This window comes from Phoenix dactylifera, chromosome 8 (assembly GCF_009389715.1).
Source record: "Phoenix dactylifera cultivar Barhee BC4 chromosome 8, palm_55x_up_171113_PBpolish2nd_filt_p, whole genome shotgun sequence".
Taxonomy (NCBI): domain Eukaryota; kingdom Viridiplantae; phylum Streptophyta; class Magnoliopsida; order Arecales; family Arecaceae; genus Phoenix; species Phoenix dactylifera.
The window spans coordinates 20,549,419-20,610,366 of NC_052399.1; the positions used below are offsets into that span (position 1 = coordinate 20,549,419).

At 42.0% G+C, this 60,948-nt stretch overlaps 2 protein-coding genes across 23 annotated transcripts in view; both read left to right on the top strand.

Moving 5' to 3' along the window:
• The window catches only part of LOC103708674 (E3 ubiquitin-protein ligase CCNB1IP1 homolog), a 15,884-nt gene extending 14,508 nt beyond the window's left edge, over positions 1-1,376 (top strand). For 17 of the 22 annotated variants that reach the window (XR_005512970.1, XR_005512971.1, XR_005512964.1 and 14 more), the window contains one exon: positions 1-1,359. This exon is cut by the window's left edge. The gene's annotated coding sequence lies outside the window, so the exon portion shown is untranslated. The other 5 variants (XR_005512980.1, XR_005512982.1, XR_005512981.1 and 2 more) reach the window with 3 other exon arrangements.
• Positions 1,377-15,335: 13,959 nt separating this feature from the next.
• LOC103708660 lies at positions 15,336-60,743 on the top strand. Its single transcript, XM_008793700.4, has 3 exons — positions 15,336-15,494; positions 15,585-16,263; positions 57,266-60,743. The coding sequence occupies exons 1-3, from the start codon at positions 15,463-15,465 to the stop codon at positions 60,344-60,346; spliced, it is 3,792 nt and encodes a 1,263-aa protein (XP_008791922.2). The 5' UTR covers positions 15,336-15,462; the 3' UTR covers positions 60,347-60,743.
• The last annotated feature ends 205 nt before the right edge of the window (positions 60,744-60,948 follow it).

Genomic DNA, 60,948 nt, shown 5'->3' on the forward strand with positions numbered 1-60,948 from the left:
CGTACTAGAGTTCTGGGTGGCGCACAGTTGAATTGGCACTTCTTGTTTAACATAGAGTTCATTTGTTGACAGCAAGCTTGTGCTCAAATCACCAATTTCTGGTGTTAATGATAATATACATGTAGTTAATTGTTTTTATGCTAAATGGTTTGTTGATAATGCATTCATATTGTCTTAATTGTTGCTTTCTTGCATAGAATCTTTAGGATACAATTTGTTAACATTGCCAATATATATTTATTGTAATTGTGTTTGGATTATTATTAACCTGATCTGATCTGAAAAACCGATACACTAATAAAATAAATCATAAAACTTGATGAAATCCGATCAGAGTGGAAGTGAATTTTGACCCAATTTAAGTATGGATCATTTTGGATTGTGCCAAACCTACTTGTGTGTAGCATGTAAAGATTTTTGAGTCTGGGGTTTAAATCTTGCAAAAGCAACCTGTTTAAACATATATTCCTCTAGGGCTTTTTATACTTTAGTTACATATTGTGATGATCTGCGGTAGATGTCATGATTCCTTTATTATTTTAGGCCAGGAAGGGTGATGGCTGATAAACTTGGCACTGAAGGATCTTTGAAATGATCGTGTAAATATGAATAGCTGCTAAAAGTTCAGTGGCAATTTATGTTGAATTTTCAAAGTTTTGTATGAGTCTTTTCTTGCAAATTTTATCTGTGGAGGAAATAGAATGCAGCACAGAACTGTAATTTCCCCTCTACAACCTCATATTTGGTCGGAAAGGACTTGGATGGTAATGATCGAGGGTGTTTTTTCTCTTGTTATTTGATCTGAAATGTACATCAAGGTACTTCAATTGTGGCGTTCGCTGATTTCAATTCCTCTTCTTTTCCTCTGTACCTAGGCTTAAGTTCTTAAAAGAGTAGTGTGTGGAAAAGAAAAGAAACCTCCATAGAAATAGGAAATGTGATTCATGTGGCTGAAAATTTTGATGCAATAGTTGAGTGTAAGATCTGTGGGGGTTGAAATGCTCAATTACCCTGAGAGAAACTTCAGCAAGTTCGGGGGTTATGTTCTTCTATTGAATTAAACTACTTGCTTAAGACAATGCTGAGATATATTTATTTGCTTAACAGCATCAATGTTGACCTGCATGGCAAAGGCTGCTGAAATATAGTTCATTAACATTTGATTCTTTGTAGACTGTTTTATCCAGATGATTGGAGGGTCTCCACCATGTTCCACTACACGAGACATCGAAGTTCCCAAAGCATATTTATTTGATTAGCCTCCTTTTATTTGATTAAAGAGTTTGTCCATTTTCTTGAATAATATTTTTTTTCAGCACATGTAACATATTATAATACAATGTTGACTTCTCTTTGATATCTTGGTGGATGTTCAATATGCCATTCTGTGTTCTCTAAGTTGCTAAAATCAGGTCAAGTATTTTTTCAGTGGAAGAGATTTGAATAAAAACAAACAGAAAACAAAAGGGCCGGGATACAAGGGAGAAATAACTGAGATAGTAAAAGAGCAAAATGAAGGGAAATAGGAATTCATCTTCATAAATTAGGTGAATATCTACTTTATTTATCACACTAGAGAAATTAGTCTTAATGGCTGAATTACCAAGATATCCTTCGTTCATGCTTGCCTGGCAATTGGTAAGTAGTTGATGCCGGACAAGAAAAGAATCGGAGTTAGAGTTTTTTTTTTTTTTTTTTTTTTTGAGTGGGTGGGTGCATGAACTTTGGCCTCCAACTTTCACTTCATTTCACAAGAAAATGAGCACTATTGTCTTTTGCTTGATCCTCTCTATAGAGGAGTCCTAAACTTGACCCACGAGTTACTGAATTTGAGTCCTTTTGGGACTCATTGGAAAGATTGAAACAAATCTCTCTTAAAATCTTTAGTAAAACAATTATAGCTTTAACAACCACAATGGTTTTATATAACTAGATAATTTCAAATTAATGAGAATAGACTCATGAACTGAGCAAGGAAAGAAGAATCATGACATTGTGATTGTAGCTTGAGAATTGTTCTTTTATGTTGTCTAATTGAAGATGTACTTGTGATATAGCAATGACGTTTTTTTCCCCCCAATTCTTTGGTTCAATATGGTCTTACACTAATTTTGTTAATAACCTGGGCAAGGCTATTTAGTGATGCCAATTCTTGAAATTATGAATTAAGTCCTCTCGATGATCCCTTACTTAGAATTAATAAAGCCTTCATTATTTGTTTTTGTTAATCAAGGTTATACATTGACTTGATCAGAATTTGACCTTTAACTTATAAACTGCTTATTAAATGCTTTAACTCAATTTATCTTTGTCAATTATATCAAGCTGTTACCACTGATTTGTGCTGCCAAGCATGGATTGCATGCCAAGAACCTAGAAACTTGATATCATTTGTACTTCAAACAGATGAGAAAAATCTTTTTATTCAAGCTCTCGGAACAATATCATTATATGTCAACTAGGTTTGTTTGACGTTGTTTGTTTGAGAAGCACCGAATCTTAAAAAGCCCATGTATAAGCAAGAGAGCCCCATGTATAAGGTTCAGCCCCAGAGACATCATCCTTGTAACCTTGTAACCCAGCACAAAGCATCATGAAGGCCTTTATACTCGAGCATCCTGTGAATGAGAACCTGTCATGATTTCCCATGACTCAAAAGCAATATCTGGTGGTTGTGATTGTTCACATCTTCTTTGAATCCAACTAATCGACTTTAGTGGGTATGCCTAAATTCCTTTCCCATAAGCATCTATAATATGCTTTTATGGAGAAAAATAAATTTATGTCTTCAAGAACTGACGAATTCGAATGTAAGCCCAAATGATTTGAGACTGGCTCCAATCAAGTGCCCCTGTCGAAATTTTCACCATACGACCCATTAGTAGTAACAGCTAAATGTCCTAAAACCACGGACAGGCCAATATGTAATAGATGCGGCCCCGATTTCAATGCCTGGCAAGAAGCAATCACTCTTGTGTCATTGGATTTTGAGGGGATCTTTGTGACTATAGAGCTGCAGCAGCAGGGGGATTCAATCCTCCTCGGTTTTTTTTTTTTTTTTTTAATCTTTTCTCTTTTAGTACAACGGATTCAATCATTCCTTGGCCTGTGACTCTCCGCTTGTTCGCTCTGCAGTCGTGTCATGTCCCTCAGTGGCGCACCATTCTGGTGCTGCTGCTGCGAGCTAATGCGGGTCAGGTGATACCTCAGAAGTGAGTTGGCTCGCATGTTTCTCTTAGTCCCTGGTTGTCAGTGCGCCCAGCGATGGCATCTAGCAGCTAGTCTCAAAAAAAATTTAGCTATGGGAAAAGCGCCTTCCACTTTGGGCTGTCGTGACTAATTCTATTACGAACTTTAGGCGTGGCCCTACTACGTACGATCTTTAGACTTTAGGCAGGGCCCTACCAAAAGAACCGGTGCCACATTGCATGCAGGTCACGGATGATTTCATTGGGACTCGGGGAGCATCACAGACTGTGAGATGCCGCTGGTCACGGATGATTTCATTGGGATTTGTTCCATGTAATTTCCTTATCAAATAGAAGTTTGTGGATGGGAGCTCTACGGCCGACTTGACTCGGAAAATAGTAGGATAGGGAGTTCTTGCGTGTGCGTCAAGTTCTAACGGGTGGTAGGAGGCGAGGTGGATGAAATTGAAATTGAAACGCTTGCTTGGCTGGTATCGCCTTTTCCGGTCAGAGTCAGCTCTGATGGATGGACATAATAGGGTAGAAAGATAGATAAAAGTCTCTCAAAAAAAGGCAAAAAAAGAAGAGAGAGAGAGAGAGAGAGAGAGAGAGAGAGAGAGAGAGAGAGAGAGAGAGAGAGAGAGAGAAAGAGGATGAGAAGAAAGGTAGAAGAGTCATACCGTGCATTTTGGATGGTTCTGTGACCACTCTTTTGTTTTTTAACACAGTAGATGCGGACTTCTGGGTGCATTTCCATGTTTTTCTTTTCTCCCATCTCTCCTCCCCACTCTCTGTAATTAGATTAGGATCAAGAAGGAGTGATGCAGTCTTTTGTAGTCGATCATTTTAAAGATGGCAAGAATAGGTTTGACTTTGATCAACTTTGCTTCAACTACTTCTGCAACCGGATGGCCATTTTTTTTGCGGCTACAAGCTCAGGTTTGAGCAACATTTCTTTAGTTAACTTTGCACTGGAGCAGCGATAAGATGCTTCTATGCTGAAGCTTCATCCAACTTCAGTGTTTCCACAAAAGGAAAATTCATCTTAGAATTAGAGGGTGAGCGCATTATGTGCTCAAATGACTAAGATGAGAGACGAGTAATAAAGCACCTAACATTACAACAATTTTCTAATGTCTCTTACTGGTATCTAGTATGAGAATGTCAAGCATATCTCATTTAGGGCTTGGAATCTTTTTCAGGAGCCTCAAATACATTGTTTCCAGGGAATTCATATTCGTCATCATAAACTCTTGAGATAAATAGTTAAAAATAAAAATCATCGATCTAACATTATTTCTTGGTGCATGGTAAGTGATTTTGGACTACCTGGTGGAAAATACTCACTTTAATAAGCAACAGAGGTGGAACTAGAACCAAGGTCTCTCATACAAATTATGACAACTTTTTGAAAATTTGAACACGATCCTTGCATGTTCAAACCATGTTTATCAATTCTTTTCAAGATTCCATCAATGCAAATATGAGCCAAAGGTATCATATTTGATCTGCTTATTGTTAAGATGGTGTATCTTAATGTAGCTGTTGCAAACAAATGTTTTTGGGAAAAGTCTTTGTTAGTCATCACTTACTAGTAGTATAATGATGATCTTAGTGTCGTGATTAACTCACGGGAGGGATGTATCCAAGACCTTTATTTGTGGATCTCTTAGATGTATGAAAGATGTGATGCAATGAGTCTAGAAGATGAGCGGATGTGTTGAGGTTGATGATCATTGCATAATAGTGACTTGAGGAGGAAAATTAAAAAAATTCTTATTTCGCATAATTTTTCTTTCACAATTCTTGGTTGAATGACAAGTTTCATATGCAGCACTCTTGCTCTCTCTCTCTCTCTCTCTCTCTCTCTCTCTCTCTCTCTCTCTCTCTCTCTCTTTCTTTGTGCATTATTTTCTGAAGTTAGTAATGTTACCAAATTAAACAGATTTTTTTTTTTGAATATTTAGATTGCAAATTTAATTTGGACCACTTATAGATTTATCCCATAAATAGAGAAGGCTTATCTCATGGTGAACCACGGCATTTCTTTATCTTTCGTAATAACGTTTCTTTATGACTTTATGATAGAATGGTCTTCCTCAGTATATATCATAAATATCCAGCTATAAAATCATACTTCTTCTCTTTATTTGACACTTTCAATTTGCGACACCCTAACAGAAGAGTTGGATGCTTTAATTTTTTCTATATTTTCATTTTTCTGCTCTTTGGCTAAAACTTTTGTAAGTTTACGAGAATCTTTGAAGGTTGCTATATGGCTTCCCGAGATTAAACAAGGTATTAGTTTAGTTTTTTATTGCCAACTAACCTTCTAAGGCAGGTCCCCTTTTATACCAAAGTTGCTTGTTGAAAACCTGGCATTTTCCTTGATTTAGACCTGGAACTACCACCCTTATTCTCAAATAAAAAGACTAGGAACTACAACATGGTTATACGGGATGAGACTTTGGTGTTCTTATTTGGTTATGACTTCCTTTCAATTTATTGACAGGTAGTTTTACAGGATATTAAGGTTTTAATTATGCAATTCCCATTCTCAACTTCCAAAGTGTTATTGTAGGTAACAAATGCCATTTCGCCTTCACATATCCAAACATTTTCCCTTGTCAACCATTTCACACCATACACAATACTCTATCTTTAAAAACCAATAAATTCCTCTTCCTTCCCGTCCATTTTCCTATCCTATCCAATAATTATTTCAAAGTTATAACTAGTTAACAACTTTTCTGTTAATGATCCATAGTTAATCCAAACACTCGCTTCAGATTTATATCTAAGCATTTGAATTCTTGTTGAAGGGATATCTGGGAAAGAAGAATCTACAAGATGGTGAAGTTATATAAATTTACAAATCGAGGAGGAATGTGGGATTACTTGATCATTAATATCCAAGATTCATCTTGAGAACTTCTTAATCAATCATCTTTGTCTTAGTCTTTTCTTTATCCTGGACATCAACCCATTTGCTCAAGGATTTTCAAGTTTGTAATTACGCAAACATGCAAACTTGCTTGTGAACAATTGATCCGGTCGAGGAGAAAGGAATTTGTTGCTACTAAATATTGAGCCGTGGTCTGTTGTCACTCGGTGTACTCTAAGGTCGGTGAGAACCAAAGAGAAGTTAGATTAGATGAGACTGAGGTGAATAGAAACTGGCTCACACTGAGGCCTCCGAGTTACATAAGGATCTCCGAGTTACCTCTTTATATAGGGTAAAATACACATCTATTACTTGATTGATATACTTTAACTATGTGGTAATGGTCGGCCGCATATTAACAACATGGTAACCATTTTGCACGAGCAATATATGACGACAATCATGCCGATCATGCATTAATTGCAGTGTCGTCACAACTGCTAATCTTTATCGCTTTGAGCAAAATGGCACCTCGGTCTATTTCGAAGTTATTTACCTCGGTTATGGCCGAAGTCAAAGAGGTCGGTTCCATCCGAGGTTCAGATGTTCAATATTTTCCCCATCAGAATTACTTCCTTCAATCTGTTCAACTCGATTTTTTAAAAAAAAATAACAAAAATTTGGAAAAATTTGGACAAGTATGATCTAAGCCCCTCTTTTCTTTCATTAATGAATTCTAAAACTGAGTTACATAGCTTCTACTCATACTAGTAAGGTCCATCCTTGCACAATTTTGGTTGAATTTTTGTTGTAGTTGAAATAAGATGCAGGTTTCCGAAATAGTTATGAAAAGCTAAAATCTTGCAGGATGTACATTTCAACTCCTACATGCACATTTCATCCGCTTTGCCCAATTCTTCCTAGATTGGGAGAATAATCCAGTCAAAGTATTTTCTAAAAAGTATTTTTTTCTGACTATTTTTTTTGTTCCTATACGATGAAATTTAGTCCTGATCGCTTGGTAAATTGCATTCTAAATAGGTGGCGCCACATTATAGAGCTAGAAAAGTTTCTCGATTTCAAAAAAAAAGAAGAGAGCATCCTAATTGGATGTTGTGCGGGCAAGTTAGAACTTTTAGAAATTTGGCATACGATTGAGCTTTTCAATATAACAAATTTTGCTCCTAGACCGTGTACAGTTTTCTTCATAGTAGCTAAAATGATTTATATCAAATTTAGTAATTCTTCTAAATTAATATTTTTTAATTTCTTATAGGCTTTCTGTTATATTTTCGTAAAGATTTTAAAGCTTTCGGAGCATTTAATAAAAAAAAATGCGTTTGGTGCGCCTTCTTTGGTCGTAGGGACCTAGATACCCCTGCAAACTGTTTGGCCCACATGACGGTTTTAACTTTTTCGTTTGGTTTTCTAGTTCTCTTCTTCACTGCACAAGATGAAATGCCACTTCAGCTTCCTCCACTTCGTCATCATTTTATTCTCTCTCTCTCTCTCTCTCGCTCGCTCTTTAAGTGGCTTCCCAGTTCCTACCATAGGAAGCTATCTGCGTCACCCTAAACTCCAGTCAATCTCGCATCGCTCTTTTTCAAAGGAAGAAAAGCAGCTCTATCTCTTGGTGGACTTTGTCCTCTACCATGCTCCGACTTTCCAATATCCAATCAGCCTCCCTCAAAGATGACACCTCCATAGAGTCAAAAAACTTACATAAATCAGTCCTTAGGGCTGTTCTAGGTTAACCACCAATTTTTGCATTAAGTAACACAGCCAAACGACCAACTGTAGCTATCGAATGGGCCACAAAGTAAAACATTTTCCCAAAACACCTTCACTTTTTTTTTTTTACAAGTGTGATAAAAATCCCATGCCTTGAAATATAGTTGTGATTTCAACAAAAGAAGATAAATTTTAGTTTGTGGTTCTAATTTAAAATTCAGTGAATTCGTGCTTATAGGTTTAAGGCCTCAATAAAAGTTATTCAGGTTGATGCACAATCTGTATACTACTAATCAAAGAAACAAACTGCAAGCCTTGATTGGAGCATAGCTTCTGGCTTGTCAAAGATAGTACTTTACCATCGCATCCCTTACCATGTTTTTGTTAGAGTTTGATGTTAGCTCTTGGCATGGTCAAGCTGTTGCTTTCCTCGCTATAGAAGTAAAAGATGAAATGATAACAACTTGAATGGAGGAGGGAGATAAGCTGAAAAGTCTTCTTATGCTGGTTGAGAATTTCAAAAATAAACAAAAGTTAGGTTTTACAATTTCAATACACAAATATCAGAAGTTTTGGAATAGCAATAGTGATGGTTAATTTTCTACTTGACAGACCAGAATTAAATTATATTTGATTTGGTTTCATTTAGAAGAAACACAAAGCCCATTATCTTCTGTGCTCTAGACGTTATCATGAGTGCCGGCACATCTTGGATGGTACATATATGCAATACTGGTATTCTCTTCCTCGGAGAACGGCAGTATCCGCATTGCTCATTAGAATGTGTTAGTCTCGCTGATCATCTCAACTTGTTCTTTTTTTTTTTTTTTAAAGACCGCACTTCATATATATATATATATATATCTTCTTGCTACATTATATACAAGTTTCAATTCAAGTTTCATAGTTGATTTATATTGGAATTTGACTTTACAACACTATAGAAAAGAATTACATGACGTAAAGCTTCTCCTGAATTTATTGAATATCATTTCAAAGTCCAAAAGATATAATCTGGTAGATCATTTGGTGTACTTAGCCATAATAATTATCACATTAAATTAGTTATATAATTGGGAGGTAATTTGGACATAATCCAGTGAGAGTTTCTACTATCATTACCCTGATCTTATAATATTTCTCATGATGACATCATTCCTGCTTATGCTTGTCTTGGACTCCATGCCAGCTCCTCTAATTAAAGCCAAACCAGGAGACTTCTTCACACCAGGCAAAAATGATCCGATGCAGTTCGGTGATAAAAAGAGCATCCAACCAGGTTAATCAGAATAGAACTAAGAATTCCTGGTTGCCAGAAGATAGTTGTGATCCAGGACAAGCCGTGGTCAAAAACCATATTGCTATAATTTTTCTAAACAATCAGCATCATCATCATCATCATCATCATCATTATTATTTGCCATCTTTTAATTTTTAGACAAATCTAACACTTAATCTAATCATAGATTTAACTTCCGACACTTAGTGAGATTCTTCTAATTGCAATTTGATACATTAAAGTCCTTATGCAATGTGTAAGTTGAAATTTCGATGATAAAACTTTGATCTCAATCATGGTTGCATTCTTCGCATCATCTAATTATACTCTAATCATGCAAACCTTGCTCATGGTTAGAAACTTAAACTATATGCTGCCAATTGTTCATATCCAATGTTTGAAATTCTAATATAACCAAAAAATTCACTCGATTTCAATCATAACCTAGAAATATATGGGTCAAAGTTTCAACTATTTCTGATTTTATATGACGTTTCCAACACAATTTTGTCATGTTGACTGCATTTGCTACATCAGTTCAATATGTGTGTGTGTGTGTGTGTGTGTGAGAGAGAGAGATACTAGTATGCATGTCTGGGAAAGATTTGTTTTTTCAGAAAAAGGAGGGAAGCAGCGTACCTAGATTTCATTAAGTAGATGAAATCTCAATTTGGGCTGAGAATATTATTTATTTGAGAAATATGATAGGAATGCCATCTATATATGTGTGTGTAATATGTGATCCGATCGGGAAGAAGAAAGAATTTTTTCAACCAGTTCAACTTGAATCTCTCAAAAAAATTTAGAAAAAAAGGTGAAAAATTGATGAATATAGAATTTAGATTCACTTTTTTTAATTGATTATTCAAAAATTGAGGTACATAGCTCTTATTTATAATAATGAAGTCCGTTCTTACAAAATTTGAGTCAAATTTCTCTTTTAGTTCAAATAGAACTAGTTTTCCGAAAATAGATATGTTAAGTAGAAATAAATAAAAAAAATCTAAAAATTCTACATAAGAGAGATATCAATTCCTACATAAATTTTACCTTCTGTTTCTTCATCTAATTCTTTTCAGATTGGAAGATACGTTCGGTCAAATAATTTTTTTTTTTTTTTTTCTGTATGACAGACTTTGGGCCTGATTTCTAGCTACGCAGCCCCCGCCTTTAGGGTGGCGCCACATCAAAAATCTCGAAAAGTTAACAGAGTTAAGAAAAATAATCTCAATGGGACGTTGTAGGATCAAGTTATAGCCGCGTAATTCAACTTTATGTGGTGGATCTCTGTCATGGAGCCTATCTAGCCCTATCCGTAGTAGCGAAAGTGATTTACAGCATGTCTGATGATCCTTCTGGGTAGTGCGTGTGTGCGCACATTTGTGCATGTGCGTGTCCATATGTGTGTGTGTGATGCTGAGTTAAACTATTTGACAATACAATAACTAATTTTTTTAAACTTTGAGAAATATAATAGAAATGCCACTAAGGCTCGAACATGTAAACCTATCCAATGTCCATGGTGTGATCACTCGGGAGGGGTGTTGCCAACTAATGCACCCCAATCCTTTTTCTTCCTCTTATTCTTTTTTTGTGAGAAATATGGCCGTTATAAGCTACCATTTGGGTTCGAACATTAAACCCCTGCTATGAAAAGATAGGTGTCAACTAGGTAACTAACAATTATTGATTGACCCCAATCTTGTTGGTGTGTAGACTAGACAAGTACTAGGTACACTTTATGTGAACCAGATTATATTCCTGGTCTTATATTATGTAGGCTCAAAGATAGAAGCATTCCTTTTTTTTTAGATGGGGCAAAGATACAAGCATTCGTAACTAAATTTCACCAACAATTTTATGTATATAAAACATGCTGAAAATTGAGTGTCATCCATCAATTACAATTCAGATCTAATATATAATCCCAAACTAACTTTTAATTCTTGCATATATCAATGTAATTTGATTATCCATCCATCCATCCATCTACTGTCTATAAAGAAAATTGTTTTTTTGTTTGTTTATTTGGTTTTCAATTTATTTTTGGAGTCACAAGAATGTGGTCATGAAGATAAAGTTCCAATGAGAAATGGTTTCTTGACATTCTCTCCTTATAAGTTAGTCTGTAGGATCTAGTTGGGTCACTTTTCACTCCTCAATAAAAGGTTGTTAGCATGTATGATATAGCTAGTCTACTTTCAGGATTCCACCGCTATGCACGGACTTCTTGTGGGGATCACCCAATGCTCTTAGTTTGACTACTAAGATACCTGATTACTTCCAGGGAAAATATTTGATCTAGGATCAACCTTTGTTGGAAAAGGACATGCATAGCCTAGAGGTTTCAAATGTGCCTAATAGAAAATAATGAAGACATCAGATTATTTTGGGTTCATTAAACTAAATCTAAGCTAAAAACTAGAGAAAGAATTATTGTGAAGATGCAAATATAAGGAGTTGGCATGGAAGGGGAGGAATTGGGACACATCACCTTTCCTTAAAAACCCGGAAAAGTGAATAAAGAGACTAGGTTATGTGATATGTCTAAAGCTATAAGAATATGTAGGAGAAATAATAAAAAGGAGGAAAAACTATATCCTCACTCCTATCTTTTATGTGTATAGGCTTATTAGGAAAGTTGAGTGTTTTCATAGAACCACCTAATATAAACTTGTTGAAAGAATAAGTTTATCATTCCTTAAAATCCTAAAAATGAATGAACTACCCGAAATGGTGATACATTGACTTAAGATAAACATTGTTGATGTGAAATGGAATATTTTGAAAAGTCCATGGCACTTTAAAAGCTAGCTATAACACCAAGCACTTTAAATCAAGAATTTCGATCTTGATATAGAAAGGCAGTTAAAGTACCATAAACCAGGGTTTGAGGCACCTACGCAACACCAATTCATTAATGAATTAGGACATTTTGCTCCATCTCTTTGATACCATGATCGATTTAGACAGCATCAAGAGCAATCTAATTGAGTTGCTTGATTCTAAAATAAAAAAAGAAGAAATAGTAGTGGGGGGCATGCTCTATGAGTAGAGGGGGAGAGAGAGGGATAAGAGAGAACATAAAGGACTCGTTTGATTTGTGGAAAGAATTTTTGTCACTAATATTTTTTCTGAAAAGCTGATGCCTGGAGAGATGGTTTTTGCATGTTTAATTGACTATGAGACAATGATATATTACAGAGTAGCTTATGTTTGGTTGAGTATCTATTTTTCTGAAAAAGATATATAAAATATCTATTATGTCCTTAATAAAAGAAAAGACCTTACCCCATTCTATATGAAAGCTTAAGGATACTTTTTGAATAAAATACTCTAATTCTCAGCCGATGGAAATTGATTTTTTTTTGTATCCCAAATGGTTTTTTTTTCTTCACAAAATATGCAAATTTTATTCTCATAGAAGAGCTACTTTTCCATCTGTCTATTTTAAAAACTCTAACCAAACACGAGGTATCTCTCCATTTTTCCGTTGACCCCACTTTGTCTTCTTTTTTTCTGCGAACCAAACAAGTAGAGAGAGAGAGAGAGAGAGAGAGAGAGAGAGAGAGAGGAAGGGAGAGGAGAACGAGCACATGCGCCAGACGATCTAGTTAGGTTAAGCATGATACACCCATCATTACCTCAAATATTATTACTCAATCATATACTAATTTAGGATAAAACCATTAAAAGTTCAATAAATAAAAAATAAATAAAAAATTAGCATCCTAGTATGGTCTCAAATCTAGCATTTTCACCATTGTCATTATAATGCATATGCAGGTGCACATCCTACTAAGTATTTTAGATTTGGGATAATTTACTTAAAACCAAATTTTAAGAGGAGATGAAAGTAAATAACTTGCAATTAACTTTATTTCTTACTAAATTAGATTTTCTTCCTGTTGAGTTGGAGGAGTACGAATGAGTCTGCGGAAATACTAGAATCCTTTCTCTTATAGGAATCTAGCATGTTTTGACAATTTAAAGAGAGAAATCAAATTAGGATTTTTATAGGGATATTTTAAAAAGAGAAATCTAATTGGGGTTACTTTTGAAATTGAGAAATCAGAAATTAAGTTTCTTTCGTATAATTTAAGTACCAAAGACTAAGGGTGTAAAAAGAAAATTCTATCTACTTAAATTACCGAATCTTCAAGCTTTTTGTTCTTTTATATTCAAATGAAACTGTTATTTTTTACTTTCACTCGTTATTTCATCACTTTCTATTAGAAATGGCCACTGTGGCAGCCATTATTGTTTGCCCCCAAAAACTGGGGGCTAAATTGGGCAAGCAACGGTCGCTCTTTCCGTAAAACTTATCCAACGGAATGGAACGGCATCCGTCGATCGAGGATATCTAGGCTTTTCTGAAACTTTACGCCTTTTCTCTAGTGGGCAACAAGAGGAATCAGGAGAACAGAGAGAATCTCCTCCAACCGCACTTTCTTAACCCAAAAAAAAAAACTTTACGTACGTACTCCCCCTCCTCTTTTCTTATGCACACAGATAGATTAATTCTTCTCTCTTCGTTCCTACTCACCAGAAAGAAATCAATGGACGAGAATGTTACATAAAAAGAGCTTCTTAAACTGTGTTTGGATGCAGTGCGTGAGACTAACATTTGAACTAGAGGTATTAATATAAGGAGATGCCTGTAAGCTCATTGAGAAGGTCATCAGATCTGCTCCTGTTAGAAAGCATAAGCTAATAGGTCGAAGCAACAAAGAGATCCTCAACCATAATTATTTACCTCAAAGCTCAAATTTTCTTATCTTCTAAATTATACTTTGAAGTGGTAGATGGTGTCAAGCTGGAGACTTTTTATAAAAAATATAAAAAAATATTTTCTTTATTAAAACATGCCCTTTTTTTCCCCTTTCTATGTGAAACCTGGTGACTCAAACCGGTAATGAATAGCCAAGCGTGTTCCAGTTCTGCTCATAATGACAACACACAGCAGCTGCATCATTGCCATCTCGAGATAACCCCCTCAAACACGTACTTATTCCCGTCCACTTCACATGCTTGTAGAAAGAAAGAGATCCCCTGCTCCACGCCCAAACATACAACAACAAGCACGCTCATTCACTTTGAACCAACCTGTGTTTAGTCCACGTAACTCCAATCGATCTTCTCTCGCACAAAGAGCTGCAGCCCAAACTATGTTTCTTTTTGTTCTCTCAAGGCTTCTTTCAATGCCCAAAAAAAAAAATAAAAAGGCCAAAAAGGGTTCCTTCCAGTTTTCTTCGCTGATAACTTCAAACTTAATTATGCGTTCCAAATCCAGCTGCTCTAACCACGGTTTCCACCCGACTCCATATCAGAATTTTTGTTAGTTCTCTTGAAACTTGATAGATGTCCCTTTCTAACATTTTAATATCAAGAATAAGAAAAAATAGTGGAGAGGTGATCGAGGTGACGCAAGGGGCTCCTATCGCCTACTTTTATTTATGGCTCCAGTCTCCTCTCTCATTCATTTTCCATAAAAACAAAGTAGATAAAAAAAAAGAAAAAATGAGAGGTAAAAACCCATCCAATCTAATAACACCCCCGACTCAGTCCTATCTCTCTATTATAGTTGAGTACGTTGCCGACTTTCCGAAAACCGACACTCGTTCACGTCCACTCGTTTACTTAGTCGCCCCCGAAGTGGCATCCGGAGGCCAAGCCGTCCACGGTACGAGATCTGGTGCCCAATCACGTGCCATCAAAGGCTGGGGCCCGGCCCTTTTGAATCGGGGGCGCAGCGAGTCCTTGGAAGCCAAGCGTTCACCGAGTAATCCCAGCCGTCTGATCGGGTCCCCTATCGCGTGGGGTGCCGCTAACGACGGGACAGAGGCCCCGGAGTGCGGGCCCCACTGTCCGCGCCTGCGGGAGACCTGGGGGCGCTGTCGCTTTCGAGGCCGGAGCGAGTGGGGGCGATCCATGTGCCCTGTCTCATGCCTCGTACCCCATCATGATATGCCGTGATGCCCCATGATCCCCTCATGCCAACCGACGGCCACGATTCGGCCCACGCCGGGCTGTCACTAGGATATATATTTTTCCGAGTATACGTCGCTTTCGGTCCAATCGTGGGGAGGGAGGAAGTGGGAAGAAAGACCGAGGCGGAGAGCGAGCGGGAAACTGGAAAGAGGAAGGACGCAGGAAAAAGCAAGGCGGTTGCCCCTCTCCTTTATTTTTTTTTTATCTTTACTTCTGGTCTCCACCACCGCTTTCTCCACCCCTTCCCCCCCCCCCCCCCCTCCTCTCTCTCTCTCTCTCTCTCTCCCCTTTCTTCCCCTTTCGACAATAATAAGATTCCCTCTACGCGGAGGAGAGGTCTTATTTTGTTTTTTTCTCTCTCTCTCTCTTTTATTTGCGAAGGAGACGCAATGGCGGTCGCCATGGGGAGCTTCTCGATTCGGTGAGTCTCTTGAATCTTTTTAGGGTTTAATTCTCCTTTTCTTGATCTTCTTTATCGAATCTCATCGGTTCTTGATTTTTGTTTTCGAAGGGAGTACACAGGGAAGATGAGGAGCGGGGATTTCAAGAAAAGCTGGCCGTTCGATGGGGACAGGGATGGAGGGGAGAAGGGGCGGTCGCTCCCGCCGATCTCGTCGCGGAAGTTCCGATGGTGGTTCGACGAGCTCCAGGCGGCACGATCGGGGGGAGAGAAGCGGGAGGAAGTCGATGATGGGGTGGAGGTCGAGAAGAACGGGGATGAGAAGGTGATTCCAGGGTCCAACAACGATTCCATGGTCAAAACCTCGCCCTCGGAGCCAACGGTTGACGGGAACTCCGGCGAGGCGGCGGTTGTGGAGGAGGAGGGAAGGCTGGTGAGAGTTCCTGCTAGGGGGAAGCAAAGGGCGCCCAAGAAGCGGTCCATCGTTGAGCTGTTTGCTGTGGCGCCGCTGGTCGAGACCTTCGAAGATGACAATAACGGCAGTGACGGACGAGAAGAACGAGAAGAAGACGGAGAAGATGGGGGAGAAAGAGATCAAGAAGTCGAGGTGAAGGATCTGGGAGTTGGGGTCAAAGGCGGTGGAGAATATTTGGAGCCTCCGAGGAAGAGAAAGGTACTGGATTTGAAAGACGATGAGAAGAAGATGGTGAAGATGGGGAAAAAGATTAAGGACAAGATTATGAAGTCGAAAAAGAAGAAGCTCAAGGTCGAGATCTGCGCTTCTGAAAAGGTATGCGACCAAATCCTTAAATCATTCTTCGCTCTCAGCTTTTGGACATGAGATAAGTTTTCCGTCCTGCCTTTTTTTTTTTTTTTCAACTCTATATCTAGACGTAGTAATTCCACCTCCCCACTCCCATACTTCGCACAGCGTATACCGTACGCAGCTGTCACGGCTAAATATGTATCTTTGCTTTTGGGCATTATTTGTACCATTATGGTATGTTGCTTAGTTGACTGTTAATCGTATGTGCATGCAGTTGCGTACAATAATATAGTTAACTATGCTGGCGCGTACAATAATATAGTTAACTATGCTGGCATTAGAGGAACGCTTCTGATAGCTTCTTTGGCTGGCTAGAAGTAGTGTTATTTTATGTGTAAATTCATGGTATGAGAGCGGTTGCTTTGTTGAATCAAGTCAGGACTGATAAGTGGGTTGACTGCCGTCTGATCTTAGAGGTTACATATGCTTTCAAAGTGTTTTGATAAGTCAGTCCTTTTATGTTGTCCTGAAACATTTGGAGCAGGATGGAATATCTAGCCCGTAATTGCTTATGTGGTAAATTGCTCATTGTCTCTTTTATGCTGTCCTACGTTAATCTTATGGATATAGGGAGTTTTGGCTTCATGGAGTTCTCCTTTGCATGGCCAGGCGACTCACTTTTGCATGATTTCGTGCTTCTTGGATGCTATTTTTACATTGTTTCCGCTTTATAAGTCTTTTATTATTCCGATGTTGCGCTTCTCTTTCAATATTAGAGAGCATCTTCACCTCACATAACGAACCTGAAAGTTGCTTCTTTTGTAGGGTCTAGCGGTCAACTTTCATTTTTCTGTTTTACTACAAAACCTGTAAGTCTTTTAGTTGCTTACTGATTGACATGCGGTGCATGCATTTGCATGTTCTTCATGACAGTCATGCTCATAGTGTTTCTTTTTTCTTTCTTTCTATCCTTTTATTCTTGTGTACACGGAAAAAAAAAAAAAAACTGTGCAGCCGTAGCAGTGCTCTTCTTTAACTAACTGCTTAGAAGTTTACCTTCACCTCCATACTTGTAAAACACGTACGCTACTCTTTGCTATGTGGGCTCGAAGCTATGGATGACTTCAAAATATGTTCACGTAATTTGTTGAACCTCCAAGGTAATTGCCAATTAGTATGTTAATGTGGTAAGACTTACATGAAATGAGAGAATATTTGTTGCTGTAATACATTCAAATCATTGCTGCTCTTTCTAATCACCTTATAGCTATTCTCATACACTATGGATAAGCGGATGTGCTACATAGGTCAAATGGAACGTTTTTTGTGTAAGGGTAAGGCTTCGGCTAGGGAACTTGGTTTTTATTGCTTCCAGTTATTGTCTTTGTTCGAAAGCAAGGAATGGCTTTGCGTGGTAGGTTCGAAATGACCTTTCTCGAAAAGGAGAGATTGACTTATTTATTTATCCTTTTTTTATTTTTATTTTTTTGGTGGGGGGTGGGGTGGGGGGTGTGGGGGCGGTCAGGTTGTGCTTTACATGTAGTTTGAACTAGTTGAAGAGGATTCAAAAGAGAAAGCGCAAAGTTGCTGTGCGTTCTGCAAGATAGGCAGCTTACTGCTATCCTACAGACTAGTGATGTTTGATATTCGTTTCGGGCGAAAAGGGATCATTTAGGAGTTTTTTCTTGGAAGATATTTATAGGAGGGTCAAATTGGTAGTTTCCTCTCGTGATTTGACACTAAAGAGGCTTCTAGCATTCTGCGTGATAGAATATGCCAATACATTCACTTAGTGAAATGGGATAACGATAGAAGGTGGAGGTGCCTTAATGCGTAAGGAACATCAAACAAATTGAGAAAGTGGTCCATCTCTAAAGTATTCCATGTCGACACTTCTCCACCAAGCCTTTCTTCATAAAGTCCTTACAGCGAGAAACTTTATTAGAAGGGTATGGACTGGGGTTGGTGACTGTGCATTACGCGCAAGTGGTAGAGAATTCACTTTTCATGTTTTACTGAATGCCTTTTGTTTATTTGTTATTTTTGAATTTTAATTAATGATAACAAAAAGCATTTGCATTAATAATAACGAAAAGCTGGTCAAATTAGGATCTCTATTTTGCAAGTTGTGGGATAAGTGGATACCCAAGAAGCTTGGATCCTCTTGGGATAACTCTGGTGCTCTTTTAAGTTGTTTCAGAAGAAAGGAGTAGCCTCAAGTTTTATGGTTTAAAGGAAATCTTTATGTTTGTTACATTCAAGATCTAATGTGCAGTGGGAGGGAGGAATGGATACCCAAGAAGCTTAGAGTCTTTAGGATAACAGCAATACTCTTCTTAAGTTGTCTAGAAGGAACAGATGCACTTTTCATGTAGGTGGGAAATGCTTGATTGCAAAGAGTTCCGTGTCATATAGGCAGAAAATACTACAAAAAGGTGGCAGTTGAACAATATATGACGAGTGATTTCATCCATGGGAAATTTTGGGACCTCAGAGGAGTAGGATTCGGATGGTAGTACAACGAATGGAGATTTTTGCTGTTGCTATTGTTGGAATACCTGATTATGTCAGTTTGGATTTCTTTCATGCTGTTGGTCGTTATATCGGTCCATAAATGGTGAGTCTCGCTTGATGCGCGTAAGGTACAGCTTGATGTTGCACCGAGTAGCTTGCTAAGTAGGATGCTGCACTAGAAGTTTCTCTTACGTTATCTGTCTTTTTTTTCTTATTAAATTTTTTTGTTTCTTCAGTCCATAGGAATTAAAAATTGGTCTAAGATTGACTTTACTTCAATTCCTAATCAACCTAAAATTTTTGTTAGAAGTGTATTTTTAAAATTCATTTATAGTTTGATCTTTCAAGGTCATATACTATTTTTTGTATATTTTATATATTGTTGTAGCATATCTTGGTGAGAACCTTTTGGAAGTTTTATATGTTCCAATTTGTTCAAGATGCTAGGGTAGAATGCATTGTAGTAGAATCACTCTCACGTAAGTCAAATAAAGTTCTTTTTGGTTTAAGTTCAGCTAAATGGTTAAGATCATATTTTACAAATATATGGTCGAGATTAGCTTGAATTTACTTAGGTTAATTTCAAGTAATCATGACCTATTTGTTGCCGCTAACTTGTCCCATCAAATTTAGTAGTTGTTTTTTGTTGATAGAGAAACAAGATGAATTATAAGATATTAGCTGGGTGGACCAGATAGTCTTCCTCATATGAAGAGTACATTGGTAAGGTAAGTTATTCCTCCTTGAAGCGAGGGGAAAAGAAGCTTGTTATGCATGCAGAGACAGCTTACTATTTACAAGAGATCACTAGGTCATACCTTTCAAATCCTGTTTCAGATATGTCATGCCATGTCTAGCTAGCCTTATGTTGTTGTCTTAACACTAACACAATTTGCTGATGCCATACTAATAACATGGACACTCTCCCTCAAGCTGGTTCACAAAAGTCCAACTTACCCAGCTTGTAGATGATATTAGTAAACTAAGCATATCTAAGGGCTTTCATGATGACATTAGCTGGTTGTGGCAAAAAAAAAACTCTTTTTATAGCCTTCTTTCTAGGGAGATATTTATTTGTTCCAATGTGCTTGGTTCCGTCATGTTGAAACTGATTATGTGCCCTTTTGATGTAGGCTTTGTTTTTATAGTTCAGATTCATGACACTTTTATAGGAAAGCCCAGTTTTTGAAGAAGTACTGTAAATTAGAAGAAATGACAATATTAATGAGTCAACTGTACTTAGGTTTTGCTCTACACCTGGCTACAACAGATTCTTGATTCCATCATGTTGAACTTGATTGTGTGCACTGTTCTTGATATAGGCTTTATTATTATTATAGTTCAGATTCATTGCTCTTCATATAGGAAAGGCCAGTTTTTGAAGTAGTACTTTAAATTAGAAATGTTGCTGGAATTTGGATCCGGAGGCGGCCGTCGGCTGAGAAGGAGGAGCTCCAGCGAGGGTCGGCGGGTAGTGGTCTGTCGGCGGGCGGCGTCCTCCGTGGGGCCTGCAAAAAGTCGGTGGCCGGAGTTTTCGGTGCCGGCCCTCCGATGCCTAAGTCAAAGGGGGCAAGTGTATATGGAGAGAGAAAATACAGGGGAATCAATATCTCAAGTTTTGAGTTTTTCCGTCCCCCCCTAAGATGGAGGGGTTCCCTTTTTATAAAGGGGTACTGGGCTGTTTGTGATGTGACGAGGCGAAGTTGCCGTACGATTAAGCATGTCGTATGAATTAGTGCACGATCGCGTGAGTTAATGCCTTGCCGTAGAAGATCAGGCCAGAGCTAGGGAGTTGTCACGGCTGATCGGACGCAGCCGAGCTGATTTGCCGTGGAGGACTTGAGATCCGTAGATAACAGGAGCCATGCGCATTAATTATTGAGTAAGTCGAAGGTCTGCAGGAGCCATACGCATTAATTGTTGAGTAAGCCGGAGGTCTGCAGGAGCCATGCGCATTAATTGTTGAGTAAGCCGAAGGTCTGCAGGAGCCATGCGCATTAATTGTTGAGTAAGCCGAAGATCTGCAGGAGCCATGCGCATTAATTATTGAGTAAGCCGAAGGTCTGCAGGAGCCATGCGCATTAATTGTTGATGGCGGTGGCAGGGCTCCACGACCCGAAGGGATGCTTCCCTGATTTTGTATTTAAAGCGCCGATCCAAATTGGATATGCCACTTTGGTTTTCGGGGCCGACGCGTGGCATGATCTGGATGGGAGGCGGGATTCTGTCTCGCCGATCCGGGCCGTTGGGGGGTCTATAGACCCCCGTCCCGGTCCTAAGGGTTTCTGTTTGGCTGCCATCGCTTGTTGTTCTCTGGTATCCCTTTCTTCCATTCCCTCATTTCTCCCGACGGCCTCCCGAAGCGATTACTTCGGTTTTCCCTCTCCAATCCTTCAACGTCTCCGGCGAAGATCTTAGTAGGTGTTCCCCTTCGTCTGCTTGGGGGGCTCTTGCTTTCGCTTTTTTCCTTTTCTTTTTCTCCTGTTTTCTTTTGGGATGGGTCGTGGCCCGGACGAAGTTGGGTCCACCATGAGTGGTGAGGAGGTGGCGATGGCTGAGGAATGGTTCTTTCCTCAGCGTGGGTTCCGTCTGGAACGCGCGGGGTCGGAGGATCGGATAACGAGACCTTCTCCGGGCCGGATCGGAGTGTATTTAGAAACACTCTGGGCCGGCCTGTGATTCCCCCTCCACGGGTTCGTGAACAAGCTCCTGGCGGCGTATCAAGTCATCCCGGCGCAGCTTGCTCCGAACGCGTGGAGGATGATTGTCGGCTTCTTATCCTTGTGCCTGGCGCACGGGATACCAACTTCCGTAAACGTCTTCCGGTGGTACTTCTTGCTGAAGTCCAACCCGGAAGATGGAGAGTGGCTCTACCTTGCCCTTCGGGGTGGTCGGTCACTCTTCCGAGGTGCTCCGACATCCATTCATGGATGGAAGGAGAAGTTTTTCTTTTTGTCTTCCTAGCGGGCGTGGGGGTTCGACCCTCGGTGGGAGCAAGCCCGGCTCAAAACCGCCAACAAGCTCCCCAGATTGTCCAAGGGCGAGCAGGGGATCCTCGACGCTCTTTGCGGCCTCGGGGAGAATATTCTGCTGAATGACCTCGTGAGCGAGGACGCTCAGGTCAATGTTGGCCTGAGCTCGACGCGCCCTCAGGGTAAGGGTAGTGGTGGTTTTTTCCTTCTCTTTTCTCTCCTTTTTTTTATTCGTTTTACTTTTCCTTTGTCTCTTCTCTGACATTCTAACTTTTTCCTCTCTTGTCTTTTCAGACGTTCCGAAGATGGTGACTAAGAGCGCAACCCTCTACGCTCGATTCCGAAAGAGGACAGCCAAGATTGGTGGGGCCCCGCCGAGCCGAGGAAGAAAGCCAGATCTTCATCTGGCGCGGGTGCCGAGGCAAGCACAGCCTAGGCCGGGTCTTCCAGGCCCGCTCGGAAGAAGGTCCCGAGCTCCGACCGTGGGGGCTTGAGCTCTGCGGGGGCGTCTGCGGCGCTCGCATGCCCGGCCCCCATCTCGCAACGTCCGGGTCGGTCGCCCGTCCGACCTCAGCACTCAGGGCTCGAGTCGGGACGTAGCCAAGGGGCTGCAAGGCCGTCCCTGCCGAGCCCAGCGAGGCCCAGCCTCCCGGGTCCCTCGGAGGGTGAAGGCCGTCAGGAGAGGAGGCCTTACTGCCATGATTGGGCAGTCTTCGAGGGTGATTCGACCCTCAATAATGTCGAAACGGCGCGACAGATTTTTCGCGTTGCGCTGCTCCCGATCGACCAAGCCGAGATCCGGGCTATGAGTTTTAGTAACTTCCTGGATGAGACTCGCCGTTCCACCGTCCGGGTAAGTTTGCCTAGCCTCTTCTTCTTTTTTTTTTGTGCTCTGTTTTTTGACCCTAGCTCACTTTCTCTGCTCTATCTACAACATCTCCATGAGATCGATACCTTGATCTCCATATCGGCAGACTATTGGGACCAGGCCCGAAGGTGTCTGCGGGGGCAAGAGGAGGCCGAGAGGAAGCTCAGCGAGGCTGAAGTCTCGCGGAGGGAGCTTCTGGCGAGAGCGGAGGCCGGTGAGAACGAGCTTCGAGCACTTTTTGCGGAGCTCGAGGAGGAGAAGGCCGCGCACGCGCTGGCCAGATCGGAGGTACGGTCTGTCGAGGCTCGCTCGGCGCTCACCGTCCGTGAGCAGGAGGTGAAGGACGCCCAGCTCAAGGTCGAGAAGTTCGAGGCCCACGAGAAGAGGGCCTAGGAGGAGGCTCAGCACGCGGCGCAACTCTTCCAGGAATCGGAAGAGTTCCGCGATCTGTTGGAGGAAGAGGCCGTGGATGGGCTCATCCGCGGCTTTGAAGACTTCCGCAACCAACTGAGGCGGCTCTGCTTCGAGTTCGACCTCAATCTGCTCCAACCTGGAGCGGGGGTCGAGGAGGAGGATGCACCTGAAGACCCGGCTGGGGCTGAAGTTCAGGCGGCCGAGGAGGCCACTTGGGAGGCTCCCGCTGAGGGGGATCCCAAAGGAGCTTTTGATGCCGCCCTCGAAGCTGCTGGTGAGACCCAGGCCGGGTTCCCTGTTGCGGATGAACCTGGGAGAGCTCCGATAGAGCGCGCCGAGGTGACTGCTGCGGATGACCTCGGAGCTGCGCCCGCCCCTTAGGATTTTGTTTATCCCTTTTTTTTGTTTCTTTGTAAACGAGGTCGGTCTCCGAACTCATTGTACAGATCCTTGGTTTTGTACTCAGCCCTCGGGCTTTTATCAGTAAAGAATTTCGCTTTTTCCAAATTTTCATATCCTTTCGTAGCATATAAACTTTTGGGCTGAATTTTTTCTGGTGAATCATTCCGAGTTTTTGGACTCGACTGAGTCCATAGACTTGGGCTCCATAGACTTAGGTTCCGACCACGTTTGCTAGGCAATTAAGCTTAGGTCCAATGTACTTTAGGAAAACTCGTGTAGTCCTCGAGCACGGACTCACGTTTCATCGAGCCCTTGAGCTCGAGTTCAAATTTTGCCGAGCCCTTGAGCTCGGCTCCCGAATCGCCGAAGTGCTGCGTTCGGACTCTGGGCCCCAAAAGGGGCTCGTCTTTTAGGTCTGCCTTTCGGAAGATCCGGCTTTCCGGGTATAAGCTCATAAAAGTTTTAGGGTCGGTCTCCGAGGAGATCGCAGATCGAACTAACGTTGGGCCATTTCGCGGCTGTCGGTCTCAAACTTGGTCAATGTACCAACAAGCAGAATCAAAATTTATGGCAAGTGCTTCGGTACTTCTGAGCTCGGCCAGTGTATCAAGGCTTGAGGTCGTTGGGCTCGGCCGAGTCCTCATTCGGCGGGATCTGTATGGACTGGACTAGAGATCACTCTTGCACTGTTGGAGCCAGGCGCTTTGCGTTGCGGCTAGCTTTTAGGGGCGCTTTCTGGCCCGTAGTCCGCTTCTCGCTGGAGTGTTGTTGTCGGGGAATCCACGTAGGTGCCACCTCTCTGTTGTTGTCGAGTGTTACGGCGGGGGGGGGGGGGGGCGCGAAGGCTCTACCCTGTATGTCTTCCCTAGGCTGAGTGGGCTTGGGTTCATTGTCGACTTACGGGGCATCTCGACCTTAGTCGAGGGATCGAGCATGAGGTCGAGGGAGCTCGGGCTCGCTGTCGACCTGGTGTCGCTTCTCAAGGTCGAGGGGTCTGGGAACGCACTATCGATCTGCGACGCTTTCCGAGGTCGAGGGATCTGGGAACGCACTATCGACACTCGGGGCATCTCGACCTTAGTCGAGGGATCGTGCACAAGGTCGAGGGGTCTGGGAACGCACTATCGACCTGCGACGCTCCCCGAGGTCGAGGGGTCTGGAAATGTACTATCGACGCTCGGGGCATCCTGAGCTTAGTCGATGGATCGTGCGCAAGGTCGAGGGATCTGGGAACACACTATCGACCTGCGACGCTTTCCTAGGGCGAGGGGTCTGGGAACGCACTATCGACACTCGGGGCATTCCGACCTTAGTCGAGGGATCGTGCGCAAGGTCGAGGGGTCTGGGAACGCACTATCGAACTGCGACGCTTTCCGAGGTCGAGGGGTCTGGGAACGCACTATCGACACTCGGGGCATCCCGACCTTAGTCGAGGAATCGTACGCAAGGTCGAGGGGTCTAGGAACGCACTATCGACCTGCGACGCTTTCCGAGGTCGAGGGGTCTGGGAACGCACTATCGATACTCGGGGCATTCCGACCTTAGTCGAGGGATCGTGCGCAAGGTCGAGGAGTTTGGGAATGCACTATCGACCTGCGATGCTTTTCGAGGTCGAAGGGTCTGGGAATGCACTATCGACGCTCGGAGCATCCCGAGCTTAGTCGATGGATCGTGCGCAAGGTCGAGGGATCTGGGAACGCACTATCGACCTGCGACGCTTTCCTAGGTCGAGGAGTCTGGGAACGCACTATCGACGCTCGGGGCATCCCGACCTTAGTCGAGGGATCGTGCGCAAGGTCGAGGGGTCTGGGAACGCACTATCGACCTGCGACGCTTTCCAAGATCGAGGGGTCTGGGAACGCACTATCGACACTCGGGGCATCCCGACCTTAGTCGAGGAATCGTGTGCAAGGTCGAGGGGGTCTGGGAACGCACTATCGACCTGCGATGCTTTCTGAGGTCGAGGGGTCTGGGAATGCACTATCGACGCTCGGAGCATCCCGAGCTTAGTCGATGGATCGTGCGCAAGGTCGAGGGATCTGGGAACGCATTATCGACCTGCGACGCTTTCCTAGGTCGAGGGGTCTGGGAACGCACTATCGACGCTCGGGGCATCCTGACCTTAGTCGAGGGATCGTGCGCAAGGTCGAGGGGTCTGGGAACGCACTATTGACCTGCGACGCTTTCCAAGATCGAGGGGTCTGGAAACGCACTATCGACACTCGGGGCATCCCGACCTTAGTCGGAAAATCGTGCGCAAGGTCGAGGGGTCTGGGAACGCACTATCGACCTGCGACTCTTTCTGAGGTCGAGGGGTCTGGAAACGTACTATCGACACTCGGGGCGTCCCGACCTTAGTCGAAGTATTTGAGGGAGATCGAGACTGAGCTCGATATCGGCACGGCGAGGTGCTTCAGGCTTGACTAGAGCATCCGAGCTTGGTCGGGCATCCGAGTTGAGTCAGACATCCGGGCTTGGTCGGGTAGTCTGAGGATCACAAATATCCCAATATCAAGAGAAACATAACATGATTAAAGAACTGCAGATTATCATAAGGAGAAGACGGGACTCATGTCCCGATTACCGAGGACCCCTTAGGGTTCTACTGGTAGTACATTCGAAGGTTTTCGGAATTCCAGCTCTGCGGAATGAGGGTCCCTTCGAGGGATTCCAACTTGTATGCTCCGGGCCGCTGGACACGTACGATCCGGTAAGGTCCTTCCTAATTCGGGGCCAGTTTTTCCTACTCGATTGACTGAGAAGCTTCAGCTCTTCTGAGGACGAGGTCCCCCACTTTGAAAGACTTGGCTTTGACTTTGGCGATGTAGTACTGCGCCGTCTTCCGTTGGTATCTCATCATACGGACTCGGGCAGCCTCCCTCGCCTCTTCAACGAGGTCCAAATTGTTTCTGAGCTGAGAGGAGTTGGAGTCAGCATCGTAGCACTCCACCCTCGGTGAGGGGAGTCCAATCTCCAAAGGGATAACAGCCTCTGTTCCATACGCCAAGTTGAAAGGGGTCTCGCCGGTAGGTAGTCGAAATGTAGTTCGGTAGGCCCAGAGAATATTGTATAAGTCCTCGACCCACTGCCCCTTGGATCGGTCGAGCCTGGCCTTGAGTCTCTGCAAAATGGTGCGATTTGTTACCTCGGTTTCTCCATTTGTCTGTGGATGGGCGACCGAGGTGAAGTGGTGGTCGATGCCGAGTTCGGAGCAGAATTCTCTAAAATGAATGTTGTCGAACTGGCGGCCATTGTCAGATATGAGGATGCGGGGGAGTCTAAATCTGCAAATTAGTGACTTCCAGACAAAATTCCGCATCCTTTGCTTAGTAATCTGAGCCACTGGCTCGGCCTCGACCCACTTGGTAAAGTAATCGATAGAGACAATTAGGAATTTTCTCTGCCCGGTCGCTAGGGAAAATGGCCCCAGGATGTCAATTTTCCACTGGACGAATGGTCAGGGGGCGCCGATCGAGGTCAGCGGGGCTGAGGGTCGGCGCTGGATGTTGGCGTTCCGCTGGCACCGATCACACCTTCGGACGAAGTCCGTTGCATCCTTCTGAAGTGTGGGTTAGTAGTATCCCTGGTGGAGGATCTTATGGGCCAGTGCTCGGCCTCCCAAATGATTTTTGCAAATTCTTTCATGAACCTCTCGCATAGCATAGTCCGCCTCTGACGGGCGGAGACATCTGAGGAGGAAAAAGGTGAAGGATCTCCGGTAGAGCTTACCTTCATACAATACGTATCGGGAGGCCAGACGCCTGATTCGGCGAGCCTCGAGCTCATCGTCAGGGAAGGCTTCATCTTGCAGATAACTGATGAGCTCGTCCATCCAGCTTGGCTCGGTTTCGATGCAGAGGGTCAGCTCAGGCTCTTCCGTGCTGGGCGTTTGGAGATACTCGAGCATTGTTGCTTTGGAAAGTTCGCTCATGCGGGAGGTCGCCAGTTTCGACAGTTGGTCTGCCCTCAGGTTCTCCGACCTAGGAATATGTTGAATGTTGAAGGAGCTCAGAGTAGAGGTGAGGTCTCGCACCTTCTGGAGATATTTCTGCATCGATGGCTCCCTAGCTTCGAAGTCTTCCAAAATCTAGCTCACGACCAGTTGGGAGTCACTGAAGACCTTCAGGTATTCAACCTTCAGCTCTTTAGCCAGTTTGAGCCCGACGACGAGCGCCTCGTATTCCGCCATGTTGTTCGAGGCGGGGAACTCGAAGCACAAAGCTTGTTCTGCAACCACCCCGTCCGGGTTAGTAAGGATGAGGCCTGCTCCACTACCCCCCGAGGTCGAGGAGCCGTCAACGTGTAGGGTCCATGACTGCTCCGGGGTCTCCGCTGGAGTGGGTGCGGGTTCGGGCTCGTCCGGCACAGTGTATTCCACAATAAAGTCAGCGAGTGCCTGGGCTTTGATTGCTGACATCGGATGGTATTCAAGATCGAACTCCCCGAGCTCGACTGCCCACTTTGTGATCCTTCCAGCACGATCCGACCGCTGCAGGATTTGCTTCATGGGTTGGTCGGTCAGTATGGCCACTGTGTGGGCTTGGAAATAGGGCCGTAGTCTCCGAGCCGAGATGACCAGGGCGAAGATGGTTTTCTCTAGTTTGGAGTATCGGATCTCAGCATCCCTCAGGATCTGGCTGGTGTAATACACTGGCCTTTGAAGCTTATCCTCTTCTCGGACCAGGACCGAGCTTACTGCAACCAGGGAGACGGCCAGATACAAGTAGAGGAGCTCACCCTGCTGGGGTTTTGTGAGTAATGAAGGGGAGGCAAGAAGATGCCTGAGCTCTTCAAAAGCTTGCTGACACTCCTCTGACCACAAGAAGTTCTTCGGCCGCTTGAGGATTGCAAAAAATGGAAGGCACCGCTTGGCCGATCTGGCAACAAACCTCCCCAAAGCCGCGATTCATCCTGTGAGTCGTTGTACCTCCTTAACCGTCCTTGGTGGGACCATCTCCTGCAGTGTTCGGATCTTCTCGGGATTTGCTTCAATTCCACGCTGGGTGATCACGAAGCCAAGGAACTTGCCCGAGGTGACCCCGAATGCACACTTGGTAGGATTGAGCTTCATCCAGTACTTTCTGAGTGCGGAGAATGTTTCGCTGAGGTCAGCCACGTGGTCCTCCGCCATTCGGCTCTTCACCAGCATGTCGTCCACATAAACCTCCATATTTCGGCCTATTTGGTTTTTAAGGATTTGGCTGACCAGCCTTTGATAAGTTGCTCCAGCATTTTTCAAGCCGAAAGGCATCACTTTGCAGCAATAGGTGCCTCCGTCGGTGATAAAGGCTGTCTTCTCTTCATCTTCGGGCGCCATTCGGATTTGGTTGTATCCTAAGAAGGCGTCCATGAATGTCAGCAGTTGGTGCCCCGAGGTGGAGTCCACGAGCTGGTCGATGATGGAGAGTGAAAAGCTGTCCTTCGGGCAGGCTTTGTTCAGGTCGATGTAGTCCACGCACATGCGCCATTTTTCGTTGGCTTTTTTGACGATGACCACATTGGCGAGCCAGTCTGGATAGGATATCTCCTGGATGAAGCTGGCCCTGAGAAGCTTGTCTACTTCCTCGGCCGCTGCTCGCTGTCATTCTGGGGCGGAGCCTCGCTTCTTCTGCCGCACGGGCTTGCAGGTCGGTTTCACCTGGAGTCGGTGAACCACGACCTCGGGATCTACTCCTGGCATATCGGCGGGCGACCAGGCGAAGACGTTCATGTTGGCCCGCAGGAACTCGACCAGGCGGTGTTTCTTGTGGGCGCTCAGGTCGGAGCCGACCTGCACGGTTAGCTCTGGGCAGTTTTCTTGTAAGGAAATTTGGGTAAGAAGCTCACCAGGTTCCACCCGTTTCTTTCGAGGGCCGTCCCGTGCTTCCAGGGTTTCAATGGAGAGCGTCCGACTTGGTATTGGAGTCGATGCCTCAGCCGGTCGCTCCCCTTGGCTTGGTGTTTTAGCCGGTCGCTTTGCTTTGTGGGTTGCCATATAGCACCGTTTTGCTACTGACCGGTCCCCACGGACTTCGCCCACTCCTTAGCTGGTGGGGAACCGCATGAGCAGGTGACAAGTCGAGACCACAGCTCGGAGGGCGTTCAGTCCTGGTCGTCCAAGGATGGCGTTGTAGGCCGAAGGCAGACGAACCACTAGAAAATCCATCCTTACAGTACTTTCTCGGGGGGCGAGCCCGACCGTGACTAGAAGGCCAAGCTCGCCCTCCACTGGGACCGAATCTCCGGTAAATCCGACCAGCGGAGCGTTCATTCTCCGAAGCTGGCTCTCTGTCATCCCCATTTTTTGATAGGCATCATAGTACAAAACGTTTGCCGAGCTTCCATTATCTACTAAGACGCGCTTTACATCAAACTTATTTATAATTATAGAGATGACCACAGTGTCATCGTGAGGGGTTTCAACCCCTTCCAAATCCTCGTCCGAGAACGAGATGGCTTCAGAAGTGCGCGGGCGCTTTGGGGGAACCCTTTCCTCGGCTGGCCCTCCAACCGAGGTTCCCCCAATGGTGTTGATGGTGCCGGCGATGAGCCTGTTGGCATTTGGATCTTCGGGTTGCGCGGTGTTTTCTGCTGGCCTCCTTTCCTCATGCCGGTTCCGCACAAATCGGTTTAACACTCCGCGACGGATGAGCGCCTCGATCTCGTCCCGGAGCTGGAAGCAATCCTCCGTATTATGGCCGTGGTCTCGGTGGAAGCGACAGTACTTTCTAGGATCACGGTAAGCTCTGGGATCCCGCATCGGGGGTGGAGGCCGAAAATAATCTCGGCCCTCGATCTCCATTATAATCTTTGTCCGGAGAGCGTTGAGGGGAGTGTAATTCTCATACCTCCTCGAGAGTACTAGTGGCCGTGCTAGAGATCTTGGTCGGGGCGGGGACCTTGGTCTGCGCTGTCCCTGCTGCCGAGTTGGACTCCTTAGCCACGACAGATTTTTGTTTCGGCGGGGAGATGGGCTTTTAGGACGATCGCGCTCCTCGCGGTGTCTCTTCTGCTTCTTGGAGGTCTGCTCGATCGCAGCTCGCCTGAAAGCAATGGCCTCCTCGGCCTTTCCGTATTTCTGAGCTCGGACCAGCATCTCGGTGAAATCGGAGGGGAAGCTCTTCTCAACGGAGAATAGGAACCTGTAGGACCGAGCCCCAGTCTTAAGTGCCGACATGGCTATCGACTGGTCGAGCTCGCGGATCTCCCAAGTAGCGGCGGTGAAACGGTCGAGATAGTCTTTGAAAGACTCTTCCTCTCTTTGTTTGACGTCGAGGAGGGAGTCTGAAGTCCGCCGCTGATGTCGGCTGGCAACAAAGTTAGTTGCGAACTGCCTGCCGAGCTTCTCAAAGGAAGACACAGTATTGGGCTTCAACCCAGAGAACCAGAGCCGAGCTACTTCCCGAAGTGTCGCTGGGAAGGCCTTGCAGAGCATGGCCTCCGAGGACCCCTGCAACGCCATGAGGACTCGGTAACTCTCCAGATGGTCGAGAGGGTCAGTCGTGCCATTATAGGGCTCCACCTGGGACATTTTGAACCTCGATGGGACCGGCTCATCCTTGATTTGGTGGGAGAAGGGGGACTTAGTGGTGAATTCGAAGTCACTCTCGCACCTCGCCTTCTTGCTATGGAGTGCCTCAATTCGGCGCTCAAGCTCCTCGACCTTCTTGTCGAGTTCTCCACTCTGGGGGATCGCCACGGTGGTTTGCTCTGGTGCAAGCCGTCCCGAGACCGATTCGGCTTCTGACGGCTGCGGCCCATTGCCTAGGCCCCTCCCTGGCAACTCTCTCCAGGGAGATGCTCGAGCTGAACCTTGGCGGCAGCACCGCTCCTCAGCCCTCGAAGAGCCGTGGAGGTTTTGGCCCTGGGGCACTAGTCCGTCTGGAGGAAGTATCGGGGGAACTTGTTCCTGCGGAGGCGGCAGGGGCTCCATACGTTGCAAGCCTTGGACCACCGTAGCCAAGGCTTGAACTTGCTGCACTAGGATGCTAAATTGTTCCCGCTGGACCTGGGGGGCTGGGTCCACCAGAGGTCTTGGCGGTGAATTCTGGACAGAGTGTTCAGGACTTGGCGGGGGACGTCGGGAGGCGTTGGAGGCTCCTTTACTTCTCAACTTCATGGCCACGACTCGAGCCCTTCCTCTAGCGCCAACTGTTGCTGGAATTTGGACCCGGGGGCGGCCGTCGGCTGAGAAAGAGGAGCTCCGGCGAGGGTCGGCGGGCGGCGTCCTCCGTGGGGCCTGCAAAAAGTCGGTGGTCGGGGTTTCCGGCGCCGACCCTCCGATACCTAAGTTAGAGGGAAAAAGTGTATATGGAGAGAGAAAATACAGGGGAATCAATGTCTCAAGTTTTGAGTTTTTCCGTCCCCCCTCTAAGATGGAGGGGTTTCCTTTTTATATAGGGGTACTGGGTTACCTGTGATGTGACGAGGCGAAGTTGCCGTACGATTAAGCATGTCGTATGAATTAGTGCACGATCGCGTGAGTTAATGCCTTGCCGTAGGAGATCAGGCCAGAGCTAGGGAGTTGTCACGGCTGATCGGACGCAGCTGAGCTGATTTGCCGTGGAGGACTTGAGATTCGTAGATAACAGGAGCCATGCGCATTAATTGTTGAGTAAGCTGGAGGTCTGCAGGAGCCATGCGCATTAATTGTTGAGTATGCCGGAGGTCTGCAGGAGCCATGTGCATTAATTGTTGAGTAAGCCGAAGGTCTGCAGGAGCCATGCGCATTAATTGTTGAGTAAGCCGGAGGTCTGCAGGAGCCATGCGCATTAATTGTTAAGTAAGCCGAAGGTCTGCAGGAACCATGCGCATTAATTGTTGATGGCGGTGGCAGGGCATGGTTCCTGGTCGTACTGTAGGTGGATGTGACCGCAGTAGACAGGTCGAGTGCCTTCAGGTCGGACGCCGGGCCGAGCGCTTTCAGGTCGGACGCCGGGCCGGGCGCTTTCAGGTCGGACGCCATCAGGTCGGACGCCGGGTCGGGCACCTTCAGGCACGTGTTGGCCACGCGGTCATATGTTCCGGAGCGACTCATTTTTCCTCCAACAAGAACAATTGACAATCTCAATGAGTCCACTGTACTTAGCTTTAGCTCTAAACCTGGCGACAATAGATTCTTACTCCTAGTAACTAGCTTGCTTCACAAGAAAGGTAAAGTTACTTATTGTGGATAGTCTACCTCTATCAAAACATCACTACATGCTTCTACTTTTATTCATCTATGGTCAGAAAGCAACAAATGATGTGGAGATCCACATGATCACTATTGTCAACGCACTTCCTCCCATAATTATCAAACCACCAACGGGTAATTTCAGACCAAGTATGGTCTCAAACAGCCACTTTCCCAAACCAGCAATAAATGAGAGTGAGGGCCGTGTCCAGTCACTTCAGTGGCTAGTTTTGGAATGTCATCTGGGCCTGACAACCAAGGATGGAATCTGTAAATTGAGAGGAAGTATTGAATATCTCAGTTGTTTGCTCTGTGCTAGACATTGTAAGAGTTAGGAATTTGCACTCTAAGGGTAAGGGAGTCTGCTGCATTTGGGCAGGAGACTCCTCAAATTGTCTCCTTTATTGTTCTTGTGATATCTGGAAGTTGAACTTCTCTATTCCAATGGTCATTTTTCTTTTTCTTCTTTCCAATCTTATGTCCAAATCATGAGCTGTGAATTGATATCAGAGTGGGACTTAATTTCTTGTTTGATCTTTATTTGAGTTAGAGTGGCCATTCACATCAATGTCTCTTCCACGCTCGCTGATAATTGGAAGAAGCCACCAATCTTTGATAAAGAAGTGGTTGAAGAGAGTGATTCCGTACAAGTTAATGAAGGAGGGCCCATGAAGATTGTTCAAGTTTATTGATTTTACTGGTTTTAACTCATAATAAAACCTTGTGTCATGTATGGAAGAAATTGTCACAGATATCTTGTGGCCCATATATTCTAAACCCAACTAACTCCTTTCAAATAAAGTTAGACCACTACAGTCAAAATGTCAAAAGAACCTGCTGACATTATGTGATTATGCCTCTCTTAAATAGAGAAGTATCTGTACAAGAAAGTTTATGCTATTCTAGCTATACAAAACGTATGCTATTCTTGCTATTCTAGCTGTACAACGCATGCGTCTACCTCTATTTCTGAATATATAGAATCTATACAATGAATAGCATAATTGACTACCTAAAATAGAGGATCTGGAAGACATTTTGTTATTAAGGTCAGATACTCTCGATGACAGCATAATTGACAGGATCTGAGAGATATTTTGTTATTAAGGCTAGATACTCTTGATGACATCATAATGGACTGCCTAAAATAGAGGATCTAGAAAATATTCTGTCATTAATGCCAGATACTCTCGATGACAACATAATTGACTCTCTAAAATAGAAAATCTAGAAGATATTCTGTCATTAAGGCCAGATACTCTCGATGACATCCTCCCTCAAATTGATGCTGGGAGATCAACTAGCAACAATTTGCCAATCAAGAATTGATGCCGCCGAGAAATCAAGGCTTTGGTAAGGACATTCGCAAGATGGAGACCAGTGGAAACATGTGGAAGTGAAATGTCACGGCATTCACAAGCCTCCCGATTGTAATGACAATCAACTTCAATGTGCTTAGTATGCTCGTGATAAACTAGATTGGCCGCAATCTGAATGGAACTAGTGTTATCCTTATAAAGAGGAGTAGGAGTCAATTGAGCAAAACCAAGCTCAGCAAGAAGTTTGCGAAGCCAAACAATCTTGGCACCAGCAGCAGACGTAGCATGGTATTCAGCCTCCGTTGAGGACTTGGAGACGACATCTTGTTTCTTGGCTTTTCAAGAAATCAATGGATTACCAAGAAACACGCACTAGCCAGTGGTAGAACGACGCGTGTCAAGACAACTAGCCCAATCAGCATCACAATAAGCTGTCAAGGTGAGGAGAGAACTAGATGGAAAGAACAAGCTTCGAGTGGATGTCCCCTGAAGATACCTAATGATACAACGAACTGCAGCCATGTGAAGATGCCGAGGAGTAGTGAGGAATTGGCTCACTTGCTGAACAACAAAGGCAATGTTTGGGCGTGTAATAGTCAAATAAACCAGGCTGCCAACTAACTTTCGGTAGAGAGTAGGATCAGGTAGAAGGTCCCCTTCTTCTTTACACAACTTAAGATTGATCTCCATCGATGTATCCATAGGTGTAGCATCAGCAAAACTAGCCAAAGAAATAAGATCGGTCGTGTACTTATGCTGATCCAAGAAAACTCTCATAAAAATCCTATGTACTTCCAAATCCAGAAAGTAGGTGAGAGGACCCAAGTCCTTCATATGGAAAGAGACACTCAAGGACGTGTGAAGCTGACCAATCATAGCCGAGTTAGTGCCGGTGATAATGATGTCATCCACATAAAGCAATAAGAATACGGTACCCTCCAAAGCAGTATGAAGAAACAAGGAGTCATAGCAGCTCTGAACAAAAGAAAGTTTTCTCAATATAGACCAAAACTTTTCAAATTATGCTCTGGGGGCTTGCTTTAAGCCATATAAAGATTGTTTCAATCGGCAGACATGCTCCGGAGAAGAGCTACGAAGACTAGATAGAAGCCACATATAAACTTCTTCTTTGAGATCACCGTGAAGAAATGCATTCTTCATGTCCATCTGGTGGAGCGGCCAAGACTGAGAAGCAACAATGGCTAAGAGTGCCCGAACTGTGGTCATCTTGGCAACGGGAGCAAACGTCTCCTCATAATCAATCCTATACTCCTGTTTATTACCAAGTGCAATCAGACATGCTTTATAGGGATCCGAAGATCCATTCAGATGCAATTTCACCGACTACACCCACTTGCACCCAAGAGGCTTCACATTAGGAGGACAAGGCACAACTTTCCATATCTGATTCTCCTCAAGAGCACATAATTCATCCTGCATAGCCTACTGCCAACACTCATGCTGCACTGCTTGGTTATAACCGAAGGAAATAGTGGTGGTAGCTGGAGTAGTGGAAAAGGAAACATGAGGTATGTCTATAGATGGAAAACCAAACCAATCCGGGGGCCGTGAGGGCCTTGTGGAGCATCGCAGAGGATCAGGTGCTAGAGTATGATCGGACAAAGGTGGGGAAGGCGCTGGAGGGACATACGGAAGAGTTTCTTGTGGGCATCGTCGCGCATACATAAAACCAGGCTTGAACCGAGTGGAGTCTGATATCTCATTCTCCAAAGTTGAAAAATCAGATAAACAAACTATAGAAGGAGAAGGGTCAGCATGAGACTGAAAAAAATACTGAGACTCAAAGAAGACCACGTTCCAAGAAATGCGGAGACGTTGCGAAGAGGGATCAAAGCATAGGAATCCCTTCAGAGACATAGCATAATCGGGGAAAGCACATTTGACCTATTGCGCAGTAAGTTTAGTACGCTCAGGAGGGAGAAGAACAAAACATGCACAACCAAACATATGCAAGTTAGCATAGCAGGATGACAACCTTAAAGACGAAAATAAGGAGAATCATGCTCTTAAGTAGGGGAAGAAAGGCGATGTATCAAATAAACAGCAATAGAGAGGGCCTCACCCCAAAGCATAACGGAACGGAAGACTCCAATAATAATGTGCGAACCATATCAAGGAGATGACAGTTTTTCCGTTCAACCATGCCATTTTGTTGAGGCATGTAAGGACAGGACCGCCGAGAAAGAATCCCCTTTTGCTGAAAAAATCATGAAACTCATTTGACATATATCCACCACCAGAATCAGAATGTAATATTCTAATGCATGTGGTGAATTGATTTTCAAGAAGAGCTAAGAATTTTTTAAAAGCATCAAAGACCTCAGCTTTGGACTTAAGTAAATAAATCCAAGTGAAGCGGCTATAATCATCAATGAATGTTATGAAATACTTGTATTGGCCATGGGACACAACAGGAGCAATTCCTCAAACGTCACTATGGATTATGTGAACACATTTACTTACAGGTAGGAGAAAAAGTAAGTCTCTTACTTTTACCTAACTTACAAGTAGTACAGTCAAAGTGAAAATCAGAAATCAAACCACGAGTTTTATTCCAAGTAATCCAAATTTGAACAAAGAAAGAAGAACATGTGAGTTAGGATGGCCAAGACGTTTATGCCATAACTGACTCGCATTAGTACCAATAGCAGAAAAGGAAAAAAACATTGCTGGAGGAATGGTTTTGTGTAGCGGAAACAGACGACCCACTTTAGGCCCCTTTGTGATCAACATCCCTGGCACTTGATCCTGCACAACACAACCAGCAGGTGAAAAGTGAACGTCATAATTGTTTTCCACCAATTGTCCAACAGAAATGAGATTAGTGGATAACTCAGGAGAAACAAAAACATTATCCAAGGTAGGGGTCAAGTTTCCAACAGCAGTAATGGGCAAAGCACTCCCATTAACTGTGTGAATAAGAAGGTTACCATCATATGGTTTGACATGTGTAAGGGCAGTAGGCGAAGATGTCATGTGGTTTGAAGCAACAGAACCAAAGTACCAAGTTTTGTGATTACCTGAGATGCCTAAGGCAGAGAAAGCAAAGATGATCATTTGTTGAATCATCTTGGGAGTTACAGCACCCGTGGGGGCTGGAGTGGACGAGGATGAGGCATCAGCAGTGAGCACAGGAGGGGCAACAGACACAGCAGCATGGTATGCCCCTTGCTGGCGATTTTGAGGTTGAAAAGGACATGTAGTGATGATATGCCCATTCTTTTTGCAATAATTATAGAACTTTTTTGGACAATCTCGTACAATATGCCCATACTCCTTGTAGCTATAGCACTGAACTAATTGCATGTCACGGCCTTTACCCTTTCCTTGTGCAGCATAAGCAACATTCAGAGGCCCACTTGAGGAAGCCTGCTGCTCCATGGCTACCTGAATCCTTGTGCATTGCTCCTCTCTTAGAAGCTCACCTAAACAGATGACCAACAAAGGTGGAGGATCACAATTCATAAGATTAGAGCGTGTAACCTCATACTCAGGTCGCAACTTCATGAGAAATTGATCCCTCTTGCTGGTCTCATGGATTCCTTAAATTACAGCAAGGGATTCAGATGTCACCTTGTTGTATATGAGATCAGAATATTCAGTCCAAAGATTCAGAAAATTAGAGTGGTTTCTTGAATGGTCTGGCTTCCTTGTGAATAACCAGCAAGCTCATACTCCAATTGAAAACGTCAAACAGAATTATTTGATTGTAAACCTTCTTCAAATAGTCTCACATGTCCTTAGCCATTTTGTAAGGACGCAGGCTAAGAATAATGTGTGGCTCCATAGAGCCAATGATCCAAGACATAACTTTTGCATCTTTCGCTTTTTATGTCGTCTTCTCAGCAGCACTTCGGTCACACATTGTGGAACCATCAATATGTCTCCATAACTCCTTGCCTTTGACAAAGACTTCAAACTGAAACTCCCAAGTGGAGTAGTTTTTGCTGTGAACCGAACACAGAAGGATTCTCCTCTCTCAGACATAATAACAGTCAGAGGCAACAAGAATAAAAAATTCCCCCACAGAACCCACGCACAAAAACAATGCCAGAAATTGCTGCACAAGAGAACTCCAAGACTAAGAATCTCCAAGAACTCCAAGACTGAGACAATCACAAAAAGAGAAGAGAGAAAAATTTCCAAGATAGCTTTGATACCAAGTCAAAATGTCAAAAAAACTTGCTGACATTATGCGATTATGCGGTCTCTTAATTAGAGAAGCATCGGTACAAGGAAGTTTATCTGTACAAGGAAGTTTACGCTATTCTAGTTATGCAAAACATGCGCTATTCTTACTATTCTAGCTGTACAACACGTGCACCTACTTCTATTTCATAATATATAGAATCTATACAATGAATAGCATAATTGACTACCTAAAATAGAGGATTTGGAAGATATTTCGTTATTAAGGCTAGATACTCTCGATGACAGCATAATTGACAGGGTCTGAGAGATATTCTATCATTAAGGCCAGATACTCTTGATGACAGCATAATGTGTTAGGGTTTTCCAGTGCCCTAGGGCGCAGCGGAAGATACGGGATTATAAAATTTTCTTATAAAACCCATTATATGAAACCCTAATAAGCCAAGATCGCCTTAATAGTATAACCAAATAATATAGAAAATATAATCTTGGTATAGAAGAATACCTATCACGCTATATCCAATATATCTGAAGATGTCCTAAGGTGCCCAAATGTTCACCCTCCGATGTTGATCCACACAGGAATGGGTTCAAGACTCTAGCTCCACCAAAATTTGATTCTAATTGTTCAATCCTTCCAAAGGATTTAATTGGCTGATTTTCCTTCACTTCCTTCTTCCTTTCTACCTCTAAAACATTCACTAGCCTTTTTGTCCTAAAGAAGACCCTCTTGTCTTGGGTTAGGACAAAAGAGAGAGGCTTGTAAGAAAGAAGGGATAAGGGAGAGAGAAGGAGAGGCTTTTTCTTGGATGATCTTTAGAACCCCAAGGCACCTCCTTATTTATAAGAGATGGAGGGATGCATCATAAAGGGATGCATCCCATCCACACACCTCATCATGATGAGGCATGTGCCAAGAGATGCATCCCATCATGATGGGGTGCTAAGGAGAAGGGTGTATCAACTTCTTTCTCACATCTCCCTCTTAAATCCTGATGATCCAAGGGCCCAAATGCAGTGAACCAAAGCCAATGGTCCAGATCTAGGCGCCATCTAATGGTCCAGATCAGGGCATCATCATCCAGGGTGCCATCCAGTGGTCCAGATTCAGGCGCTGAGCAACGGTCCAGATCTTTCATCCAGAGAGCCATCCAGTGGTCCAGATTCAGGCGCTGAGCAACGGTCCAGATCTTTCATCCAGAGAGCCATCCAGTGGTCCAGTTTCAGGCGCTAACCAGTGGACCAGATCCTTCATCCAGGAAGCCATCCAATGGTCCAGATGAAGGCGCCAACCAGTGGACCAGATCCTTCATCCAGGAAGCGATCCAATGGTCCAGAAGTGAAGGCCCTATCAAACCCAATCCAATTGGGTTTAACCAACTTAAAGAAAACATTAAACCTAATCAAATCAGGTCTAATTAAAGCCAAATGGGTTTCAACTCTTGGCTAACCCATATTAGGTCATGATCTAATCATATTAGATCAACCTAATCTAAGAATCATATTCGAATTTAATTCGAATCAGGAGCTAGGGTTTGCAACACGTGCTAGCATGTTCATCTTGCAAACATGATCTAATCCAATTAGACCCTTGATCAATTCCCTTGTGTGTGACCCATTGGGTTCCTTATCTTAGCCAGCAGTAGGTGCAGGTGCAAGTTGACCTAACCTGATTAGAATACCTCTAATCCAATTTAGGTTCAATTTAGTGCTAAACCTGACTTAGCAATCAGAACCTTTCTGATGCTTTGATCTAATCAAAATCTTTGATCCGATCAACCCACAAGACATGATTGACGTCTAGCAACGTATCATGTCTACCCGGAAGATGAGGAATGTATTGGACAAATCCAAACATACCCTTCAGTGGAAAGTTACTGTGCAATTCAATCCCTCAGTCATACTACATCCTGAATAAGTGCTCGAGTATGGATCAATATCAAACTCAATCACTTATTCATGTCTCTCTCAATCTTTTATATGATAATTCAAACAATGAAACATTAGAAACTCTTTCTAATATTCATTTTGCTTTGATCAAAGGCTTCTTGAATCATCATAAGATTAGAGTAAGTAGGATGTTACCTTCTCTTACTAGAAGCGACTGATTCCTTGTTGACCTACTCACAACCTTCGTACAAAATCCACCATATCCAGAATACCCCGTACACAACGCAATGTCGTGAATGAGGGTAAACCAAAACATAGCTTCAAGTGCACAAGGTACCATGGTGATCTCAGGTCTAAGGATCACTTGCACAACTCCCACTATGAGAACCATCTTTTGATAATTAAGTAAGAATCCATAAGATGTTCTCATGGCTGGTCATTTCAGTGAACTCATTCCTCTAATGAGCACCCACATCTTTGTATTAGTGTCTCACACAAGTGATTGTGAGATCAATCACCCTCTACATTGAGCATACATAAGATGTGCCAGTCTTTCCGGTAATATTGATCCCCGACTCAATATACCAATTTGACTGGGAATATTCTAAATTAGGATTTTAGGATTTTAGGTCTCACTGGTATGATCTCATCATAACCCTAAAACCAATGTCCTAATTTATGGGGTTCATCATCCAATAATAAAATAGATAAGCAGCAAATGATGAAACACAATGCCTTTATTGATATATATCGAGTGTCAAAGTACATGATTTGGAGGATTACAAAGAGAAACCCATCAAATGATTGGCTTATAGGGCATCTACTCTTTCAATCTCCCACTTGCACTAAAGCCAATCGCCCTTATATTTTAACCCCATACAATCGAGGTGACGATTGAATTGCTGCTGTGGTAGAGCTTTAGTAAATGGGTCTGCTATATTGTTCTTTGTGTCTACTCGTTCAATCTTGACGTCTTGTCTTTCGATTATCTCTCGAACAAGGTGGAAGCGTCTCAAAATGTGCTTGGATCTATGATGAGACCTTGGTTCCTTAGCTTGTGCAACTGCTCCAGTGTTATCGCAATAAACTGGGACTGGTCCGGCAATCTCAGGAACTACACCCAGCTCTGTGATGAACTTCTTCATCCAGACTGCTTCCTTAGCAGCTTCACTAACAGCTATGTATTCTGCCTCAGTAGTTGAGTCAGCTACAGTTTGCTGTTTGGAACTTTTCCAACTCACAGCTCCACCATTCAAAGTGAAGATATATCCAGAGATTGACTTGCTATCATCTGGATCAGATTGAAAGCTAGAATCTGAATAGCCTTCTAGTTTCAATTCTGATCCTCCATAAATCAGAAAAACATCTCTAGTCCTTCTCAAGTATTTGAGAATGCTTTTCACAATTTTCCAATGATCCTCCCCGGGATCTGCCTGAAATCTACTTACCATACCCAAGGCATAAGCTACATCAGGCCTGGTACATAACATAGCATACATGATCGACCCTACTGCCGAAGCATAGGGAATAGAACTCATTCTATTCCTCTCTTCAGATGTCTTAGGAGACATCTTCCTAGAGAGTTGTATGCCATGTCCTATGGGTAAGAAACCTTTCTTACTTCCATCCATGTTGAACCTCTTCAGCACATTATCAATGTACCTAGACTGGGACAAACCTAGCATCCTTTTAGATCTATCTCTATAGATCCTTATACCAAGTATATAGGATGCTTCACCCAAGTCTTTCATGGAAAATTTCTTTGATAGCCAAGTCTTGACCGATTGCATCATTGGAACATCATTTCCAATGACCAATATATCGTCCACATATAATATCAAGAAGACAATAGCACTCCCACTAGTCTTCTTGTACACACAAGGTTCATCTATATTTTTAATGAAGGCAAACTCTTTGACTATCATGTCAAAATGGATGTTCCAACTTCTAGATGCCTGCTTTAATCCATAAATGGATTTCTTAAGCCTACATACTTGATTTGCTCTCCCTCTTGAGACAAATCCCTCTGGCTGTGTCATATAGACCTCTTCCTCAAGGTGACCATTAAGGAAGGCGGTTTTGACATCCATCTGCCATATCTCATAATCATAGTATGCAGCTATAGCAAGGATAATCCGAATAGATTTGAGCATAGCTACTGGCAAAAAAGTTTCATCATAATCAATGCCTTGTTTTTGCCTGAAACCTTTTGCCACTAGCCTGGCCTTGTAGGTTTCTACTTGGCCATCAGCTCCTATCTTCTTCTTGTATACCCATTTGCACCCTATTGGAATCACTCCCTCAGGTGCATTAACCAAAGTCCACACTTGGTTTGTATACATAGAATCTATCTCGGATTTCATGGCGTCCAACCATCTGTCAGAGTCCCTACTCTTGACAGCTTCCGAATAGGTCAGAGGGTCATCGTTATCAACGATGTGGGCTTCATCATTCTCAATGATAAATCCATACCTCTCAGGTGCATTTCGCACTCTTTCTGACCTTCGAAAAGGAGTAGTGTGTAGTGGCTGTACCTCTTCCATGGGTACATCTGGTTGAGGATTATTATGTGTCTCACCTTGTAGGTCTTGAACTTCATCAAGTTCAATTCTTCTATCCTTGCCCTTTTCTAAAAAAAACTCTTTTTCCAAGAAAGTGGCATGCCTAGCAACAAATACCTTTTGTTCGGTAGGATTATAGAAGATATATCCTAAACTGTCTTTAGGATAACCTACAAATATACATTTGTCCGATCTAGCACTTAGCTTATGTCCAAAATTTCTTTTGACATAAGCATGACAACCCCATATCTTAAGATACTTAAGATTAGGTTTCTTTCCTTTCCATATCTCATATGGAGTGCTAGATACAGACTTAGATGGTACTCTATTTAATAGTAATGCAGCAGTTTCTAGGGCATGTCCCCAAAAGAAAATTGGAAGATTTGTGAAGCACATCATGGACCGTACCATATCTAATAAGGTACGATTCCTTCTTTCAGCTACACCATTTAATTGTGGCGTATATGGAGGTGTCCATTCAGAGAGTATACCCTTTAATTTAAGATAGTCTAAAAATTCACTAGAAAGGTATTCTCCTCCTCGATCAGATCGAAGGATTTTAATACACTTTCCAGTTTGTTTTTCGACCATACTTTGATACTCTTTAAATTTATCAAAGGCTTCGAATTTATGTTTCATTAGATACACAAAACCGAACCTTGATAAGTCATCAGTAAATGTGATGAAGTAAGAGTATCCATCTCTAGCTTGAGTTGACATAGGACCGCACACATCAGTGTGTACGAGTTCTAACAACTCACTTGCCCTTTCTCCATGTCCCGAGAATGGAGACTTGGTCATTTTACCCATAAGACAAGATTCACAAGTTCCTAATGATTCAAAATCATAAGGGTCAAAGAATTTATCTTTATACAACTTATGTAACCTTGTCTCACTAATATGACCTAATCGGTAATGCCAGAGGAGGGTATTATTAATATTTTCTCTTTTTCTTTTATTATCTTTGCCAATATGAAACATAACATTATTAAGACATAATACTAAAAGACCATTTTCCATAATGCCATGACAATAATACTCATTAGATAAAGAAATAGAGCAACCATTGCTCTTTCCATTTATTTCGAATTCTTTCTTAAGCAACAAAGGAATTGAAATTACATTTCTAATGATTTTTGGCATAAAATAACAGTCTTCTAGCTTCAAGAACTTTCCGGAGGGTAGCTCCAGTATGTAGGTGCCAACAGCTTCAGCCTGGATGGATTCTCCTCCAGCGCCATATAGCTCGAAGTCACCTTTCTTCAGTCTTCTAATTTTCTGCAGTCCATGCAAAGATTTGCATATGTGAGAACCACAACCGGTATCCAATACCCATGAATTAGAATTAGAAGAACTTAATGTCATATTGGCATGTAATAAAAACATACCTTTTGATGCAACACTTGCATCAGGCTTCACACTTGCAAGAAAGCTCTTGCAGTTCCTTTTCCAATGCCCCGTCTTGCCACAGTGGAAACAGGTACCGGGTCCAGAGATTTTCTTTCCCTTCTTCTTTTTGATGCGACTCTTAGGGTTTAGTTTTTTTCTTTGAACCCTTGTTGCCCGACTTCTTCTTTGAGCTCTCACCAACAAGAAGGATCGGACCCTTGTCCTTCTTGATGTGAGACTCTGCTGTTTTCAGCATATTTAGAAGCTCAGGCAGGGAGGAATTCAGTTTGTTCATGTGATAATTCACGACAAACTGCGAGAATGAGTCGGGTAGTGATTGCAGGATCAAATCCTGACTGAGCTCACTGTCCATAGCAAAACCAAGTTGACTTAATCGAGTGATTAAGTCTATAACCTTTAAACAGTGGTCTTGCACAGACGATCCCTCGATCATTCTAGCACGGAACAACTGTTTAGATATCTCATATCTAGCAGTTCTGCTCTGCTCACCATATAGCTCCTTTAAGTTAAGGAGTATGGAGTGAGTATCCATGCTATCATGCTGCCTCTGCAATTCATTATTCATAGAAGCAAGCATGATACATTTGACAGTCAAACTGTCATTTTTCCACATACGATATGTGGCCAATTCCTCCTCAGTTGCATCTTCCCCTGCTGACCCTAGGTCAGGGGTTTCAAGAATGTAGGAAAGTTTTTCTTGTGTGAGAACAATCTTTAAATTCCTCAACCAATCCACATAGTTGGGACCAGTCAATTTGTTTGTATCTAAGATACCTCTAAGTGAGAGTGAAGATGCCATTTTTGCAGAATTAATCTATAATTACAAAGAACACTAATATAAGCAGACCAATCATGATGACATGTATTCAATCAGACAAGGACTTTTATCTAATTGTTACTCCCACTATTTTTATCGAATATCATAACCCTCAAGTATGATGAACGAGAAAATACTAATTTTCTTAGTGGGGTTGAGATCCAAATTTCTTATAAAAGACCTTGTGGGAATCACAACAAGCCCTTATAAGTTCAAAGGTAGGAAACTCTTTCCAATTGCATCCCATGCAATTCCCAACTTTATTCTGTCCTCTAGCACACATATAGTCTTGTGGGAATCACAACAAACTATTGTGTCTAGTTAAGTCAAACCCTTCATTTTTATACAGTCATATTTGAATAATGCTGCCCTTGTGGGAATCACAACAAGGCAACATATTAAAATATGCCATATGCATCATATGCACCAAGATATTACAATATCAATCCCTAATACTAGCCTTGTGGGAATCACAACAAGCTAGCGTAGATATTGACATAATAATATCTAAGCATGAAGGAAGGACCTTTATAGTGTTATATCAGCAATTAGCTTTTCCATGGAGGTCAATCAAATAGTTGGCCAGGTAAGCAGATGGGAGGCTCTCCTTACTTAGTAAGGTCCTAATTAAATAACCACCTGTAGCCTCTTTCCTAGACACCAACTTAGTCAATTGATTCAGAATGGCTCAGCTTAAAGCAATTAACACTACGACTTAATTATGAATTTAGTGAGGGCTTTCAAATAGTAGTATCTTACTAACATTAAGCTCAACCATAAAAGACAATCAAATAATTGGCCAGGAAAGCAGGTGGGAGGCACCCCTCACTCAGAGAGTGAGGTCCTAATTAAGTAACCACCTGTGGCTTCCTTCCTAGACACCAACTGAGTCGATTGTTCCAGAATGGGTCAGCCCAAAATTTTCATACTACTATATTGGTCTCATTGCACATTCTATAATTTAGTACTAGCAATTATACTGTGCTACAACATGAATATAACACTATCTCATAGCATAAACTAATCATGCATACAAACAACCTAGCTATCTCATAGCATCAAGATAATAGCATGTATTATCATTTGGTTAAACTGATTAAGGGTGGCTCTGATACCACTGTTAGGGTTTTCCAGTGCCCTAGGGCGCAGCGGAAGATACGGGATTATAAAATTTTCTTATAAAACCCATTATATGAAACCCTAATAAGCCAAGATCGCCTTAATAGTATAACCAAATAATATAGAAAATATAATCTTGGTATAGAAGAATACCTATCACGCTATATCCAATATATCTGAAGATGTCCTAAGGTGCCCAAATGTTCACCCTCCGATGTTGATCCACACAGGAATGGGTTCAAGACTCTAGCTCCACCAAAATTTGATTCTAATTGTTCAATCCTTCCAAAGGATTTAATTGGCTGATTTTCCTTCACTTCCTTCTTCCTTTCTACCTCTAAAACATTCACTAGCCTTTTTGTCCTAAAGAAGACCCTCTTGTCTTGGGTTAGGACAAAAGAGAGAGGCTTGTAAGAAAGAAGGGATAAGGGAGAGAGAAGGAGAGGCTTTTTCTTGGATGATCTTTAGAACCCCAAGGCACCTCCTTATTTATAAGAGATGGAGGGATGCATCATAAAGGGATGCATCCCATCCACACACCTCATCATGATGAGGCATGTGCCAAGAGATGCATCCCATCATGATGGGGTGCTAAGGAGAAGGGTGTATCAACTTCTTTCTCACATCTCCCTCTTAAATCCTGATGATCCAAGGGCCCAAATGCAGTGAACCAAAGCCAATGGTCCAGATCTAGGCGCCATCTAATGGTCCAGATCAGGGCATCATCATCCAGGGTGCCATCCAGTGGTCCAGATTCAGGCGCTGAGCAACGGTCCAGATCTTTCATCCAGAGAGCCATCCAGTGGTCCAGATTCAGGCGCTGAGCAACGGTCCAGATCTTTCATCCAGAGAGCCATCCAGTGGTCCAGTTTCAGGCGCTAACCAGTGGACCAGATCCTTCATCCAGGAAGCCATCCAATGGTCCAGATGAAGGCGCCAACCAGTGGACCAGATCCTTCATCCAGGAAGCGATCCAATGGTCCAGAAGTGAAGGCCCTATCAAACCCAATCCAATTGGGTTTAACCAACTTAAAGAAAACATTAAACCTAATCAAATCAGGTCTAATTAAAGCCAAATGGGTTTCAACTCTTGGCTAACCCATATTAGGTCATGATCTAATCATATTAGATCAACCTAATCTAAGAATCATATTCGAATTTAATTCGAATCAGGAGCTAGGGTTTGCAACACGTGCTAGCATGTTCATCTTGCAAACATGATCTAATCCAATTAGACCCTTGATCAATTCCCTTGTGTGTGACCCATTGGGTTCCTTATCTTAGCCAGCAGTAGGTGCAGGTGCAAGTTGACCTAACCTGATTAGAATACCTCTAATCCAATTTAGGTTCAATTTAGTGCTAAACCTGACTTAGCAATCAGAACCTTTCTGATGCTTTGATCTAATCAAAATCTTTGATCCGATCAACCCACAAGACATGATTGACGTCTAGCAACGTATCATGTCTACCCGGAAGATGAGGAATGTATTGGACAAATCCAAACATACCCTTCAGTGGAAAGTTACTGTGCAATTCAATCCCTCAGTCATACTACATCCTGAATAAGTGCTCGAGTATGGATCAATATCAAACTCAATCACTTATTCATGTCTCTCTCAATCTTTTATATGATAATTCAAACAATGAAACATTAGAAACTCTTTCTAATATTCATTTTGCTTTGATCAAAGGCTTCTTGAATCATCATAAGATTAGAGTAAGTAGGATGTTACCTTCTCTTACTAGAAGCGACTGATTCCTTGTTGACCTACTCACAACCTTCGTACAAAATCCACCATATCCAGAATACCCCGTACACAACGCAATGTCGTGAATGAGGGTAAACCAAAACATAGCTTCAAGTGCACAAGGTACCATGGTGATCTCAGGTCTAAGGATCACTTGCACAACTCCCACTATGAGAACCATCTTTTGATAATTAAGTAAGAATCCATAAGATGTTCTCATGGCTGGTCATTTCAGTGAACTCATTCCTCTAATGAGCACCCACATCTTTGTATTAGTGTCTCACACAAGTGATTGTGAGATCAATCACCCTCTACATTGAGCATACATAAGATGTGCCAGTCTTTCCGGTAATATTGATCCCCGACTCAATATACCAATTTGACTGGGAATATTCTAAATTAGGATTTTAGGATTTTAGGTCTCACTGGTATGATCTCATCATAACCCTAAAACCAATGTCCTAATTTATGGGGTTCATCATCCAATAATAAAATAGATAAGCAGCAAATGATGAAACACAATGCCTTTATTGATATATATCGAGTGTCAAAGTACATGATTTGGAGGATTACAAAGAGAAACCCATCAAATGATTGGCTTATAGGGCATCTACTCTTTCATAATGGACTGTCTAAAATAGAGGATCTGGGAGATATTCTGTCAGTAAGGTCGGATACTCTTGATGACAACACAATTGACTGCCTAAAATAGAGAATCTGGAAGATATTCTGTCATTAAGGCCAGACACTCTCGATGACAACTACAAGCATGTTTTATCAAATTATTCTTCATTTCTAAAATGTGTTAGCAAGGTATTTCAAATAATGGGGGAATTGATGTACATGATCCAACATTTACTTTAATCAACATACTCCGTCAATCATTGCCAATCAACTACGAATTTAAACCAATATGCTCTCCAACTATATGTCTATCATTACGTGCCCACTAATTAGTGTGTCTAAGGAATGTCTTTAGAGGCTAGTTTTGGATTGTCATCTTGGCCCAATAGCAAAGGGATGAAATCTATGACTTGAGGAGGGATTAGCTCATGAGGAAGTATCAGGTCTCCAAATTGTTTCCTTTGTACTAGGCATATTGTGAGAGTAAGCGAATGCACTTCGTCTTCTTGTATTCCTTTAATTTGAGCTTCTCTATTTAATCAATCAAGGTTTTTCTTTTATTTCCAATATTCTGTCCAAATCGTGCTCTATCAATAGTTTGTTGCCAGGCTTAAATCCTAGTATCAGCTCTTATTGATCCAAGAGGATCATTGAACTCGATGTGAACTACTCTAGCTACTATGGGGAGGATTGGATAGGATTCGATGGTAAGATCTATCACATCGGAAAGCCGAATCGCATGCCAGACTTCCACCACATCAGATCACCTAAAAAATTGAGTACAGTAAGGCCTAATGAGAACTACTAGCCACTTGTACAAGGTGGCTATTTTTTCTTTCAGTGACATTATATTGAGACAAAATCTGAAGGAATGTACATTGTTGAATATTTCTTAAGTTATAAAAATGGTGTTTTGGAGTGTGATATATGATTCTTTTTTGATGAAAATGTAACATATGGTGATATTATTCTGTATTTCTTTTGAACCCAATATTCTAATTCATAAATGCTTCTAATTCTTCTCAGATATTGCATGATTTAAGTTTGACAGAATGCTTCTTGGAATTTGAAGAGCTACTACTCTATGGTTACCATATATATAATAAATGTGACCCCATAAGTCAGTTCAAATTAACCATGGTTCTAGATGAGTCAAATTGCAATTCAGATGTCATGGTTTTCTTTTCAGATTTTTAGCTGAAACTTTAGATAGTTCTAGCAATAAGAAACACATAGTTTGAATAGAATGGTCAGAATGATCAAGGGTTGAAAGTAAAGCTAAGGAAAAGGAGATATGCCTGTGGTGCTAGAAAGGCTGTCCTATTAATAAGCCATGCTCCAATTTGACCAGCCCTGATTCATAACTGGATAAGGACGGCGGCACTGGGAAGGCAGCAGGTTATCTTTATAATTTGGGGATCATACTTGGCAATATTGTGCACTTGAGGGGCTGAAGTTAAAGCCATGTGCTTTCAGAAGTAAAAGGTGATTCTCATATGACAACCAGAAATAATAACATCATCTTTGGATGGACAGGGCATTTATGTCCCAGTTACAGAAGATAAATTACAAGAGGACTGAGAGGCTACAACTATGGAACTATTAAACTTGTTTTAGACTTCTAGTATCTTAATGAGATAAGACAAGGAGGTGAAGTAGGGATATTCTTTGTCAAATTTTTCTGAAGTACTTCTTAGCGAATGAAGATATTTTTTTCTTTTTGATGAGGTTCCTTAGGGGCATCTAGACTTGTAACAACAGGATGCTCATATAGCTCTGTTTCAATTATAAAATCCTAATAGTGTTTATTTTAACAAAACAAATTAGTGATCTGCTAAACACAAGCTTGGGCAGAATGTGTAGAAATTAGTGAGATATCCTTTTCTATGTTTCTAGCATACTACTCCATGGTTATATTATAAACATTAATTTAACATAGAAGGATCACTAGGTAGGATGAAATTTCTGTTGATTGTTTGGAGAGAGAAGAGTTCCTATAAGGGCTAGCAGTGCACTGTATGCTACTTATGCAGGGTCTTAATTTAGAACAATACAAATTGCAAAGGCTGTTTAATTTACCTAAGGAGGAGTCTTTATTCTTTGGTCCTATAATTTCTAGTTGAACTGTGGATTGATTATTGTTGCAACTTGCAAGGCAAAAGAGATCTATTTACCAGAGTTATGGTACTGCATGGAAGATGTGGATGCTCTACAGAGGCTTGGAGGAAATTGTATCCTGCAACCATTTTAGAAGCTCTTTTTGGGTGCTTTTTTGAAAGACATTTTACAAGGAATTTTTGTTGGTTTCTCAACTTATATATTTTATGTTCTTGTGGGGCCTGTGACTTATGGTGCTTCTTCATCCATCTTTTCTTTGATGAGCTGTTTTCGTGAATTTATTTCATCCACTCTACACATAACGAATTGATGGGCCCTCCCCTATCCTATATTCTCTATATGTGTGAGAGAAAGAGGGATAGGGAGAGAGGTGGACTACACAAAAAGAGAGGTGATTGAATCCCATAAGATGGAACCTCCACCTCATCTCATGGTCCCCAAACACCAAGACCTTGCCTTAGCCTTGTTTTTATCTTCTCTGGAGGTTCGCAGTACTGGTGCGTATTACCGGTACTGAACCAATACTTGGTATAGGAGGCATATGAGTGTCGGTACGCCAAACTGATCCAGTCGGGCGCACCGACATTGTACTGATATGGTAGTGGTACGAGGTTCAGTACCGAGATCGCGAACCTTGTTAGTGATATTCCACATGATGACTAATGGTTTCACCCATATCTTTATGATGATCAAGATCAGCCTCCCATGCCTCAATTCTATCATCAAAATTTTAAATGCATGCAATTTCCTACTATAGAAGTTTTTGTATGTTGATCATTTTTAACTGTTGGAACTAGACTATAGTGATCCCAAATATGATAGTGAATCTGATTATTGTCTAGTGATATCTTCTTGATGGGTAGTGATATATGTATTGAAACACTTTCACCTCAAAACTACAACGGAAGTTTGGATGTAGTTGAACATGCACAAACACAATAATACAAATATGCCCCGATATCATCAACTATATCATGAGATCTATAATCTCCATTAGATCTCTACCTCACGTGACATGTGGAGTTCAAGTCCTCAGCCTATACCATCCTGCTGCACTAAAGATGTGGAAGACCCTGAAGTAGTGCATATATGCACTGTATTCTGATTTGAAATCATATAATACGCATTTTTTATCTAGTTTTATAGGTCCAGGATCTTCCTTGACTCTGAATTTTGCGTTAGTTATAAAAAAGAATATTAGAGCCTCAGTTTTCTGAAAAATTTTGGGATCTACACCAATTTTTATGTGATATCCGATCAACACCTTCTTGAAATGGAGGCCTTAAAGAAGAAATACATGAAGTCTCCTATTGGTTTTCAAATTTGTGGTGGAGGGAGGTATTAAAAGGTGTACAAGTAAAAATTTATTATCTATGCCCTCAAACAGTAACCTCAGGCATGGTTTGATAGATTGTGATCGACCTACAAAGGTTACATAAGTTTCTGTGAAAATTTTGTTCTATATGACCACAATCCTTGCACTTTATGTTTATGATTACCGGAAATGATGAAGAGAGGATTCAGGGTTGGAAAAGGTATCTCAATAAACTTTGATATCAACAACCTGTGACTGCTGCTTTCAATGAAAATAACCGTACGGCTTTTTTACCCACTGCCTATTAAATTTTGTCGGATTTTGTGGTTAGGGGTATGGATGGTGGCTTGTGAGACATTATGTAGTTTGTATGCTCTCTGTTACCTACACCAGGCCATACTTCAGTTGTCTGTGGTACACTGCATTTACAATTTCTGGTCTGAGACATTTTGCAACTGCTTTTAGCCATCTTTTTACAATATTTTAATGGTGTGAGAGGTTAACATGATTGGTGAGATGTGAAGATCCAATTAAGAAATACCAGATTACCTATAAAATAAAAAAAAATGCGTTTATTTGAAGGTGGTTCGTGAGTAAGGATTTAAATTCCAATCACATTATCATGTTTCATGTCATACAATGTTTTATTTGCTGCATGTTTATACATGGGGCAGACACTGTATATCAGCTGATATTTGTGATATTGGCTAATATCCTGGATTATCTTACTGATAGGTTGTTTTACAGCATTACGTGGGTTTCCTGCTTACTGGATTGAGTTTATTGGATTTCCTGCTTATTGGATTGAGTTTATACTTTCCCAGACTTAGATGAAAATAAATTTTTTGTGCTGTTTTAGTTCATAAGAGGTATAAAAACATTTGAAATAGGATCAGCCACAATTTTAAGAGTTTAACGGCCATTAACTTATAGGTTATTTTATATTGTTATGGATATATGCTTTATGGACATAATTGTACAGATTTGCCTTGTATTCTTTGACAAAATTTTCTAAAATTGGTGATATTAACATGTTCAAATGGTCTTTGTTTTGAGATACTGTGGGGTAAAAAATTAACCCTATAGCAGCATAACTTCTTTTCTGAGCAAAACGGCGGCGAACCACCTCATGTTTCATTGAAAAAACCTACTGTATTATTATTATTATTGATGATAAAAACCTACTGTATTATTAGTTTGACATACTAAATTTGTGGATACAAGTAAAGGTGTCTAGCATGTCCTTGTATTTATGTTTCATTTTCTTGTAAAGCTGTATCCAACTTGCTTTTTCTTAAATTACTCATTTACTGGCGAGGTGGCACGTGCTTGACTAGTCTCTGTCTATATCCTAGAATCTAAGTCGCCTTGCATTTTCCATGATGAAATTGAGCTCTTTGTATTAATTTGCTTAATCTAGTACAATTATCAAATATTGTTTTGGGGTTGGGTTATCAACTAACAACATTCTTATAGTTTAACTTGATATACTAGATTTGTTTAAAAGAGTCAAAATTTCTGTTTGAATGGTTGCATTATATGTGCATTGTTATCGAATAGCACACAAAATTATGTAAATCATAATGTCAGGAGCAAGGTTCGCCGTTTCGATACCAGACCCGGTACCGGTACCACACTAGCACAGTGTCAGTATGGTACGATACGAAATTTTTTTGGCATACCGAGTATCGGTACGTCATCCATACTGGATACCGGTACCAACTTGGTACGGTACGCCTTGTACTGTCTGGTTTGAGCTGGTACGATGTACCATGGTCAGGAGCGTATCTTTTGATGGTGTCATACATGCTTCCATGCTTTGATAGTACTTAGGGGTATTATAAGAATGTCGATGTAACGGCTATTCACACAAAAATAGGATCTTTGATGGATAATTATGCTAGGGCTATTATAACTCAATTAATGTTCACGTCCACTCTGGCAAGACTATCTAAGCCATTGTATCACATGGTCAAACCATAAATTGATACAATCCCTGCCATAACTTTGCAGAATATGGTGATTTGAATAATGAATACTTAAGAGGTGCACAGATGGTAGGTACATGTTGAATTCTGATGGATTATTGGTAGATGTTTATTGCCTGTTGTGCATCTTCACTTAATGCAAAGCAACTAATTTTAGCAAGGGTTGCTTGTGTATTCAAGTATACCAGAGATGGAGCTTGAATTTCACAATCTTTGGGAGAAGGGCTTGTGGACATCAAAGAGGCCCAAAGAAATGCTAAAATTTTACAAAACCGAATATTATCAAAAGAATAAAGCAAACCTATTCCCAAAATGTCTAAGAACATACTAACAATGTTTGGAGTGCTTCAAATTTCAAAGGGTTTGAGGATAATAGGAAAACCAAAAAACATCTTGCAGAACTGAATTGGAGGAAAATTGTGAGCTCACTTATGAAACTTAAATAAAATTGTGGTGTTCAAGTCAGTTCATATGATTTTATGCGGAGTTGATGCCGAGTCACCGACTATACCGCTTGGTATGGGCATACTGTACCAACCCAGTACAATCCTGGTATGGAGGCTCAATACCGCACTGTATGACATGTGGTACAGCTGCCGTACACCAACTCCCACAGCGTACCATATGTTGTTAACGGTCTGTCCCCAAAATTGATACTGAAAACCTTGGTCTTACATATCTCTCTAGAGGAAGAGAAGGGTGTTTGGACACTAATACATGGAAGCGGAGCCAACAATGACACTAATGTTGTAGATCTGAGATTTGAAACTCAAGTTCTTCAAATCAAATATTGAAATCAACCTCCAGAATATTATTTCATGGTGTTCTCTCTCTGACAAACCTCGGGCAATAGGACAAAGGACTTGATCTTGCTGCAGTGATGGTCAAAAGCGTCAGGACTCAACCCAGTTCACTTCACAGCCACAAGTAGCTAACAGCACTCTGAATGGTGGGAGTGGGATGCTCCAGCAACATAGTCCAAAGAAAGCATACATGGTCCTTGATGAAATGTGCATTGGTTTTTTCGAATGTGTGCTCAGAGAGAAAATTTAGGCAGGGAGTAAGGTGCATGGTGATTCAATCCAACATCATGATTAGCAATAAATGAGTATTATCTCATTCCATAAGTCTCTGTAGTTTCCAGGAAGGTCTTATTATGATGTTATATGCTCTTATATCATGAAATTGACTAGCACTATTTGGAATTTTGGAGGAAATGTAATGTCTGCTCTTATCCTATAATATGGCCAGTAGCCTAAGAGATGCATAAATAAATTATGACCTTAATATACTAATGTATAATCCATGAGGACCATGTATTTAAACTACTACTCTGCAACTCCATATAATGAACATCTATCATCTCAAAAGTATCTATTTTATCATCTGTTGTCCAGAGGAGTTCCAATAAGTTTCAAGACTATGCCTACATATGTAAGTCGATGATGCATTGGAGAAGCCATTATTAAATTTGTCAGTGCCTATATAAAAGTTATATAAGATCTGATACTATTTAAAGTATGTGATGGCATAAGCCGCATAACTACTTGAAAATCATATATCCTGAATGTTAAACATATGATAGATTGCCAGGTTCTACATGTCAGTCTTTGCAAATTTGGCTGGAAATTTTGTAAGAGTCCTTCATGCTAGGAAGCATTTCATAATTATGTTTTGATTTTATATGAGGTATTAAAATAGTGCATCTCATGGGGAATGCTCCATTCCAAGTTACATTATTTTTCATTTGAAACTTTTCCTATGTCTTAAGGACAGATCATTTTTGCTGCTAAACTGAAACTTCAAATGGACTGCTTAATTGGAAAACAAACTTGTATAATAAAATCTCTTTTATAATTTACTTTCTGACTTATGGTGTTTGGTGTGATGTAAAATAGTTGAACGGTAGTTGTTCTGGCTATCTTCTCTTGATTTGTTTGTTGATGTATAACAAAAAGATTTGTATCGTACCACGTGACCCAAAAATATCATCAAATTCCCAGATCAAGGGCATGTTGATACTTTGGGTGTGAGTTTGTTTGTTCTTCAAATTTCGAGAGATTTGCATAAATACAAGTTTACCTTCTAGGACAGACATGTCTTAGCTAACTAAAAATTAAGGGCCTTTGGGAGGACCCTGCAGGATCGACTGGAGAGAGAGTAGGAGAGGAGGAAAGCATGGGGTCGTGTGCCATGAGGGTATCACCTGCCACAATCCTGGTGGGATTAGAAGAGGACATTTTGAGGTTCTTATTTTAATCTCGTCGGGATTGTGGCTTGCAACTCCGTGCTTTCCCTCCTCTCTCTTGCACCCTCCATTCCTTCTGCTCCTGGCTCTCTCTCCAGCAGGATCCTGCAAGGTCTCCCCAAACAGGCCCTAAATGTAATAACCTAGGACAAATCAAGGTTTTTAGTCCCTGCGGGATGGTGTGCATCGCAGCCGCCCTGTCCCGTTCCTGTAAGAAAACAAGACTAGGATAGGGTCGGGACTCCAAAACCCATCAATGTGGAGGAAGAAGAACAAGAAAAGGAAAGAAGATGAAGAAAATGAAAAGTGAGAGCAAAGAAGAAGAAAAAGGAAAGAAAGAAAGAAAGGGAGAAGAAAAGAATGAAGGGCTCGTTTGGTTCGCGGGAAAAGAAGGGGGGAAAGTGTGGTCAACGGGAAAGTAATGAAATGCCTCTTGTTTGGTTGGAGTTTTCAAAGGAGAGAGAAGGGAAAGTTGTATTCCCATGGGAATGTGATTCCCACATTTCATGGGAAAGTCTTTTCCATGAGAAACATGGGAAAGTTACTTTCCCATGAGGCGGGAATCACTTCATTTTTACTTTTTCCCAAAAAGTCCCTTCAGTATTAAAGAAGCATTAAAGAGGCATTAAAAACCTAATTTTTATTAAGGGCATAATAGGAATTATATATAACTTTCCTAGGAAAGTGGATGGCCAACCAAACATAAGCACCTTGGAAATTTGTCACTTTCCCATGGTCAACCAAACATGCCAAAAATACTTTCCTAGGCATCCTCTTCCTAGGAATTTGTTTCCCAGGAATCATATTCCTAGGAAGGAAAATGCTTCCCGCGAACCAAACGAGCCCGAAAGGAAAGAAAGAAGGAACAAAAGAAAGAGAAAGAAGAATAAAAAGGAAAAAAAGGAAGGTAAGAAAAAAAGGGAGGAAAGAAGGAAGAAAGGAAAGAAAGAAGAAAAAGAAAGAAAGAGAGAGAAAAAGAAAGAAAAGAAAAGAAGAAGGGGAGAGAGACAGAGTACCTACGGGTCTCCTGACCGAGATTGCCGTCGGGACGAGCTGGGACAATGGGGCATCCCATTCCATGGAGAAACTGGGAACACCCTTGTCCCACGAGATCTAAAACCTTGGGACAAATAACATCAATTATAGTAATTTAAATGTATGTGGTGATGAACTCCTTTTAAGGAAGATATTGAATCTATTTTTTGCTATGCATTGTGTTAAAATTTATTGAAACAGTAGTTAGCTTTTTTAATTTTGCCGTAGATAGCCCATTTCAACACGCGTGCATGCATGCGTGTTTGAATTTCTTGGGCGAATAAATTTTTAAAGATTATAAATGAAATGATATGTGATGCTTGCTTTCCTGTGCCAGGAGAAAATTGGCAAGTCCAAAATGCCATCTCCAGTTGATATTCCTTGCATACTCCAGAACAAACTGCGTGATAAACAGTTCAGGAAGATACAGAGGAACCTTATTGACAGCCAAAAGAAAACTATAACCACAAAAAGTTTGCCAAAGAAAGGTAACTTCAACCTTAATCAAACTTCAAGATTGATCTCTAGAAATCAGAAGGAGGTGACAAGGGTGCTCCCGCTACGTAGTATTCTAAAGAACTGGAAAGGAGGCACTTCTGTCAAGAAGGATAAGACAATAGGTGAGGCACAGGGCAGAAATTTCATCAAACTTTGTTGTGAATCAGCAAAGCATGTCAGTTTTTCTGGCAAGGATGACATACTTGGCCTAAACAAAAGACATTCGCCTATGAAGCTGCCTCACTTGCAAAACCTATGCAAAATATTCTCCGACATCTTGGCTGCATCATCAGCTGCGGACAATTTGAGCAAAGGTGATAAATGTCCAACTCCTACTGAGGGAGCTCAGGTGGTGAATGCAAGTGATACAGATTTGGCTAGAAGTGTAGAGAGGACAGATGAAACTTTATCTGAAGAGAAACAACTGAGTGATTCTTGTGGTCATGCCAATCCCTGGAGCTTTACTGATCCAAGAAAAGGGAAGTCTCCTGAAACAAAGGGGACCCCCTTGTGTGAATCTGTAGACTTAAATTATGCTGTACAAGATTGTAGTGAATTGAGTTGCTTTAGACCGGATGGCTCAACTATGTCACTTACTCATGCTTATTCAGGTAATGCACAGGTTCTGAATCCTATTCATGAAGCCAAGTCAAATTGTGATGCTGGAATTCATGGGGAAGAAAGTTCTCGAATGACAACAAATGATATAAGAAATAAGCATGGTCCCATTGAAAAGTGTGTACCAAGGTCTAAAGCAAGAAGCTCCCTGACCCTAACAAGAAATCCAGGTTTACAGCACTCAACATCTTCTGTGGAAAAAAGTTTGGAAGCCAATAAGGGACAACACCCTCCATGTGTTGTGGATTCCACCATAGATTTCTGTAGTCAACAACCAAGATTTCAGCCAGTGCACCATCATTCTCCTGAACGTTTGATTAGCAGCATATCCTCTTCAGTTGGATCAAAAGAATTAGGTGAGTGCAGATTAACATCAGATCTGATGTCTAGCTGTGGGGAGAAGAGCATTGATGAGGACTTTATTGGTTTGCCACTTAATTCACAGGGAGAACTAATGCAGTTGCATTCTAATACCAAGTCTGCTTACAGTGATTTCTACAAGAAGCGAAACTCAGTACGGAATTCTGTCTGTAGCATCCCACTTCCCAATTATGTTGAGCCAAATTGCGGCCATGTTAAATTAAAGGGGAAATTTCTTTGTGCATCCTTGTATGAAAAGGATCGGTCAAATTGGTCCTTGGAGCAGTACTACCCCGCCAGCAAAGTGGCAACCTCTGGGTTGGGTTTTACTGATTTACAAGGATTTGTAAGAATGGAAAACCAGAATCACAAGGATTTCGAACAATTTACTCGTTGTGATCCAAATGAAATGGAAGTGTCTTGTTGTGTATGCAGGGGATGTAATAAAACTGAAAATTACATTGACAGAGTGAACTTCCATGCAGAAATGAATTTGGAGAACAAGTTTCAACCTGCTACCCAGCCAATGATGCGTTTGATGGGTAAAAATGTCGCAGTTGGTAGAAGTAATGAAGAATGCCTAGGATTTAATGATGGGAAGACATGGACTGAGAAGGAACTAAGAGCTCAAAACTGCCCCTCCACAACAGTGTCTGGTAAGCCCTTTTTGCAGAGATGGCCTCCAGGGGAATCAGTTGGGAATGCAGAATCTGTTTCATCAACAGAAAATCTTTTCAAGTCATTAGAAGTTCCATCAAGCTTTTACTGTATGCCAGCAACTGAATTTAGGTCGAATCCTATGCATCTTGATTTCCAACCACAATGGTCATCGAGAAGTCAGATATCCCCAGCCATAGAGAGTCGTGGTTATGATGTAGACCTATTTGGCCATTCAATTCCTCAACATTTGCTGAAAAAGACATACAACGCTGTAGTCCATTGTAACTCAGGAACTCAGCATGTCAAGATGGGGCATCAGCAACCTGTGTTGGGACCCTACCCTCAGAATGTCAGCCAGCATATGCTTCTAAATCCTTCTCATTGCAAGCACAGCCAAAGTGTTTCTTACAATATGCCAACTTTTCACCCTGCTTGTCCTGACCAGGACTGTTGGAACTTTTCACGAACATCTACAGCTCATTCGCCAACCCTTCCTCACTGGCTGCTCAATGCAACACGGCAGAAGAAACTCCAGCAGTCATCTTGTCCTTATTCTGCCCCACTTTCTGCACACCAACCCAGTGTTATACATGAAAACAACATTTTCACCTTTTCTTCTCCATATCCAACACCTGCAATTTCTTTTCCCTTTCATGGTAGCAATATTTCTCAAACATATAGCTTGCCTGGTCCAGCTCCTGTGGTTCACCATTTAGCTATTCCACCCTTGGGAGCAAACAAATCCCACCCAGCAGTCAATACCAGCTGTAGAAGCAAGAAAAACAACAATGGCACAAAATTTCAATTTGCAAATGTTGAGGGTCTTGATCGTACCAACAGAACTAGAAAAAGGCCTGCAGATAAAGATGATACTTCTATGAATTGTGCGAAGAAGGCAAATGTAAATCTGCAAGAAGAATCCAATGATCAAAAAGATGCAGGGAGAAGAGAACAGAGGCATGGACATCAAAAATGTAACATAGGATCATCAGAAATCAATGCTTGTGGGAGTAAGATCACTGATGTTGGACTTCCAGCTTTAGGAAATGAGAAAGACAATCTGGTAGTTACATCTGGGCCCAGTGCTTCAAATTTCTATCCACAGGAAAGATCGGGGTTTGTCAAACTTAGTGCAGGAGCAAAGCATATATTGAAACCATGTGAAAATATGGATCAAGATAAATCTCGACCAGTTCATTCAACCATAAGTTTTGCTGTAGGGACTTCCTCTGACAGGAAACAAGTTTCTCAGAATAAAGCATCAAAAGTTTACGGGTTCTAGAGGTTATAACCCAACATGGAAGCTTCTGAATGATGATTTCATCTACCAATCCGTGTTTTACAAAACTGATTATCCGTAGCGGGAACACTTCTGATGTGGTTGATAAATATTGTTGCCTGGATCAGATATAATATGCTTTGTAAACTCAAGCACATGCAACATTGCATGATAAAACCATCAGGTTTTGGGTTTTCCTATCTTCTCTGTTTTTTTCTTTTATGTATCAGCTTCACCCTCAAGTTATATTCGTCAGGTAATTTAAATATTTCTCCCTGAACTTAAGTAGCCTTGTGGTGTATGTCCATGCCTGTTTTCCCCATGTTTTCTCCATGCGTGTTGTCTTGTTTAGATATGCTGGTGTCACTTTGATTTCTTTTCAAGATTATTTTGTTTCAACTTCAATGGCTCCAAGTCTAAGATAGAACTTGCATGATCCTTTTGCTTTATACTTTGTTGTCATTTTGCTGTGCTTGCACTTGTTTTGCACAATAATTATCTTAGTATTACTGTGTTTGGACAAGGCAAAGTTCCTTTGATCAGAGGCAGCGAGGTCTAGACAATGTCCTTTGCAGTTGTTATCATCCTAATTCCTAAATGATTCA

What these genes read in the sequence shown, in the direction of transcription:
- LOC103708660 (XM_008793700.4), top strand. Translation starts at nt 15,463, where the DNA reads ATGGCGGTCGCCATGGGGAGCTTCTCGATTCG. An exon ending in ATGGGGAGCTTCTCGATTCG is followed by an intron (nt 15,495 to 15,584) that starts GTGAGTCTCTTG and finishes TTGTTTTCGAAG; the next exon opens with GGAGTACACAGGGAAGATGA. An exon ending in AGATCTGCGCTTCTGAAAAG is followed by an intron (nt 16,264 to 57,265) that starts GTATGCGACCAA and finishes TTCCTGTGCCAG; the next exon opens with GAGAAAATTGGCAAGTCCAA.